This window comes from Lepidochelys kempii, chromosome 1 (genome assembly GCF_965140285.1).
Source record: "Lepidochelys kempii isolate rLepKem1 chromosome 1, rLepKem1.hap1, whole genome shotgun sequence".
NCBI lineage: Eukaryota > Metazoa > Chordata > Testudines > Cheloniidae > Lepidochelys > Lepidochelys kempii.
The window spans coordinates 187,575,805-187,639,656 of NC_136380.1; the positions used below are offsets into that span (position 1 = coordinate 187,575,805).

General features: G+C 45.0%; 1 protein-coding gene, 1 long non-coding RNA gene and 2 other non-coding genes across 5 annotated transcripts; 3 read left to right on the top strand and 1 right to left on the bottom strand.

The window, feature by feature from the left end:
• Positions 1-6,289: 6,289 nt before the first annotated feature.
• RCSD1 (RCSD domain containing 1) lies at positions 6,290-51,404 on the top strand. 2 transcript variants are annotated; one of them, XM_073304917.2, is made up of 7 exons: positions 6,290-6,452; positions 39,937-40,044; positions 42,922-43,011; positions 44,169-44,240; positions 45,702-45,905; positions 47,005-47,702; positions 48,985-51,404. In XM_073304917.2, exons 1-7 carry the CDS (start codon positions 6,447-6,449, stop codon positions 49,007-49,009), a joined length of 1,203 nt encoding a protein of 400 aa, XP_073161018.1. In that variant the 5' UTR covers positions 6,290-6,446; the 3' UTR covers positions 49,010-51,404. The 2 variants fall into 2 exon arrangements, with proteins under 2 accessions (XP_073161018.1, XP_073161027.1); XM_073304926.2 differs by lacking the exon at positions 48,985-51,404 and adding an exon at positions 48,792-48,931.
• On the top strand, positions 20,755-22,481 carry LOC144930156 (uncharacterized). The gene is made up of 2 exons (XR_013635261.1): positions 20,755-21,414; positions 22,002-22,481. It is a non-coding gene; the product is annotated as an uncharacterized LOC144930156 (long non-coding RNA).
• A 2,688-nt stretch (positions 51,405-54,092) lies between the features above and the next one.
• Positions 54,093-54,164, top strand: TRNAP-CGG (transfer RNA proline (anticodon CGG)). The gene has a single exon. It is a non-coding gene; the product is annotated as a tRNA-Pro (tRNA).
• Positions 54,165-55,051: 887 nt separating this feature from the next.
• On the bottom strand, positions 55,052-55,123 carry TRNAP-AGG (transfer RNA proline (anticodon AGG)). Its single transcript has one exon. It is a non-coding gene; the product is annotated as a tRNA-Pro (tRNA).
• Positions 55,124-63,852: the final 8,729 nt, after the last annotated feature.

A 63,852-nucleotide genomic window follows, 5' to 3' on the forward strand; every position in this document is an offset into this window, starting at 1 on the left:
GGGGCTGATTCTTTAACTATCCAGTGAGTTGCAAGATTTGGGACCAGCCCATGGCAATTCGAGCACCCATTCTGAGAGCTTTTTGCTGGATGGGAGCTGAGGATATATCTACATTGCAATGTAAACCTAGGGTTAGTGGAACTCAATTCAGCAGACCTTGAGTTACAGAACACAGGGCTTGAGCATCTACATTGATTGTCAACCCCAGGTTAAGAATTTTCTAACCTGGGCCTGAACTTGAGGTTCCAGCGTCCACACTGCTGTACGCAGACCTGAGTCCAACCAATCATATCGCAGATTTCCTAACACCCTCCTGCTCTAGCCCTTTGTTCATGGTGCAGTGTGGGAAAATCTGACTGTCTTAGCAAGACAAAGAAAGTTGGCCTTACTTTTGTGACATACTTTTGGTGGTCTCCCAGAACACGAGTCCAGTGGGGCTGCATCTACACTGCAAAGCAATAGGGTTCGAACCCTGGTCCTGGCTTTACTCAGGCTTGGACCCTCCACCTCTGTGGGGTCCTGGGACCCTGGGTCAGATTCTGTCTGGATGGAAGTAGTATTAGGTTTGATCTTGAGTTCAAATCCTGGGCTTACATTGCAGTGTAGACATACTCTGAGTCACAGGGTAGCCTAGCGCTCATCAATACTGTAATTAAGAGGTAAAAATATCATGACTTAAATCTATTTTATTCCAGGATCTGCTAAACAATAAGAGGGTTTGTATGCAAAGCAGTCACTTTAATAGGGCAAGACATAAGTATGCTATCCGGCCATATAGTTATGCTTTGATGGAATCTAGGTGGCTAACATCACCACAACCATGAGGATGGTCAGGTTTAAATCTTGAACCTGGCTTTCAGAAAATACTTTTAAATCTTCTTTCACCTGTCCTTGAGGCAGAGTTATGAAACAGGACTGTCCAGCGGGTTGTGTCACTTCCCAGCTCTGGAGGATGGAGACCCTGCAATTGACCTCCCCTCCCCCCCAAAAAAGTCTTTCCAAATTCCTCTGCACTCCTCTCCGTAGGTGGGAATCTGATCCCCTGCACTGATCTCTGTAAATGGGGATCAATATTCTGTGGTTGGCGCATGTGCATGAGGGCTGCTAAAACAGAATTTGTTTAGTTGACATTTCTGTAATCTGTATGGAAAGTGAGACCTTAGCAAAATGCTCTTGTGGTTTAATTCTTCCTAACTTAGGCTCTGTCTACACTGGCAAGTTTCTGCACAGTAAAACAGCTTTCTACATTGTAGCTCCCAAGGTGCACACACTGCCAAGCCACTTAGTGCGCAGAAACTGCGCAGCTGCAGCGCTGTAAAAACAACACCCCAATGAGAGGCGTACGGCTTTCTGCACAGGGGGTACAGCACTGCGGTGCCAGTGTAGATACCCTGGTCAACTACAGCCCTGCAATTGGCCTCTGGGAGGCGTCCCACAATACCTGTTCTTGCCTCTCTGGTCATCGGTTTGAACTCTACTGCCCTGCCCTCAGGTGACCAACCGTCATCCCCACCCCGTCCATTCCTTTGGAATTTTGAAAGTCCCCTTCCTGTTTGCTCGGTGACGCGTGCAGTGGTCTCAGCACGTCTTTCCAGGTGGCCATGCCTGCTCCACGCACCAGGTGAGCCCCCGCTTGGAGCAATGCCGAGCTGCTGGACCTCATCAGCATTTGGGGAGAGGAGGCTGTCCAGTCCCAGCTGCGCTCCAGCCGTAGGAATTATGATACCTGTGGGCAGATTTCACAATGCATGACAGAAAGGGGCCATGACCGGGACACACTGCAGTGCAGGGTCATAGTGAAGAAGCTGTGGAACTCCTACCACAAGGCTCAGGAGGCAAACCGCCCATGAGCTGCCGATTCTACAAAGAGCTGGACATGATACTCAGTGGCGACCCCACCTCCACTGCGAAGGCCACTGTGGATACTTCGGTGGCTCATGTGTCAGTTGAGAGTGGACTGAGCCAGGAGGAGATCTTGGAAGAGGAGGAGGAGGAGGGGAACTCAGAGGCAGAGGATGACTCGGAGTCAGAGATGCATGCAGTCAGGAGCTTTTTTCTACCCTGGAGGAGGCTAGCCAGTCACAGCTGTCGAATCTTGGCGAAGTGCAAACAGGAGAGGAGGCCCCTGGTAAGTGGATTTGGTTTTGGGAATCGCTGAAGCAAGTTGTTGCGGGCAGGAGGGTTGCAGAAAGCAGGGTTGTGTCTGTATGATGCACGTACCACCACATGCCTAGTCTGAGTGGCAGAACAGGCTGTTGATTAACTCTCTCACTTCACGGGAATCTGCCTCAGAGATCTCCAGGAAACTCTCATGGAGATACCGGGCAATCTGCTGTCGCAGGTTCTTTGGCAGAGCTGTTTTGTTTCTTGCTCCATTAATGGTATATTTCCCACACCACTGTGCCATCATGGAGGGCTAGGGGGAGGACCATTGCTGCACACATTTGAGCCGCATAAGGGCCAGGGTGGAAGCTGCAGTCTTAGAGAAGACCCTCCCTTGATTCCCTGCTCACCCTCAGCCGTGAGATATTCTTCCATAATGAACACAGCCTGTGGAAAATGTGGGGACAGGAATCATTATCAGGCCCTCCCCCTAAAGTGCTGGCTCTCCCCAAGAGCCACATGCCCAGTGTACAGTAGAGTCCAGGAACACTGATTTACCCAGCCTCTGGGGCTACTCACTATTTGGGGGGTCTTGTGGCTCATGTGTGCTTGCCTGGGGTCAGCCAGTTAGTGACAGGTATGTGAATACTGGCTGTGTTTTAAACCACTGAATCAGTGTTCTGTGTGTTGCAAACAATACTGCTTCTGTAAAATGTTGCTTTTTGGCTTCACAGAGATGACCTTGGGAGCCCAGCCTCCCTCTTTGTTATCGCCAGCTGAACGGCTGCGCAGAATTAGAAAGCAGCCACAAAGAACTAAGGAGGACTTTCTGCGTGATGTTATGATGCACTCTGCCACCAAAAAACAGGAATGGAAGGAGTGGCGGGACAGCGAGAAAAGGGACTGAAAAGGGAACGCGGCGTGCCAGAAATGAAGCCACGGAGCGGCTCTTAAACATTATGGAGCGCCAAGCGGACATGCTCCAGGAGATACTAGCACTGCAAACTGAGCAGCTCCACACCCAGCCCTCCCCTGCAGCCGCTGTTGCAAAACTCTTTCCCATGCGCCCCCCAGACACTGACAACACACTCTTTATCAACCTCCTGGCTCCAGTCTGTACTCGCGGCTTTCCACTCCTCCCCTATCACAGTCCAGCCCTGAGGACTCCCAGTACCCACTGCACTCAACACCCATCCCTCTGCAGTTTGGCCCTGCTGAAGTACAGTACCCACTGCACTCTACTCCAAAAGAGAAGGTTGGACATGATCCCTGGACATACACAAATCTTTAGCTGTCCCGGGACCCCACCTCCTCCAAGGACCTTCCCTTCCCCCATCCCCCTTAGTGCTGATGTGTTTTTTTTCTTTGACATTCTCCTCCGATTGTTGTTTTTTAATAAAAGACATATGGTTTTTAATATGGTGTGTTGGTTTGAAAGCAATCTTTATTCTATTAATTGAAAGCAAACAGAGCTCTACAAAGCAACAGACAGTTATCTTAAACTGCATATTGCATCGTCTGCACCAATCACAATAACCTCCTAGCATTACAAGCACTGCACTCCCGAGCATAGCAACAAATATTAGTGGCTTTCAGCTCCAAATTGCTGCCTCAAGGCATCCTTGATCCTTATGGCTCCGTACTGAGCCCCTCTAATAGCCCTGGTCTCTGGTTGTTCAAATTCAGCCTCCAGCCACTGAGCTTCAGTGGTCCAGCCCTGAGTGAAGCTTTCACCATTCCCTTCACAAATATTATGGAGCATACAACACGCGGCTATAAACATAGGAATATTGTCATCAGCCAGGTCCAACCTCCCATATAGGCAGCACCAGCAGGCCTTTAAATGGCTAAAAGTACACTCAACAGTCATTCTGCACTTGCTCAGCCTGTTGTTGAACTGCTCCTTGCTGCTGTCATGTTGCCCTGTGTATGGCTTCATAAGCCACAGCATTAAGCGGTAGGCTGGGTCTCCCAGGATCACAATCAGCATTTCAACTTCCCCTATGGTGATCTTCTGGTCCGGGAAGAAAGTCTCTGCTTGCAGCTTCCAGAACAGGCCAGTGTTCCAAAAGATACATGCGTCATGCGTCTTTCCGGACCAGCCTGCGTTAATATCTGTGAAACGCCCATGGTGATCCACAAGTGCCTAGAGAACCATTGAGAAATACCCCTTCCAATTAATGTACTTGGTGGCTAGGTAGTCTGGTGCCAGAATTGGAATAGAGGCGATCTCATCTTACGCACATTTAACATTCGCAAATTCAGCTTTGCGCAGTCGGCAAAAACAAAACAAAATATAAAAAAAAGAGAAAAATAACAATTTAAATACTGTACCTGTAGCGTGGGCGATTCCGTCTGCCATTAGACTCAATATAATTTTGACTATACGTGATTTTTGGTTTACGTGCTGACTGCGGAATGAAACCCCAGCGTAAGATGAGACTCGCCTGTATGTGTGCCATCTATTGCCCCTCCACAGGTAGGGAAGCCCATTTGTGCAAAGCCATCCACAATGTCATGCACGTTGCCCAGAGCCAGGGTCTTTCGGAGCAGGATGCAATTAATGGCCCTGCACACTTCCATCAACAGGAGTCCAACGGTCGACTTTCCCACTCCGAATTGGTTAGCAACCGATCGGTAGCAGTCTGAAGTAGCCAGCTTCCACAATGCAATCGCCACATGCCTCTCCAGCAGCAGGGCAGCTCTCATTCTTGTGTCCTTGCACCGCAGGGCTGGGGCAAGCTCATCACACAGTCCCATGAATGTGGCTTTCCTCATCCAAAAGTTCTGCAGCCACTGCTCGTCATCCCAGATGTGCATGACGATGTGATCCCACCACTCAGGGTATGTTTCCCAAGCCCAAAAGCGGCATTCCACTGTGGTCAGCACCCCCATGAATGCCACAAGCAATCTCGTTTTGTAGCTAGTACGCATGGCGAGATGAATGTTGCACTCCTCTTGCCTTTGTAGTTTAAGGGATAACTCCAGTGCCACTCATGACATGTTAGTCAGAGCAAGCAGCATACTGGTCAACAATTCAGGATCGACTCCTGCAGACCAAAGAGGCAGAGCACGCAGTACACAAACCATTAAAAGATGGTGCCAAATGTGGACGGAAGCACAGGGATTGCTGGGATGCGAAGTAATGCATCATGGGGCATTGGGACAGGACCAAGGATGACTCATGACCCGCTCCGCCTTCCCACAACTCTTAGTGGTGGAAGAGGAAGAGATGCTCTGTGGGATAGCTGCCCAGAGTGCACTGCTCTGAATACCGCTGAAAGTGTGAATACACTATTGTGCAGGCAGCTGACAGTGTGAACACACAACAGCAGTTTCCCTTCAGCGTTCTCTGAGTGGTGCTGTAACTGCCAGCGCTGTAACTCTGCCAGTGTAGACATACCTTAAATCCTGTGCATCTACCAAAAATAAAAAAAAAGAAAGAAAAAACAGCTTTACCTCCACAACTGTAGCTTTATCTGTCAATGCTCAAGTCTTTACTGAGAAAAATAGCATCCTGAATTAGCACCTCTGACTAAGTGGTGAAAGAAAAAGACTGGAAGTGGAAAAAGTCAATCCTGTTTCAGCCTTAGCAATTTACATCTCCAGTTGGGACCATCTTTTTATTCTGTGTCTGTACAACACCTACCACAATGAAGCCTTCATCCCTACAAATATAATAATGATATGTATCTCCTCCTCTTATGTTCCCCATGCCCATCCCAAGTGTCAGTTAAAATCTTCTCACCCAGCTACAGATTAAAAAGGTCAGAAGTTAAAAGAGGAGAAGAAAAAGACAGAAGGAACGGCTGCAGCAAAAGAAAAAGAATGCAGATCCAGAGAGGGAGAACAACGACAAACAGAGGAAGGAAAGAATGCAGATGTAGGGAGAAGAAGAAGAAAGAAAAGAAAAAAGAAGAAAATTATGGTGGGAGTATGGACAGAAGAGAAAGAAAGGGAGAGATACAGAGGAAATACACACTTAGTGCCCCCATGTTTGGGCAGAGCAGCAGAGTTTGCTGCTAGCATTCTCTTGAGCCCTGCACTCTGGGAAGGACAGTATCTGTTTAGATTTGTGTCTAAATTTAAACCCTGATTGCTTTGCCTCCCCCTCCAGTCCCCACCCTCCCTTCCTCTCAACCACCCTCCCTCCTTCCTTGTTCTCTAGTGCAGGGCTGCTCACTGGGCTCTGTCAGTTCTCAAGCTGAGCTGGGGCTTGGATATTATATTAGACGTGCCTCAGCAGTGAGTTCTCACTCTGGCTGGGCAGAAACTTTCCACAGCTAAGGGGGGAAAGGGTGGGGAAGAGCGACTGTCCTGAGGACACCCCTCACTTGCAGGATATGGAGGTAAAAAATTTATTTCAGTAGCCGCGTGTTGCTTTGCTGACTTACTTGCCCCAGCAGTTCAGATTGAATTAGCTCTACCTTTACATGGCACTTTCCCACTTCGGAGCAGGTAATCATTTCCATTTGCTGTATCAAACGGTAAATGACCCCCTCAATGCCCCTTGGAACTTCTTGCACAGGGTTATTCTAAAGTTGGGAGGGGAGGAGGAGAGAAGAGATCATGTGAATATGGGGTAGGAGTGTGGAGTATCATTCATTTTTGAGCCTCTTCCCCTGAGTTGGAGAAGGCAGTAACCTTCAAGGGCCTGCATAATTTTGAGGCATGATTCAAACACTCGGTTATAAAATTGGGCACAGAAGGAGGAACTAACTGATAGAGCTAAAACTTCAGGTTTCATGTGGATAGTTGTAGCCATACATCTTAGCTGCCCTTTTGCAGGAATGTCCTTTATTTTAAACCCCAGTGTTCCTTCTGTCCCTTGTGGATCTTGCAATCTCATTTTCATTGTCAAAATCAGAGATTTTTGACTCAGGAAGCAGCGGACATAGGAAACCTTCTTTATGTAAAAAAAAATTCATACCATATAATTAAGAATTTTGTGTACTTTTCATTGTACCCCCGATCTTGTCCCCAGGGAATGCAGGGCGCATGGTCTGATGGTGGGAGTACAGAGATATGGGTCAGGATTCCAGAGTTTTATTCCAAACACTGCCCCCGGCTTGCAGCATGACCTTGGGCACAGTGCTTCTCCCCACTGTGCCTCAGTTTCCATTAATGCAAAATGGGGGTGATAGTGCTTCCCTAGCTCCCAGGGATGGTATGAGGCTGAATTCACTCGAGTTTTTAAAGCACTTTGAGAGCCTTAGATGAAAGTTGCCATAGAAGAGCAAAGAGTTCTGATAACTCCCAGTTGCTAAACCAGCCCCTCTGTGTGCTGTGATGCCCTAAGGGCAGGGGTTAAAGATAAGGCACCTTCAGTAGAAAGTCCTCAAAAGGCAGTCAGACCTGTGCTCACCCAGGTTTTATGTGTGGAACAGAATCAAGCAGTGATCACACCAACTCAAGATGAGCCATGTTGCAGAGGTCACAAATTAAATGGATTCCTAAGGGGTTGTGGATTTGATAGAGCCAAGCCTGGGTCATTAACTGTCCTTAAGTTACAGTTAGTTTTATCGTCTTTCGTTGTACAGCATTCTGTGATGTCTTCTGTCTGAGAAGGGGCTTTGTTGTTTGTCTCATAAGCCAATGAAACAGACTAAAGCTTATCCAGGGGTGATTCTCAGCCTGCTAGGAAACTCAGAAAATATATAAAGCTATAAAGCCAGACACTCATGAAATTCAGGGGCTAGTAGAAAATCTAACATAAAAAGTACTTACTATGCAGGAAATCACATGCTTATAGTCAGACTAATACTTAGAGCGGGAGCAGACATTAGGTCGCATCTAATCCATTCTCCACCAATACGGGACAATGTATTTTCTAGTGTTTCATGCAGTTGTGTTTTAAAGGTCACAAGAAATGTGGCTTCCACTTCCTTTGGGAGACACACAGGGCCTACTAGATCTCATTATCAAGAAGTTCTTCCTCAGATTTAATCTAAGATTTTCCTTCTCTAGGTGTTTTCCATTATTCCTAGCTATCTCCTTTTTACCATTATAAATTATTGTCCTGCCTACATATTTACTTGCTTCAACCATTTGTAGACCATCACATATCCTTTTAGTTATTATATTTAACAGCACCTTTCATCTTCAAAAACATTTTACTAATCATGAATTTAGTCTCTCAAACCTCTGTAAGGAAGGTTAATATTATACAGAGGTTTAGGCCACATATGAAGCCAGTGGCAGAGGTAGGATCAAAGACTCAGGAATTCCCAGTCCCTTCTCAGTCTGCTTTTCTCTCATTAGAGCATTTTGCAGACAGCTGGGCCAGAATATAGTCATAGATGCAGCCTTTTGTCTGCAGGATCCATGCTTAATGCATCGGTGCAACAGGAACAAGTTCTGTCATTTCCCCCTTTGCCAGGCTGTTTCCTTCAGTTGTAGAGTGCAGAGCAGCTATATGCTCTGTAGCTGGTATAATTGGCAAGCTCCTCACACTAATGGGACAGATGATTACCAGCACTACAGAATGATATGGGCTACCTCCAGGTGATTGCCATTTCCATCAGATCTCTAGAACCTTTAGAAGAAAAATAACTAGGGCTCACTTGCCTTGTGTGGTTTTACTGCTGCTGTTTTTCTTTGTGTTTTGTAGCTAGAATCTTATCCAGTCTGCCATCAGGAACATATTGAGCATTTAGTTAGGTCAGCTGCTTTACAAACAAAGATGGGTTAGCACCCCAAGTAAGGGAGAATACAGTAAAGTCCAAGGTTGCCAATTCCTATGGTTTTATTGTGAGTTTCATTATATTTGTTTTTCTTAATGCCCTTGCTCCTTGAGTCAGGTTTAACCTAAAAATTTCATCTTTCATTTTTAAAAAGTAAGTTTCTAGCCTTCATGGCTCCAGACCAAAGCTTGAAAATGTGAATCCTAAAAGGTTCTACCAGCCGCCTGCAAATAAAAAGAACTAAATGTATAACACTTGGGGTTAGCAATACTGAAAGTCAAACTTCCCTCAAGAGAACATTCACTATATTTTCTCCCCAGGACTCACAGAATTGGGAGTAGGGGAAACATGCAGCCCTGTTAGTTTGTAATTACCTTAGAAGGTTTGGAGTTTGGTCTGAATACACAGCCTCAAGTTCAAATGCATTTTGGAACTGTAAGAGCCTCTGAGATTTATGAAACTCAGCTGGAAACCCTGTGAGATTAGGCCTCTTGTGGAACTACCTCCTGCGGCTGGTTAAGTAGGTTATTGTTATGGCATTTTCCCTGCCACCCTTATGCTGGAGACTGGTAGCACAGAGGCACATGAAAGTTACAAATAAGGTAGACAGAAGCAATCCAAGTCTCTGAGCTTCAGTTTGTTTTCCAGACTAAGGTGAGAGGTGGTTCTTATTTTCTCTGAACAGTAGGGATGCAGCTGACCACTTTATTTTGTGGACATTTACCTCTCCCTTCTCTGTATCCCTCAGTAGGCTTCGTTTCTCCTCCTCTTGGTGTCTGTACTCCTATCTCCCTCCAGGAGGCTGACTCCTCATGGGTTCTCATTTTGCCAGGGAGGAGAGCAGTTCTTTGCTCCTTTGGTAGCTCATTTGGTCATGTTGTTTCTGTGGCTATGTACTGAATGGGTTCCCTGTCCCATAGCCTGTGTTCTCTCTGCTTTGGGGCATCCTCCATAGGAGGCATGTGCAGGAGCTGCTGGGCTATGGGTCCTCACTTGATACAGGCAGGGCACTGAATGTGAGAATGATATCAACTCCTTACTTCTGTCACTGCCGCAAGAACCCATGCTGGCCTGTCCCCTGGTCCCGATAGGTGAGATGGTGGGGAGAAGCAGAGGAGTGGAAGGAAGATTCTCTCAGCCCTCTGTTCCCCTTTCTTCCCACATGAGCTGTCAGACTCATCATGGGAGTCCAACACAACTGCTCCCTCTGAAGGGAATACAAACAGACTTACCTTCCTATTTAAAGGACATTCAGACAGACTGTGGCAGAGCATAGCGCTGAGCTCTAGTCTACCATTACTATATCATACTAAAAATCCAGGGGGCTATAGTCCTCTCCCCAAGCCCCAACACCTCTGCAGAAGCAGTTATTCTGTCCTACTAATAATTATTCGGCATCAGGCAGAGCAAGGACTTGAATGTGGGTTTCCCACATCTCTGATGATTGCTCTAACCACTACGCTATTGGTTATTCTGGCTGGTGGTACTCTCTTAGGGCATGTTTACACTTCAACATGGGGATATAATTCCCAGCTCAAGAAGATTACTCATGCTAGCTCTGATGAGCTAGCATGCTAAAACTAGAGCGTAGCCACCGCGTGAGCAGCAGGAGGGGCTTGGCACCCTGAGTACACTCTCATCCGAGACATGAGGCATGTACCCAGGGTGGCTAGTCCCTCCTGCCACTCACCCTCTGCTGGCTACATTTTATTTTTAGTGCACTAGCTCCATTAGAGCTAGCACAGGTATATCTCCTTGAGCTGGGAATTACACCCTCGGCTCAAAGTGTAGACATACCCTAAAAGTCTCATTTTCATTCTGATGAGAAACTAAAGCAATTTTTGAAACCTCAGGGGTTTTATTTTTCACAAAACAGAATTCTTGTTTTCCAACCAGCCCAAGTATGACCCTATCAGCCTCCTGAGCCAAGGATTGGACAAGTCACTCTTCCCCAGCCCATCACCACTTTTTAATAGGCTGGAAGTATTGCGGTTGAGCAGCATAATACACTTCCTTTAGTGAGTGAGTACATCAGCTCCACCACATTCCAGGCATCTGTGTCTCCTGAGAGTTGAGAAGGGGAAAAGTCATCTTGCTTTACACATACTGTTCATGTGGGTCTAGGAAATCCTGTGACCCTTCCTCATGAAAGTGATGGGATCAGTGCTAACTAGGGCATCTGTCTGTAATTTTGTCAAATAGTGCAAAAATGTTTTCCCCTGGATGATCCTGTGTGTGCAAGTCACAATTCCAATGACAGTTGGGGGAAGGCACTTGTGTGTGTGATCCTGTGTACTTGCTTCACAATTCAAATAACAGTTGAGTGTGTGAGGCAGTGGGGGAGGAGGTTTGAACTACTAGCCCTGCAGACTCAGTCTGGGATCTCCAGCAATAATAAAGACTCTGTATGCAGAACGTAAGAGTCTATTCTGCTGACAGGGCCAGCTCACTTTCTCGCCGCTGCCTTAGCTTTGCAGAGTGAAAGCCTGTTCTGGTCTGTAAAGTCAGCAGATATGACTTGAGGACAACCACATTTAGCACTGAGATGACAGGAGACTTCCACTTACTGTAATGTGAACACTACCTGCTTAAGCTAGGGTGGAGTTTGGTCCACAGGGAGCATGTATATTGTTTTAAAAGAGCTATTTTTATTTAGTCACTTGGAATATATTACTGAGTCATTAGTCTCATCTCTCGGCTATTAGTCCAAGGCCTTCTAAAGTCAATCAGTGCAGGATCCAACTGATCCACCAGCTAGGAGCCTCATCCAAGGAATGCTTTTACATTAACAATTCCAGCTTATAGCTTTGTAAAATCTTATCGCCAGCATGGGCAACATAGTGATGCAATGATACTGCCAGCAGGAATTGCAACAGGGTTATCTTCCCTGATATTGTCAACTAAATAGAACTGGACCAAATTCTTTTCACTTACATGCATATAGTCTCACTGAAAGGATTTAATGGGTGTAACTGAGTAGAATTTGGCCCTTGGTAAATATTCTATAAAATAACTATTGTGTCCTCTACTGAACAAAGGAAGAGGTTACTCCAGCTTTAGCCTCACGGCAGTCTTTACAGTTGGAAGGAAGTGCAGTGATGTTGTACAAGGTAATTCCATGGTGGTTCTTGTCCTTTGGACAATAGTCTCCAGTTTTAGAACTATTGTTCTAAGTAGCAACAAAAATGCTATTTAAGTAGCAACATTATGGTTCTTGATCAGAGCATGTCTTGTTACAAGCAACTCTCCAGTTGTCCTTGTCATTGACTAACAGGTGTTGAAAAAGGTAACTCAGTGGCTGTGCTGGCCACCACATGTGGGCTGTTTGGGATAATACCATAGTTGCCTTTGCAACACAATCTGTTTAATATTAGTACCTTGATTTCCTTGGATGAAAGGTGATCTAGATGGGCAAAGTGCTTTCTAAACACAGTGGATGATCACACACTGCCCCCACACTATGAAATGGCTAAGACTCTCAACTGCTGTAATGTAGAAGCTATTCAGTACAACATAGCCACATTAAAAGTTTAGACCATGAAGTGAAAAAACCATACCATCTCCAACTGAAACTGCAGATGGAATTTTAGTAGGCAGAATATAATTACCAATGTTGAAATTTGGCTAGGACACCTGAGCTCACTGTCCTGCTCCTATGAAAGTGTTATGAAATCTTGCCACAAAGTACTACAGGTCTACATTTCATCTCCGACAACACCTCCAGTAGCATCATGGCCCCAACCCCATACTGGTGCATTGGTTCTGCGTTGACTCAGTTAAAAGGATACCACATTTTGAATCACCATTGTCATTCATTTCAGCACCTACGTATAATCTGGAGGTCTCAGTTTCAAGCATAGATCTAACCTCACTTGTGCAATCTGACAAGATCACAGCACAAACTGATATAGCTGCAGACCAGGGTATTTTTTTTAAGTATGGCACTAGTGACCTTCAGAAACAAGTCTGTCCATACCTCACACTGTGTGTATGAAACCCATTGATCAGTGTGTGTTGTACCCAATCCACAGAGATATAGGTTTGTTACAGTCCTGATTCCCATTCCTTTAGTCAGATCATACTGTAAAGTGAATAATTCACACAGAGGGACTGCAAAACAAGAATAAAGACAGGCCCAGTGGGCCTAACATAATATCCAGCACAATCCTACTGACAAAATTGCAACTACATTTTCTCCACATATAGCATAAATTTATAACTTACTGCAATTTATAGACAATGAACTGCTTTTTAGATCTATGCAGAATCATTTTTCTTTCTATGCTTCATTTTAATATCTTGAGTTATTTTTAAAGAGTTATTTATCATTTCATCTTTGGCCAATAGTACTACAGTTTTAGTTTTAAAATTCTCAGTGGTTTTAGCCTGTGTATCAACACACTACGGAATCATAGAAGTCAGAGATAGAAAAAACTGTTTGCCTATCAACCTGGCTAGTGCAGGATTGTTCCCTATAGCATGTTCTCCAGCACGTCTGTCCAGATTGGTTTTAAATGACTCAAGCAATGGAGCTTCTATCACTCTTTTTAGCAGAGTACTTTACAGGCTGTCTGACTTCACTGTTAACAAGTTTCTAATAGTTAGTTTGAGTTTTAATTGCATCCCATTAGTCCTCACTGTACCACTTGTGACAGGGCAAGGCCAGATGACTATAGGAAAGTAGTGGGAGACAGATATATTAGTCCCAGGCTAAACAAATCCCTGTTACCAGGATAAGCAAATGGTAGTTGCTCCAGGTCAATTAAGACCCCTGGGACCAATTAAGATCCTTCCAGAAAGCAGTGGAGATAGCTAGGTTGATTAGGACACCTGAAGCCAATCAGGGGCTGGCAGAAACTAGTTAAAAGCCTCCCAGTTAGGTCAGGTGGGTGTGCATGTCTGGAGCTGTAGGAGGAAGCCATGCTGCTGGAGAAACTAGGCAGTACAAACCCTATCAGGCACAAAGAAGGAGGCCCTGAGGTAAGGGTGAAGTAGATGGTGAGGAAGTGTGGGACTGCTGCGGGGAAGTGGCCCAGAGAATTGTACACGTCCTGTTTCAAAGTCAGCTACCAAAGGTTGCTGCTATTAGGGTCCCCTGGGCTGGAACCTGGAGTAGAGGGTGGGCCTGGGTTCCCGCCCTTTCCTCCCAACCACTCTCCCTCATTAATCACAGGGACTGTGAAGCAACAGAGACTGTGCGAGGGAGGGTTGCTTCTTCCCACCTCCCTTGCTGGCTTCTGATGAAAATGGCTCAGTAGACTGTGACCCTTGCCCCTAGAGAAAGAAGTGCTATGTAGAAGGTCACAGTGAGTCTCTGAGGCTAGTATAATCAGCCTGGAAGTGTGGGACCCTCTGAGACAAGGTTGGAGCTTTGTCACACACTCTAAATAATTCCTTACCCTCCTTACACCTGTCAGTTACTAGAAGGATTCTTCAAGAGTCCAAAATTGCTTCACTTTCTCCAAAATATGCCATCACTTGGGGCCACACCTGTGCCAGAACTAGGCTTCTTAAGGGAGGAAACACGTCTATACATTTGTACAGGACTGAGCACACCAGTACTTGATCAATACAGTTATACAAGTGTACTGGATTGCTGCTTTCAGTTCTGGAAGCTTCCGCATCAGGAAGATGTAAACAAAACATAGGGTGTACACAGAAGAGCATCAAAATGTAAAGGGCAAGAAAGATTGACTTATGAGAATGGAGTTAAGTCACTTGGCCAAATGGTAAAAGGGAGAATGATAACTGTCTAACTATATTTGAAGGGTGTAGATCTCATGGTAAGGAATAATTTAGTTTACTGAACCAGGGGGTATTCCTTAGAGTAATGCGATGAAATTAAGAAAAGGAAGATGTTGGCTTAATAGCAGCAACATTTTCTGGCAGCAAAATCTATTATGTTTTGGAACAGTTATCCAAATGCAATGGAAGCCCCATCCCTTGGGACATTTAAAAATAGACTGGACAAAGCACTGGAAAGACAGACTGTCAGGAGCTACTTTGAATTGAGATGGAACAACGGCACTGAGTAGAGGTCTGATCCTGCAAGCTTCCATGGACCAGTGTACACTACCAAGTGAGGTCAGCTTAACTACATTGCTCAGGGCTGTGAAAATCTTCACACCCTGTGTGTTGTAGCTAAAACAACCTAAACCCTGGAGTAGACCCTGCTAGGTCAGAATTCTTCTGTCAACCTATCTACCACCTCTCAAAGAAGTAGATTTACTCAGGTGATGGAAGAGCCCCTGTGAAGTTAGTGGCTGCTCTGCCTATGATTGGCTTGTAGGAGCAGCCTTCAGAGGACCTAGCAGGTCAGATGAGTTCATCACCAGTGTCTATGACTTCATCCTGCTCCCTCCGATTGTTAAAGACTTGGAAACTCCCACATATAGGAAATGTAACTCAGAAAAGAAACACGTACAAAGTTTGCAAAAGCCTGGGAACTCTTTATTGCATATGCAAAAAGATCCAGCATTACTCTGTCTTCCTTTTTCCAATTGCTTTCCATAACAGCATCTGTGTAGGTAACCAAGCTCCTGAAATGTCTTCTTGTCTGGATGTCATGTTTACTTTGTTGAAAATGATTTTTTTCCCCTTGAGTTTATGTTCTAGGTTTCCCTGGAATTTCAAATCTTTACCCTTGCTGTTATTAGTCTGTTTAACTTGTGAAACACACAGTTTAATAGTTTGGTTTTTTTATACTCCATTAAAAAAAAAAAGAATAAGTGGCTAATCCAACAGGTCTCGGAGTAATAAAGACCCTCCCTGTAAAGAACGCGGCCTCTTTCAAAGTGTTTATCCTCTTGTCGGGTAGGGGAACTGTCAGTGCAAACCTCCACTCAAGTTCATACTATTCACTTAATTATAATAGCATTCAGAAAAACAGGAAGAAATGTGAGAAGGCCCCTGCATCACTGAACAAAGCTGAGTGGGAGGTACCAGAACACATGATGATAATATACAAAACCTTCACCAGTACAGAATGGAAACAGCAGCGTTAGCGCAGTCCCACACCAGAGCTGAAGTATCATGAAATCCTAGAAATGTAGGGCTGGAAGGGATCTCGAGAAGTCTAGTCCACCTCCCTGTGCTGTGACAGGACAAAGTAAACCTAGACCATCCCTCACAGGTGTCTGTCCAACCTTGGAAGTTTTTAAAAACAGGATGAGGATTCCCAATCCTCCCTTGGAAGCCTAATCCAGAGTTTAACTACCCTTGTAGTTAGAAAGTTTTTTCTAATATCTAACCTATATTTGCCTTGCTGCAGATTAAGCCCATTCCTTCTTGTCCTCTCTTCAGCTGACATGGAGAACAACTGATCGTAGTCCTCTTTATAACACTCCTCAGCATATCCAAAAACTGTTATCAGGTCACCCCTCACGCCAGCCTTCTTTTGTCAAGATTAAATATACCCAGTTTTTTTAACCATTCCTCATAGGTCAGGTTTTCTAAATACTTGATCATTTTTGTTGCTGTTCTCTGGACTCTCTCCAATTTGTCCACATCTTTCCTGTGATGCCCAGAACTGAACACAGTATTCCAGCTGAGGCCTCACTAGTGCTGAGTAGAGCAGTACAGTTGCCTCCTGTGTCTTACATATGGCACTGCTGTTAATACACCCCAGAATCATATTCGCCTTTTTTGTCAGCTGCATCGCATTTTGTTGACTCATATTCAATTTGTGATCCACTATAACCCATACATCCTTTTCAGCAGCACTATCATCTAGCCAATTATCCCCCATTTTGTAGTTGTGCCTTTGATTTTTCCTTGTCTTTATTTAATTTCATCTTGTTGAATTCAGACCAATTCTCCAATTTGTCAAGGTCATTTTGAATTCTAAACCTGTCCTCCAAAGTGCTTGAAACACCTTCCATCTTGGTGTCATCTTCAAGTTTTATAAACATACTCTCTACTCCATTATCTAGTCATTAATGAAAGTATTGAATAATACCAGACCCAGGACTGACCCCTGCGGAAACTCACTAGATACGTCCCTTCCAGTTTGACAGTGAACCATTGATAACTACTTTTTGAGTACAATATTTCACCCAGTTGTGCACCCATTGTGACGAAATGCATCCCTCTATTCACACCCTACTCACGATTGTAATAATCTTTGTACAAAATTTGCCTTGTGAGGTATCATTTGAAAACTAATAACTCATTGGCCAATAATATCATGGTTAAATGTGTGTAGCAACATCATATGTAAGATTACGTACATAAGCTGAAATTATGACTGACATGTTTACCAGACAAGTCTGGGGAGGGGGTAAACCTGTTCCTCAAAGACTAACGCCTCTACTCAGGTGCCATCAAAGTTGACTGGCACTCACTTGTTAAGCAACCATTCTTTGGCAACAAAGGGGAGAGTCCAAGAACAGATGGATCTGCATTTTAGCAAAGGACATGCAACTTCTTGTACCACGAGACTCCATGTCTCAGTTCTCACAGTGGGAAGGAACTTTATTTAGGGATAACCCTCAGGAAAATGCATTTCAAAGGGTGACTGGACTATAAAATTGAGGGGCAAAAATACCCTAGAATCGATCTCTCTCTTCCACCTAAGAAGCCAAAGGAGCCAACCTTTTGACTTTGGGAGGTATCCTGACATGAAAATTTGGTTAGCAATGTTGCTGGGAGCATGTGGTAAAGATTTTACTTTGAACCAAGTTTAGTTTAAGTTTTGGCTGCTAGAAAGCATTTTATCATTATTTCTATTGTAACCATTTCTGACTTTAATGCCTTGTACGTGAATTCACTTAAAATCTCTCTTTGTAGTTAAATGTGTTTTATTTTTAATCCAAACTAATCCAGTGCTGTCTTTAAGCTGAGTTTTTTGGTAACGTTATTTAAAGTAGCAGGCTGCTGGATACTGACCCTTTAACAGGGGCAACGGACCTATAATATCTGAACTGTCCAGGACAGGACTAGACAGTACAGAACACACATTTGGGGGAATATGTGGGATTGTGAGTACGTTCAGGTCACTCTGCTAGTAGTAAACTAGGCTGCTGGAAGCCAGAGAGTGGCTGGTGTGTTGCTGACCGGTTACTGGACCAGGGCTGTCGCTATAATCAGACACTCAGGGTGTGACCTGAATGGTGTTTGGCTGTTTGTGAGCAGCCCAAATTTGGAGCTACTGCGGCAAAACATTGTGAGGCTCCCTAAGCTTCAGGGGAGGTGGTGACACAACCCTTCACTGGTCTGGATTGCACCTCAGAATGTGACAATGGAACCACCTTATAGTAATTTCCTCTGGACCACATTTCCCTAGTTTGCTTATGAGATTGTGTCAAAAGCCTTACTAAAATCAAGATAAACCACATCTACAGCTTCCCCCTATCCACTAGGCCAGTAACCTTGTCAAAGAAGGAAATTAGGCTGGTTAGGCAAGAGTTGCTCTTGACAAATCCATGCTGGCTATTCCTTATAACCTTATTACCCTCTAGTTGCTTACAAAAAGTATTACTAATATTTATTATTTGTATTACTGTAGCTCCTAAGAGCCCCAGTCATGGACCAAGACCCCATTGTGCTAAGTGCTGTACAAACACAGAACAAAAAGGCAGTCCCTGTCCCAAAAAGCTTAAATACCTTGCACCTCTTCTTCATTCTCAATCTAAGGCCTTAGTGTCCTCTAGATTGCTAGGGATGTCTACCCCATTTGACATAAAAAATATGGGCTTGATATATAGCTAGCACAAGTGACCTGAAGCCAAATTCACCAGGAGATCTCTTCCCAGATGCATACTTCCTGTTCCTTTTTAGGAGATTTGGAGCATAACCTGTAGCATCTTTGCTAGTCAAGCAATCTGGTTTTAGTCTGTAGATTCCCACAAGGTAAGATTGAAGCCTTTAGGGACACCTTTTCATCAAGTAGCTCATGAGAAAGAAAACCCAATAAGTAATGCAATCATCTAGACTCCTACCTTACTGCATTTACTCTACTCCCTCTCTGCAACTTAACATTGTTTCTTATGCTCTCTAGAAGCCCAAGTATAATTTTTTCACTACTTTTCTTTCACACATAATTTTTAAATTAGTTTTGTGCAGGTGAAGAGTGCTGTCTTGATAGCCCTGGAGACTAATGTTCTCCATATTCCCCTCTAAATATGCACAGCTTAGGCAGTGACAGCATAAGATGCCCCTGCACCATGGCTCCCCAGTGCTTCATCTTTTTCCTGGAGATCCTGTTTCTGGGGAGAGGAAATTTTAGTCCCCATTCAGTACTTGGCCTTTCTGTCATACAAGGGAAATTTTATGGTTTAAACTACACACTAGCAAAGTACTGCAACTGTTTAGTTATAATACATTTCAAAGCATTTTAAGAACATTAATTTCTACCTTAGAGGTGGATTGTGAGAATGAATTATTTTATAGGTGGGTTAACTGAGAAACAAAGGACAAGTGACTTTCTCAAGGCTACAGAGGGAATCAATGTCAGAGGTTTGATTAGAACTCAGGAGTTGCTGGCTTCTACTATTCTCCTCAGACCACATTTCACTCAGTCATTGTTGGACTTGTTTGCATAGGAAGATTACTGAGCCCCCGATGCATCATTAGAAGTGCCCCAGAGTAAGTTTAAAGTGTGTAGGCCCACATTCTCAAGAGTGACCACTAATTTTGGGTGCCCAATTTGACACATCTAGTGTAGGGCCTGATTGCAGAGGTCCTGAGAACCCAGAACTCCAGTCGAAGTCAGTGGGAGTTGTAGGTGTCTGCGTCCTCTGAAAATCAGTCACTAGCAGCCAGATCCTTAGCTCTGCTATCAGCTCCCTAGAGCTGTTCGAAGGTATTTCAAAAAGTCCTTCCTTGTTTTAAAAACTCTCCATAGACTCAGCTCAACATTGACACTTAAAGTTAATTAATAAATTACATGCATACCGTCACTCTGCCACTAGGCTACATCCTTTTCCCCACCCTTTGTCTTTGTCTGTCCTCTTAAGCTCTTCCTGTGCAGGCTATCTATTCCTATGAGCGATCCTCGGTAAGCACTGACTATATCTTGGAGGCTACAACAATAGAATTAGTTTCAGAAATGAGTTCTCTCTACTCCAGTCTCTGCTTCCTCTTCTTGTCTACTGTCAGCCACCTCTTTTTCTCTTCACTCAGCTGTGTAACTGTTGGTGTTAGAGCTGAGTACTATGCAGCTCCACTCATCTGAAGCAGCCTTTTCTGTGTTTCATCCACCTGAAACACCCAACTCATTACAAACCTCCCCAGATAGCAATTTCTCCATTATCCCTCAGCTAGTGAGAGGTAGAGGCAGAGAAATTACTGAACTTTGCAATCTATATGAGGACACTGTTTGTTTGAAAGACATTTCTCAAAATGAAGTTGTTATACACTGCTTAGGCCAAGTTCTGCGTTCAGTTACATCAGCGGTATTCATTCCCTTCAAAGCACTTATTCTAGATTTATGTTTGTGTAAGCGAAAGCAGAATTTAGCCCAGAATTGTTCCTACAGCTACAATTCCTGATAGAGTAAAATATTACTCTTTAGATAACATTAATAATTATATTTTACCCTTTTTTGGGGAAAAAATTCATCAGCAGAAAGCTACTTTGTTTACAGAGGGACTGTGGTCTAGTGGTATACACAGAGACCCAAGGCTCTTTGGTTTTATTCCTGACTATCAACTCACTTACAAGCACACATCCAAGTTGTCCTTGGCAAATTTACTTACCTTGTGTGCCATAGCCCTGGTCTACACTAGGACTTTAGGTCGAATTTAGCAGCATTAAATCGATGTAAACCTGCACCCGTCCACACGATGAAGCCCTTTATTTTGACTTAAAGGGCTCTTAAAATCGATTTCCTTACTCCACCCCTGACAAGTGGATTAGCGCTTAAATCGGCCTTGCCGGCTCGAATTTGGGGTACTGTGGACACAATTTGACGGTATTGGCCTCCGGGAGCTATCCCAGAGTGCTCCATTGTGACCGCTCGGGACAGCACTCTCAACTCAGATGCATTGGCCAGGTAGACAGGAAAAGAACCGCGAACTTTTGAATCTCATTTCCTGTTTGGCCAGCGTGGCAAGCTGCAGGTGACCATGCAGAGCTCATCAGCAGAGGTGACCATGATGGAGTCCCAGAATCGCAAAAGAGCTCCAGCATGGACCGAACGGGAGATACAGGATCTGATCGCTGTTTGGGGAGAGGAATCCGTGCTATCAGAACTCCGTTCCAGTTTTCGAAATGCCAAAACCTTTGTCAAAATCTCCCACGGCATGAAGGACAGAGGCCATAACAGGGACCCCAAGCAGTGCCGCGTGAAACTTAAGGAGCTGAGGCAAGCCTACCAGAAAACCAGAGAGGTGAACGGCCGCTCCGGGTCAGAGCCCCAAACACGCCGCTTCTGTGATGAGCTGCATGCCATTTTAGGGGGTTCAGGCACCACTACCCCAGCCGTGTTGTTTCCATCCTTCAATGGAGATGGAGGCAATACTGAAGCAGGTTTTGGGGACGAAGAAGATGATAGCTCACAGCAAGCAAGCGGAGAAACCGGTTTTCCCGACAGCCAGGAACTGTTTCTCACCCTGGACCTGGAGCCGGTACCCACCCGAACCCACCCAAGGCTGCCTCCTGGACCCAGCAGGCGGAGCAGGGACCTCCGGTGAGTGTACCTTTTAAAATACTATACATGGTTTAAAAGCAAGCATGTGAAAGGATTACTTTGCCCTGGCATTCGCGGTTCTCCTGGATGTACTCCCAAAGCCTTTGCAAAGGTTTCCGGGGAGGGCAGCCTTATTGCGTCCTTCATGGTAGGACACTTTACCACTCCAGGCCAGTAACACGTACTCGGGAATCATTGTACAACAAAGCATTGCAGTGTATGTTTGCTGGCGTTCAAGCAACATCCGTTCTTTATCTCTCTGTGTTATCCTCAGGAGAGTGAGATATAATTCATGGTCACCTGGTTGAAATAGAGTGCTTTTCTTCAGGGGACACTCAGAGGAGCCCATTCCTGCTGGGCTGTTTGCCTGTGGCTAAACAGAAATGTTCCCCGCTGTTAGCCACAGGGAGGGGGGAAGGTTGAGGGGGTAGCCACGCGGTGGGGGGAGGCAAAATGCGACCTTGTAACGAAAGCACATGTGCTATGTATGTAATGTTAACAGCAAGGTTTACCCTGAAAGAGTGTAGCCACTGTTTTATAAAATGTGTCTTTTTAAATACCACTGTCCCTTTTTTTTTCTCCACCAGCTGCATGTGTTTCAATGATCACAGGATCTTCTCCTTCCCAGAGGCTAGTGAAGCTTAGAAAGAAAAAAAAAACGCACTCGCAATGAAATGTTCTCCGAGCTCATGCTGTCCTCCCACACTGACAGAGCACAGACGAATGCGTGGAGGCAAATAATGTCAGAGTGCAGGAAAGCACAAAATGACCGGGAGGAGAGGTGGCGGGCTGAAGAGAGTAAGTGGCGGGCTGAAGACAGGGCTGAAGCTCAAATGTGGCGGCAGCATGATGAGAGGAGGCAGGATTCGATGCTGAGGCTGCTGGAGGACGAAACCAGTATGCTCCAGTGTATGGTTGAGCTGCAGCAAAGGCAGCTGGAGCACAGACTGCCACTACAGCCCCTGTGTAACCAACCGCCCTCATCCCCAAGTTCCATAGCCTCCACACCCAGACGCCCAAGAACGCGGTGGGGGGGCCTCCGGCCAACCAGCCACTCCACCACAGAGGATTGCCCAAAAAGTTATTTTCCCCAACAGTTATTTTCTGGTCTGGGAATAAAGTCCCTTCCTGCAGCTTTTGAAACAGACCAGAGTTCCTGAAGATGCGAGCGTCATGTACCTTTCCCGGCCATCCCACGTTGATGTTGGTGAAACGTCCCTTGTGATCCACCAGAGCTTGCAGCACTATTGAAAAGTACCCCTTGCGGTTTATGTACTCGCCGGCTTCGTGCTCCGGTGCCAAGATAGGGATATGGGTTCCGTCTATGGCCCCACTACAGTTAGGGAATCCCATTGCAGCAAAGCCATCCACTATGACCTGCACATTTCCCAGGGTCACTACCCTTGATATCAGCAGATCTTTGATTGCGTGGGCTACTTGCATCACAGCAGCCCCCACAGTAGATTTGCCCACTCCAAATTGATTCCCAACTGACCGGTAGCTATCTGGCGTTGCAAGCTTCCACAGGGCTATTGCCACTCGCTTCTCAACTGTGAGGGCTGCTCTCATCTTGGTATTCATGCACTTCAGGGCAGGGGAAAGCAAGTCACAAAGTTTCATGAAAGTGCCCTTACGCATGCGAAAGTTTCGCAGCCACTGAGAATCGTCCCAGACCCGCAACACTATGCGGTCCCACCAGTCTGTGCTTGTTTCCCGAGCCCAGAATCGGCGTTCCACAGCATGAACCTGCCCCATTAGCACCATGATGCATGCATTGGCAGGGCCCATGCTTTCAGAGAAATCTGTCTCCATGTCCTGATCACTCACGTGACCGCGCTGACGTCGCCTCCTCGCCCGGTATCGCTCTGCCAGGTTCTGGTGCTGCATATACTGCTGGATAATGCGTGTGGTGTTTAATGTGCTCCTAATTGCCAAAGTGAGCTGAACGGCCTCCATGCTTGCCTTGGTATGGCGTCCGCACAGAAAAAAGGCGCGGAATGATTGTCTGCCGTTGCTCTGACGGAGGGAGGGGCGACTGACGACACGGCTTACAGGGTTGGCTTCAGGGAGCTAAAATCAACAAAGGGGGTGGCTTTACATCAAGGAGTATTTCAGGCAGGACTTCACGGAGGGTTCCAATAAAAAATGGTGCACCTAAGTTATTGTTCTTATTGGAACAAGGAGGTTAGCCTGGCCTCTGATTGATACATGGCTAGATTTACCTCGCTGCACCTTCTCTGTGAGTGACTGCAGTGTGACCTAGAGGAATGAGTCCCCTAGACAGGGGAGGAGGCAAATGAGTACAAAACAAATCTGGTCTATTTCTTGTTTTGATCCACTCCATCTATCTTTTACATCTTTGGCTGGCAGCAGACGGTGCAGAAGGACTGCATGCCATCCACATCTCATGGCTGCTTGGCAGAAGATGGTACAGTACGACTGCTAGCCATCCTCATCTCTTGCCTGCCCGGCAGAAGATGGTACAGTACGACTGCTAGCAATCTGTATCGCCTGCCTGCTCACCATAAGACGGTTCAATAGGACTGACTGCAGGACTAAAGAGAATGACCTGGTCAAGTCACTCCAAATTTAGTCCCTGCGCCCATGTCTGCCCAGGCGCTCCCAGCCGACGTGGCCAGGAGCACCTCGGACATGACGATGACGGCTACCAGTCGTATTGTACCATCTGCTGCTATTGTGTAGCAATGCCGTACCGCGTCTGCCAGCACCCAGGAGACATAGGGTGACGGTTACCTGAGCGGGCTCCATGCTTGCCGTGGTATGGCGTCTGCACAGGTAACTCAGGAAAAAAGGCGCGAAACGATTGTCTGCCCTTGCTTTCATGGAGGGAGGGAGGGAGGGAAGGGGGGCCTGACGATATGTACCCAGAACCACCCGCGACAATGTTTTAGCCCCATCAGGCATTGGGATCTCAACCCAGAATTCCAATGGGCAGCGGAGACTGCGGGAACTGTGGGATAGCTATCCACAGTGCAATGCTCCGGAAGTCGACTCTAGCCTCGGTACTGTGGAAGCACTCCGCTGAGTTAATGCACTTAATGAACTTAGAGCATTTTCTGTGGGGACACACACTCTTGAATATATAAAACCGATTTCTAAAAAACCGACTTCTATAAATTCGACCTTATTCCGTAGTGTAGACATACCCTTAGTTTAGTTGGCTCTAAAACAGACATAATGCTTACTTCCTCACATGTGTGGGGAGTTGTCAGCCTCAATTAGTGTTTGCAATACTTTGAGATCATTAGACAAAAGCTGCTATTGAAGTGCAGCATCTTAATTTAAATTATCGCACACTGCATTATTCTCCCCCTACACGCACACATTGTGGATGGGGTAAGTGATTCTGACAGTTGTTCCCAGGAGCAGGAGGTATCTGACTTCTACAGAAGGACAAGGGATTAGCACACAGAGGAACGAGACTTGGGGAGTGCGTATGGCGAGACACTATTTCGTTTCGGTGAAAGCTGACAAGTTGTGTATATTTCCCAGACCAAAGCAGTCAAATCTTATATCAGTTAAACAAACAAGTTTGGTAGCCAAGCAGGACCCTGTACATGGGAAGAGACAGGCTGGGAAACTCAGGAGCGCGAGGTGGGGTGGTTGTGGTTCAAACTGCATTAGCTAAATGGGCAATGTCTTAGTAGAGTGGTTATTAATGCCCCTCTCATTGAGCACTGCCATGTTCTCCTGATGCACCTTGGGGAAAGTGTTAACAGAATGGACACCAACGACAAACCCCATATAGCACCAATAGAGTTTCCTGTTAATGGTTCCAAGAACTTCATGGAGATGAAGCAATAGGGACCATCTCAGTCTGGCCATAGTCTTTGTAACAGCTGTTGTCAGCTGCAGATAAAAGCTGCCAGCACTGCTACATTAGGGGCAGGATCAGTCTTTGTGTCTCAAGAAGAGGATGAGGCAGGCTATCCCAAAAACATGAGTATCTCTAGATTCCTCAAGCTTCACATGACCTCAGAAACCTCAGTAGCCTGTTAGCTTCAAGGCTCCTTTCAGAGAGGATCAAATTCTTTCTTGCCCCCAAACCACATAAAGTGTGTGCTTAAGTATCTACAGAAGTTTTTTGTCTGCTTGTGTCTAGAGCCAGTCCTGTGCCTTTGAGTTACATCTGCCAGGAATAAGCAAGCCAATATGAGAGCACAGTTTGTATGTCGGGAAGAAGAGGTCTTCCTGAACTGTGGTTACAGGATGACTTTAATAATTGCTAACTACTGCTTTCACACTCAGGAGAAGAGGCTTGAGTTTGAAAGTCCTGGGGACCAGGAACAATCAAGTGTGGTGCTTTTGAAAAGGGATCCTGGATCTTTAATTGTTCAGGAAAGTTACTGGTAAGGTGATGCACTGAGTCTCCTATAATACAGGAATTTAGCTGCCAGAATTATGGATGCCCCTTTCCTTCAGTTTGACTTTCCAGTAAAAGGAGCCCTGAGCTACCTCTCAAGCAGGGCATTTTCATCTAGTCTAAGATTCTTATTTTCAACATCAAAAACTAAGATTTATTCTAAAGTGTTCTGGTTTCACTACTGCCAGCTTTTGATTTAATACCAACCAGTGCTTAATTTGTGCCAGGGCTTGCCAGGGATGAGCCTCGGCACCTCTAGGCTTGGCAGTTCATAGCCCCAGAATTTCTGGGCTTGCTGCATCAGTCATGAATGTAAAAAAATTGCTTGAGCCCCAGCACCTCTTTCATTACAAATTAAGCACTGATAGCAACACATGCTTATTTCTCAGAGGAATGGAGTATTTCTCCCCCTTCTGACACACATATATTATCTTAGCATTCTCAATGATTTTTATCACAAAGCCCTGAACAAGTGCCACTAACAGTCGCTTGGAACAGGCAAAGAGTTTTGTCAGTGTCCCTATTCCTTTGGCTTCTCTTTACTCCACACTGTTCATCACACTGAACACTCATTTCATTAGATTGTACATTCCTGGTAAATAAAGCAATTCTACTTATTACGTAATTCTAAAAACAAAATGTTTTGATTAATAAAAGTGAAAAGCCAGGACACTTCAAATGTCCAAAATTAAGTTCCTAGGACCACATAAAAACAGGACATATGGTCACTTTAATCTAGTGTGTCCTCATTATGAAAGTTACTTCAGTGGTCCTCAAAGTACTGGGGGCTCTTTCACTTTGGAGAGTGGATATGTGGGTAGGGAGTGGCTCCTTATTTCCTTTCCCCAAAGACAGTATGCAGGCTACGCAAGACAAGGCTCCTGTCACAGGAAGTGCCTACTATACATATAGCCAGATATAATAAACAGTAACTGGGGACACAAAGGGTTTGCACTTTTCCAAGACAGGATGTTGACTGCCCTCTAACAAATACATTGTAGTATGTGCATGTTTAAGACTATATACTACAGTTTTCAAATGAAAAAAGCTATCCGTTTCAGTCAAGACCATTTACCCAAAAGAATGAATCCCCCTTAAGGAAAGATGAACACTGAGACAAGGAGTAACCAATAATTCACTAGGAACTAAATAATCCTGTGCAAATGCTAGGCTGGTCTAGGCATGGGTTTGTGACAAGTGGAACTCTCACATTAGGGAACACTTTAACGTGTGTTGCACTAATAAAGAACCAATGTGATCTGGAGGAATATACACTGAGCTGGGAATCAGGAGGTCTTAAAGTCACATCTAGATTTTTTGTCTTGGACTTAATGTGGCTGTGGACAAGTTGTTTACCTTTGTCCATCAGCTTCTCAATCTGTAAAAGTGAGGTAGTATTACCCACATGCCTTATGAGGATGTTTTGAGTATTCATATACATAGTGCTTTTATGTAGCATTTGCATAGTGCCTAAGTATCATTATTACTAATGAAAACAATTTGTTTCCGTCTTGTATTTTTCACAGCTTTCTTTTCTAGTTTTGCTAATCTCCAAAGACATTGTTTAAGCTGCACAGGCCATATGCTCTTTTGACTTGCATACCATGGAGTGAAGAAAAGCACAGAAATCTACTCTTAATCTAGTCTCAAAAGTTTAAGCACCAGCCAAAAACTACTGGGTAGCTGGCATACCCTACCTCTATAAGGCCCTTTTCAGTCCTAATTGTATTGAAGCTAGGATACCAGATTACAGAGCTCTACAAAGGCAGTAGAGGTGTCTTTGTCTCTTCCACTTTGTGACCCATACCACTATTTCAAGAGGCCCTAAGGCCAACACTGAGTCACTAAACTGTCTCTCCTAAATAATTAAGCTTAGATTTCAGTCACATTTACTCTTGTGGAACAAGAAATCTACCTGGAAGATAGAACTTGCACAGAAAGGTGTCTATTTCTGAGCTTGCATCTGCCACAGCAAGTCTGACACTATGTAGCATTAGTCAGTGCATCTACCTTACTAGTGGAAAGAGGCCTCAAGAACAGGGAGAATGACTTTGTCAGAGGATACATTTAAATAGAACTTGTATCATTTATTTTAATTACAATGACCATTTTCTTTGAAACAGGAAACTGCAACTGTAGGCAGCTTTTCTAAAGTCTACAGATGTTTCCTATAAGTCTGCTGGGAAGGGCAGAGCAACTTATTTGCAGGGTTTGCCTCAGCTGCATTCAGCCACCAAGGTTCTCACAACTCCATACCAGAGTCACTGCTGGCATAAACAGCACTATTCAGAGCAATGGAGCTGCAGCTGATCGTGTGACACTTTGGTTAAACAGTCTGGAGTGTTGGAAGTCGCCGTAGTTGGTGAGGTTCATCATTAAACAGGGCCACTTTTTTTTTTTTAATCCAGTACATGGGGTAACTAGGAGTGCTGGTGTGGAGGAGCCATAGGCAATCTGCTTTACGCTCCTCTGAGGTAATTTTGGCAACAGGACCAGAGAAGGAGCCATAAGCAAGTGCCATCTTCCAAACACACACAAACAGGAAACAGCTTTGTGATAGAGTCCCAGTAGGAAAACCATTGGGCTGTTTCTCCTAGCCCTTCGTAGTTGGTGACACAGGCTGATTGGATCATCAGGAGTAGGGACTGCTAGACACCAAATCAGAACACTGCACCCTATGGTACAACAATGTACAAGCAGGTGCTCTCCCTCTACTTTTAATAAACAAAGGCATGTTCACTCATAACATACCTTAACTATTATAGCTGCAGCTATCACCAATGCTTTGGCAAATTCCTGCTCTTTACTAATTTCCCCTAGTGTTGGGTTGTCATCTTTTAGAACGTTTTCCTGAGAATGCCCTTCTGATTGTTGGCTCTTTAAATTTGGCAGGACCAAGCAGCCATAGCTCTACCTCAAAAAGGAGTGATTTCATAAAGGAAATATTGTTTTTGACAACAAGTTAGTATGGTTGGGTGTGAACATAGTAATAGCATGGATTCCAGCACATGTTTGGATATATGGCAATGAAATGGTAGATGAGGAAGCAAAAAAAGCTTTAAAATGGAGAAATTGATATAAAGATTCCTTTCAGTAAGTAGGAATTTAAAAGTTTAATTCATAAAGGACTTAAAAGGAGTGGCCAGAATTTTTGGACCAAGGAGAAAAGAGGAAGAATATTCTGTGAAGTATGCCCCAAAATAGAGGATAATGTGCTATTCCAAAGTTATAAAAGGATCAGTGAAGTAGTCCTATTTAGACTGCCAACTGGTTGCTCTGGTTTGAATAATTATTTATATATATTGAATAGACACAAAGATGGGCTCAGTAACACATGTAAGGTTAAAGAAACATTGATTACCTAATATGAGAGAGTGACGAGTGTTCCAGTAAAGAGAGGCTCTTTATGAAGAGTTTAAATCATACCCACAGGCCACTTGTAGCCCAATTAGCACAAAGCTGCAGCCCATGTGATATCCTCAGGGCCATATATGTAGAGTGTGTGTGTGGTGTAGATGAGGCCCACATAACACCTAGAGACCTGCATATGTGGCCCACAATGGTAAATTGGTTGAGAACCACTGGTTTAGGTGATGTAAGGTGACAAACCCTATGAAGGGTTTAGTGAAAGTATCAGGAAAGTGGGGTAACATTAAAAAAGCTCTACTACATTTTTAAAGGATCTAGAGTAGGGTAAGAGAGTAGTAGGTGGTGGTTATAGACTCAGTAGATGAATCTGCTTTGCCATAGAGCATCATAAGAAGAAGCTGTAGTTCTAAAGTAGCCATGTTGTAAGTAGGAGCTGCTGTTCTTTTGCCTCTTCTGGCTGATTAAGTATCTATTTTATGTTTTCTATTGGTCATTGCTGCAGATGTAGAATACTCTTATGTTAACCATTGTAGGGTTCTTGCCTGTGAGCTCAAAGATGGTAATTGTGCTACATGGAGTTCTCAGGAGAGAAAAAACAGGACTAGACTACTGGAAATCTGTAGCAAAACTTGGATTTTTTTTTTTAAAGCAAACTCTTTCAGAACAGAAACAAAAGGAGTACCTGTGGCACCTTAGAGACTAACAAATTTATTTGAGCATAAGCTTTCGTGAGCTACAGCTCACTTCATCGGATGCATTCAGGGGAAAATACAGTGGGGAGATTTATATACACACAGAACATGAAACAATGGGTGTTACTACACACACTGTAATGAGAGTGATCACTTAAGGTGAGCTATTACCAGCGGGGGGGAGGGGAACCTTTTGTAGTGATAATCAAGGTGGGCCATTTCCAGCAGTTGACAAGAATGTCTGAGGAACAGTGTGTGTGTGGGGGGGGGGGGGGGAATAAACATGGGGAAATAGTTTTACTTTGTGTGATGACCCATCCACTCCCAGTCTCTATTCAAGCCTAAGTTAATTGTATCCAGTTTGCAAATTAATTCCAATTCAGCAGTCTCTCGTTGAAGTCTGTTTTTGAAGTATTTTTGTTGAAGAATTGCAACTTTTAGGTCTCTATGTATATAAATCTCCCCACTGTATTTTCCACTGAATGCATCCGATGAAGTGAGCTGTAGCTCACGAAAGCTTATGCTCAAATAAATTTGTTAGTCTCTAAGGTGCCACAAGTACTCCTTTTCTTTTTGCGGATACAGACTAACACGGCTGCTACTCTGAAATATTTCAGAACACATACACTAGTGTGTTTAGTGGAATATTTGTTTCTTGAATAATTTTAAGTAAAATTGAATTTTTTTCACCCAGTTTTGTCTTTTTTTAAAAAAAAATCCACTCCCTGAAGTTTTTCAAGTGCACTTTAATGTGCTCATCAGAGAACTTTCCCTTCCTCTTTCGAACGTATACCCTTATTATTGTGAAATGTCTTTTCAAGTGAATTCAGCTACACTGACAAAGTGTTTTAGCCGTATGCTTCTATTCAAATTATCCATAGGAAATAATTAATGTTCCTCATTGTTGTTATACTTCAGACTTAACACCTTATTCATTTGAAAAGGGGCAATTTTCCACTCTTATATCTATTCTTGTGGCTAATCTATTTGCAGGGGTAGGAAGATGGAACTGCAATGGTTGGAAACAGAGGCTAAAAAATTATTCTGCAGAAACACTGGAATCTCAAAGAATCCACAAAGAAACCCTAGGGCTATGTCTACACATGAGACCTTACAGTGGCACAGCTGTACCGCTGCAGCTGCACTACTGTAAGGTCTCCCTTGTAATCGCTCTATGCCAATGGCATAATTAATCCACCCCCAATGAGCGGCGGAAGCCGTCGGCAGGAGACGCCGTCCACACTGGCGTGTCTGTTGGTGAAACTTTTATGTTGGTTGGGGTGTGGCTTTTTTACACACACAAGTGCTAGTGTAGACATAGCCTGAATCAGTGCTATAGTGGAAGATTATGCTGATGCATGTTTGCAGTGACCCTACTTGCATGTCTTCCTTGAAGTTGCTTGTGATGGCTCCTGTTTTCATTGAAATTAGGGCTGAAGAAAGGTGGTGTAGAGTAGAATACTGGGCTCTAGCAACAAAGTAGCATTCACAGTTCAGGAGTTCCTTTCCTTTTCTTACTTCCCTGTCTATTTTTTTCCTTGCTTTCTGGCACTCATTTGCGGTTAATGAGCACTCGCTTGTCAAAGGGCCACCAGAATCCACATAAAGGCAACAGCTGGGAGAATCCACAGGGAGAAATGTGTACTCAGAGAGGTCTCTAACCTGCCTTCAGGGCCTTGGCACTGAGCCAAGGGACCCATTCACACCACTGTGACAGTCTGTAGGGTCACAGAGTCTGGTCTGAGAGCCTTTTATATTAACAGCTTGTTGGGAGTTCTGGAGCCTGACCAGGGGTCTTTTAAAATCCATGTCCTATTAGCATAATGTTCAAACCTTCCCCTAAACTAAGCCTGCAATATCAAATCTGTCACATTCTCAGGCCGCCTAATGAGATCATGGGGCCCCTTCACTCATTGCTTGTCAATCTGGGTTAGGGGAAGCCTTGAGAATGGAAGTTTAAGGGCTTGACTACATGGGGAAATTAGTGTTACATAGTTGGAGTGTGTATTTAAAGTACAATAGCTATTGCACACTAGCTCCCCATGGGGACAATCTGATTTCACATTAAAACTGCCTTTTGTGATTTAGATTAATCCATGAAGTGTGGAATCAGTGTGTCAACACAGGGAGTTAATACAGAATAGCTATTCTATTCTGCCTTAGCTATTCTGGGCTCTTCCCCTGTGTGTACAAACCATAATAAAACCATAAAGTTCAGACACTTGCCATCCCACATGATTTGGGAAAAGGTTTTATGGCATTTAGTTTTCTTTACTATTTTTAATTCTCCTTTATCAAAATTCATATTGGAGCCGTGTTTACTATCCCTTTAAAATGGCAGACATTGCACACAGAGGGCAGAAACTTAGCAAAGCATGCTGGGAATATTACATCTCCCATCATGCTACGTGACTTTTTCACAGCCAGATTGTGTACCGATATTAGTCTGGAATTTTTTTTTTTTAATTTCTCTCTCTTCCCCTCCCCTTAGCAATGTTTGTACCTTAAATGGAAGTCTGATTTTATTTCCTTGGCTTTCTGCTATATCTTACCCCTGCTGTCTAGCAGGGAGAACCTATGGACACTCGAGGCCAGTTGTTCTTCCTCTGAAATGGGGCATCAAATGAGTGTGAAGAGAAAGAAGATAGGAATTCCTGCATTCTAGGATCTTTAAACAACACAAAGTTCTGATCTATCATGTGGCTCGAATGCATTCAGCTTCTCTGGCTGCTGAGAGTTTCCTCTACGGTCAGCATCCTAACTGCATTCCCTAACATGGCTCCTTACGGAGGAGAGTGGGACTTGAATAACTGTGAACTCCTCCACAGCCAGAGCTACTGCATAAGCTCCTGCAGCACCTTCTTCTGGAGAGGCTGGGGTAATTATGGGAACTCTAGCCAGAGCCCCAATCTCTCTCTCTCTGCAAGCACTTCTGCAAACAGCTGCATTAAGTTAACACCATCAGAGCAAGGAGAGTCTTCACTGCAGATAAGAAACCAAAAGGAGAAATAAATCACACAAATCCCTCCTAAACTGAGGACTTGAAGATGCCCAAATGCAATGATTTGTTGAGTGGGCTGCAGGGAGGGAAGAAAGCTGCCTTGTTGGGATGGAGGGAGGTCAGTGTATCAAGAAAAGGTTTGTTTACTCAAGTCTTACATCTTTGGATGTAATGTTTCTTGTTCTGGGGGCCCAGCATGATCCTGAGCTCTGAATCTGAACAATCATTGTGGGATTTCCTTCTAGGGATGTAAAGTACAGACCAATGTAAGCCTGAGCCCTCCCACTTCGTGGGTAACCTCTGCTTAGCTTTAGCTGATATTTTCATGGGTAATACAGAGAATTAATAGTCTTGTACTGTGCATAGGCTCTGCTAATTTTGTTTTCCTCTTTCTCTCCTGTTCTTGTGCTATCATTCAGCTACTTTCCTAACTCCGTGCCTCTTGATTCATTTTTTTTCTTGGTTTTGTGCTCTTACTCCTCCCTTTCTACTTATTGTTCCACTTCCTGTTCTTACACGGCTCCCTTCTTAATAGCATCCTGATGAAAGTGGCAACATATCGTTTATAAAAAGGCTTAACTGAAAACATAAAATAGAACCACTTTTTTTCACCTTGAATTTCAGATAATGAACAGTATTTTTCAAAAGAAATCTGTTCATCGACAACCTGGATCTTAACTCTGCTCTGACCAAAGTAAATGGTTATTCCAAACTTTTTTGTATTAAAATTAATTTTTAAAAATGAAATTTTAATGAATACTCTGGTATAGGCTATTGTATGTTTCTCCTTTAATTGCAAACCACTGATTTAATCTGACCTGCACTTAAAAATCCTGGGGCCATTCACTTAACAGGTGCTCCCACATGGGGTTGAAAATGAAAGCTTGTCTCCTGTCTGAGAGACTAACCAATTTATTTGAGCATGAGCTTTCGTGAGCTACAGCATCCGATGAAGTGAGCTGTAGCTCACGAAAGCTCATGCTCAAATAAATTGGTTAGTCTCTAAGGTGCCACAAGTACTCCTTTTCTTTTTGCGAATACAGACTAACACGGCTGTTACTCTGAAACCTGTCTCCTGTCTGTTTCCAGCCACCAAATAGAAAAATGACTGACTTGCCCACATGCTGTGCTATATCTAGCCAGCTCTGCAGCTTTCCCAATTAAGAGAGCAAGAGACTGGACTAGACCTCTTTAAATTCTCCTTCCTGAGTAAAAATTAATCTGGGGGTGGGGACAGGATAGTTTTTGGCACTGACAAAGGTGGAGCCTTTCATCTCTAGACCAGATTCAAATCCTGCCCAGATAGATAGTAAATAAAAGCTGTTATCATCTTATGGCTGTTTGGCTTTCAGTTTAGTTTAAACCCCTTCCCAAGTGACATAAGCTAAACCCAATAAGCCACTATTCTACCAGAATAAGAGTGTCCCCAAAGGGAGTTATAGTGATATAATTAGAGGTTTAAATTCACTCCTTAGCTTATACTAAAAAAACATTGCTATGTAGACAAAACCTAAAACTGTCTGATGCCTGGCTGCTGAACTTCTAAGAAAACCCCAGTGTCCCTCTTCAGTCTATCTTGGTATTCTTATGGATCCCACTACTGCAGTATCTGAAAAATCAAACTGACAATCTTTTTCTTTGCAATTTTCAGGAGAAATAGGTTGGTTAGTTAGTCAGGTGTGCATGGAAGACATGACAGAGGGAAAGCTCAATGCAAGAGATGAGTTTTGCATTTAGTTCTGAATGCAGTGAGGCCTGTGCTCATTTTTATCTCCTGCAGGAGTGAGTTCTGTAGTCTAGCCAGCTCCTGTGCAAATTCTGTCTCCCACACTGAAGAATCTCCCACCATTGATGGACATTTGAATTGTTCCAGTGGAATGCAGCTGCTGCTGAAGGTTAAGGTAGTGGAGGGAGAGCCCTGACCACACCATTTGCCAGGCTTTTATGAATCTTGAGATTTTATTTTATTTTTTTCCTAATCACTCAGCTGCAAACAACCTGCTGTGTCTGAGGCACATCACTAGAGCTGTATGGGAGTCACACTGACCGGACTTACCCAGGTATCAAACTGGGGGAAAGCATTTTCAAGGGTGGAATGGGAATGGGAATTCAGAGAGCCTACATCTTCAGCAATAGCCATTCAAAAAACAAAAGCGGTCTCTGCTATGCCAGCCCTTCAGCTAGAGTAGTATGCCAAAGTGCTGATCTCACCTAGTCCACATCTAGCACATTCTGTACCAGGCAAAGCTGTCCACTGTCCACTTCTGGCTTTAGGACTTCTGTCTAAACTGTATAGCAGGTTAGAGCAGAAATCTGAAGATCAAGATTCTTGGGTCCTATTCCTTTATCTACCAAAGATTATCCATAGTCACATAGATAAGATACTGATTACTGAGATTTCTCTGCCTTAGTTTCTCTATCTCTAAAAATTAACAGGGTAGATCTGGTTATTTTTGCTACATTTGTTCTGTGCCTCTTTGACCTTTTGAAGTTACACGTGTGGTGGGGAAAGAAACATGAGAAGAACCACCAAGAAGTCAGAATATTAAATGGGGGGTGAAGAGGATTAAAAGTTACTGTTGTTATCCAGCTGGTATTTAAAAGCTACTTAAACCAGACCATTGAACTAGATTCTTGATGACCTAAATAAAACTTGGTCTTTCTTGACAGGCTATAAAGTAAACTGGTCCAAGAACAAGGTCATTTCTGATTATCCACTTCTGTCTATGGTTGCCAACCCTCCAGGATTGTCCTGGAGTCTCCAGGAATTACGGATTAATCTTTAATTTAAGATTTTGTCCTGTGATGAAACCTCCTGGAATATGTCCAACGAAAACTGGCAACCCTACTTCTGCCCCCATTGCCATCCTAACATGGCTCATTAAAGGCATGATCTAAGTAGGCATAAAGATGAACAAAACTGGGAAATGCCTGGTCAAGGATTCCTACTGGGATACCTTTCACACACAGGGACCATGAGGTTCAAATCTAACAAGAATCTGTACTATGACCATCCAGAGGCTTTGGGGTAGAGTGGCAAAGCCAGCGTTGGCTAGAGTGGAGCTTCAGAGAAGGCCTATGTTAAGCACTCAAAAAACCTCAGGGGTTTCAGGTTTAATTTCACAGGATTCTTGTGAAATGAAAAGATGATCAGATCTGCCCATATCATTTAGTCTCTGGCTACATTCATTTTATGTGAATTAAATCCAGGATCCCCCCCCCCAAACAGAACTTTTTGTAAATGCACAAACAATAGACACAGGGAAGCTCTTCTGTCTCTAAATCTCCCTGTCCTGGGTGCTTCAGTAGAACTTCTCTCTTTTGAAATAAGCCAAGTCTAAGGCATAGGCTATGCCTACATTAGGAACTTTACAGTGTCACAGCTGTAGTAAATCCACCTCTCAGAGGCAGTAACTAGGTCAAAGAGCACTAGCTCGACAGAAGAATTATCTACCCTGGGTCGGCTTAACTACATCTCTGAGCGACGTAGTTGGGTCGACCTAACTTTCTAGTGTACACCAGCTCCCAGGCTCTAACTAGGCTTAGTTGCATCTGATTACCTCAGCTCAGAAAGGCCCTTATTTCCCACACAACTGTCTGTCTTGGCAGGGCCTCCCACAAGGGTCATGAATGGGATAGGGTGAACCATGCCTGTGGCGGGGGGAGGGATTCTCTCCAGAGGGCACTAAAAATCTGTGCACCCTGTCACAGATGGCCTATGTGCTCTCAGTCCTGTCCAGGGCAAAGTCAACATGTATCCACATTAAAGCAAATCTGATTGGCCCTGGGTGGGGCAGTGTCAGCAGAGGCAAAGAATTGGATGGGAAAGTAAATTCCCCTTTTAGCTCAATAGGGGGTCCCTCTAGAACAGGGAAGAAGGACATTGTCAGGGAAGTGTTGGGAAACTTGAGTTGCTGCAGTACTTGTTCTGTGAATAAATAGGAGGCTTCGCTCTCCAGGGCTGCCTGATCAGCACAAAGTTGACTTTAAAAGAAAGTGAATAATAAGAATTGGGTTGGAAAACATGCTAATGTCCATTTCAAACCCACTAACTGAAAAAGGAAAATGTGAAACTTTTATAAATATCGGTAAACTACACTCCCCTTTTGAAGGCAGAAATATTCCAAACTTGATGCTGCAGTTTGAGTCCCTCTTCACTGTTCTCCAACAGAGAGTCTGACTGACATTACTCCAAATAACACAGGATCCCCTTGGATGTTGATTTTTGTGGGAAACTAAAAGACCTCTGAGACCAGCAATCACCATCTTACTGACTATTGGTGGATTAGGACTTCCTAACCTAGCATTTTATTAATTCACCTATAATAGAGTCATAGGGTTTAAGGCTGGAAGGGACCACCAGATCATTTGGTCTGATCTCCTGTGTATCACAGGCCAGCACCTGCAAACTAAACCCAGCAACCAAAATAAGACCAAAGTATTGCAGCCCAAAGGAGACTAAACGATTAAGAGGGATTGAGGTACACCACTGCCCTCACCAAAGGCCCTCACCAAAGCATGGAATTGATTATAATTACAATGAGGCACTCATGACTGCTCTGGCAGGAAAAAACCCAATCCCTCCCTCAGTGATGCTACTCAACTAAAGTTGACTACAAACAGCACAACTTACTGGCCTGAGTAGATCTATCTTTCTAACAACAGCAAACCTATTCAATTTTATCAAGGTGATAGCTGGTCTTAGTGTCCTGTTTCCCAAGCACAGTCTCGGAGAGCCTTGGCATATCCCCCCAAAGTGAAAAGAATACCCTGGAATTGGCCAAACACTTGTCTAGTATATTTTTTGGACCATGAGAGAGTGAGAGCAAGGGCTCTACACACCTACTGTGAGGGTGAGGTACATGCCCCTGGAGGAGTGGGGAGAGAGGGGTCTAGTGCTGTCCCTCTAGTTGTGGGGAGGGAACCTTGGTGTACATCCTTTTAATTGGAGAGAGTGCCCTCGTACACTCGCTAGAGTAGGACAAGGAGAATCCCACTGCACCCTCAGCAGTGAGAGAGGAGCCTTCTGCAATAGAAAGAGCCAGATGAAACACTGCAGTGTAATGGCCAGAGAGGATCTGAAAAATGGATTTTCCTGTTGTGAAATCGGAGGTGTAATCAGAGAGCCTGCAGCTGGCAGTTCTGTGGGCCACAGCCCGTGGACTACTTGTTCTAATATTAGAATGGCATGTTCACTGCTTCCTGTGGACTGAAGGACAAACTTACTCACACAAGCATGTATTCTATTTACAATGTGTTTTATCAGCTAAAGGGAAACTGCTTGGGGACATCCAGCTTTTGCTGTGCACTTGGGGCTTCGACGAAATCTGAGGGAGAAAGGGAGACAAGTTTTCAGGCATATAGTGCCAACAAGGCAAAAGAAGCTGCCATATCCTCCCAAGTGAAATCTGGGGCTGAGGGCTGGAGAAGGAGCATACTGTCCTGCTCAGATGAATCAGAGTGTACAAGTGAGAACAGCCATGCCATGTCAGGAAAAAGATAATGTATAGAAGAGTGGTTGCTCCTTAGACTTAGAGTCAGAAGAATGCACTGCATGCCCTAAAATAGTTCATAAATCACTTTACAAACATTAAAGCCTTGCAACCCTCTGTGAGGTGGGTCAGTTTTATCTCCATTGTACTGATGAGGAAAGAGTAAGGTGGTCCTTAACCACACTGTGCTGCATCTCAAAGTTTTAGCCAAGAACTTGATCCAAAACTGAAGTGAGACTCAGGCTAATTCTCAGTATAACCCCATCGATTCACTCTTTGTCTAGGACCTTTTAAGTTTCCACTGCTATTTCTTTCAGCATGCCCCACTGTATTACAACGGCCAAAGTCCCATCTTTGGGCTGCCTTGGCATACTGAGAGCGCCCTCTGCCTACCAGCTAAGCCAAAGGCGCAGTTCCACTGTCTTAACCCACAATTCCTTCCAAACGGAGTCAAGCGAAAAGGGAAGAATCTTGGGGGTTCCTGCTGTTGTGGAAAATGTGTGTTGGCCTAAAACCAGCTTCTGGTGGGACTTTTCAGACTAAGCAATAGAAGTGTGGAGAAGGAAGTGGTACAGGTCAAACACTAACATTGGTGCTGCAGGGATGCAGAAGTATGAGGTTCTCTAATGAGTGGGCTGCAACTGGGAAAACTCCCTGTTGTCTGGATTTTATGAGGTTCTGAAGAAAAGGCTCAAGACAAGCCAGTCAATGCGGTATTCGCAATTTCCCCAGTTTTTTTTTTTTTATGGATGCTAACCAATGGAGCTTAGCAAGTTTGGTTTCCATGGACACCTTATTACAAGGCTTTTCACCAGTGTCACATGATAAAAATGACAAAACAACAATATATGAGGTGACATGGGCCATTGGGCTGTGGCAGAGAGAACAATGCCTAGGGATGGGCAGAATCACATGATCCAATTCCCCAGTTCCCAGCAAAGTACAGAATGGGTATGGGGGGGAGCATATTTACCTAAGCTCCTACAGCCTGATATCTCTTTGCAGAGGTGAGATACTGGGAAAGGGCAGAGAGTAACACCCCAGTCACCCTTACACATTCCCCAAGCAGAACACAGGCTTTGTGAGGGAAGGCTTCTCAAAGCCCAGTCTCCTTGCAGAAGAGTCATTGGAAAGGGGGAAATCTGGTTGTGAGAGGCCTTCCATCACCGCCACACCACAAAAAAGACGTTCTGCCCAGTTCTACTTGCTATTGCCCAGTTCTACTTGCTGCTGGAGACAGATGGTGACCGGGACGATGTGGGTAGAAATATCTCATTTAATTTCTTTCCACTGAAGTGGAGAACTGGAGACAGCATCTTCTGTTAGAGATGAAAAGTTCCCTGCTACACTATCAAGTCCCTGAGCCATTCAGGCCTTACTAATAACCTTGTATACTTTAAGATATTAACAGGTCCTATTTTCAGGGATGGTTTCTTCCTAGACAAGGTACTCACATCTGGCAGCATGCTCTGAGCCCTCAGTTACTCTTGCACTCAGTAATAAATAACCTGTCTACTTTTCAACCTTCCAACTTTCCATATCTGTGAGACCTGGGCACATACTATCTTGTTTCTGATTTGTCAGGGCAGACCAGCAGAGACCAATCCAGAGGTGGAGAAGTCAGCATCCCTATCTGTGGCTCAGCTGGCAGGAAAGTTCAAGGAGCAAGCAGCCACCATTTCTGGAAAGGAGGTAAGGAGCAATTCAGGCACAGATAACAAAAATGGAGAAATGGGAGACTCATCCCTGGCCAATGAAGGTGGGGAGACTGGGTGATCCAAGCATTAAAATAATGGCTTGAGTTTTGGATAGCAACTTTTATCTTGAATGATCCCATTGTGCTTCGCAAACTGTAGTAGAACACACAACAATCTCATGCACAGTATACGCTATACATTCTAAATTTACATGTAGACATTCTTGCATACCTATTCCAGCTGCTACTAAAAGAAGTTTGTTAGCCAGTGGCAGGATGTTTGTGCTTTAGGGACACTGAAAAGCCTGCTAAGACATCCATGAGTTCCCCAGTGGTAGCTGGCATCAAAGCAAGGTGCACATGTATAGCTCAGCACTGGGCCTTTTTGGCTACTGATTAATTAGAAAGCACCCAACTAGCTTTTCTTACTCAAATGTTTTGATATTTATGAAACAGAAATGAGATTCTAAATAGTGAGGCTGAACAACAAACTAAGCAGCTTAGAAGCCAGCATGCATCTCACTAGCAGCTCTCCATCAATAATAATAATAATAACAAATAACGGTGATAGGTTCCTTAGCAATCTTCTGTAAAGCTCTGAATCAGCTGTCCAGGGCTCAGAAATAGTGAACAAAGTTTTGTCCCTCTTTATTTGATCCTAAGCAATACTATCCAGTCACAGCACAGCAGACACACAAACTGCAGTTTAGTCCGTGTGTATACACACTGAGACCCAATTAACTCAGTAACTGTTAGATTAAAAACAAACAAAACTATTATATGCAAGGCATGCATCTCACAAATGTTTCCAGTGAGGACCAGCACATACTGCTATCAGGATTCCCCTCCTCCCCTAAAAGCAAGAAGTTGGCGTTCAGTGGGATTTAAACAAATGAAGATAGCTAGATCAACTGTCTGCAGCCAAACAAAAAACTATCTCAAAGATTATGCAGTTTTAATTTCATGTACGGGGGCTACAGTATGACTGAACTCAGGAGTAATAAATAGGACCCATTAGAGTTCAAGCAATGGTTTATTGATGGGTTAGACAGCATAGATTGGCACAGCAGGAAAACTGGTGCAGGTTGTTGGAATATTACATTAGACAGGACTCATGTTCTGCTAGCAGCTGGATTGACTCAATGTAATTGAGGACACTGGACATTTTACTAGCCCCAATATGCTGTCATTTATCACCCGAAAGCATCCCAGTCAGAGCAGCCTTGTCTTTCCTTCCTCTTCTACAAGGTATAAGGGCGGATTAAGGTAGAATAACTGAATCCTTGTAATCCAGGCCTGCTTTGCTGAGGCCTAGATGCAGCAATGAGTCAGTGAGAAACTGAGTCTGTTGGGAAGCAGGAAGGAAAAACTTCTCTTGGTAAGGGGGACCGGAAGAGAAGTCTAGGAAACCAGGGTAGGGGTGACCGAAAGAACTTAAGCAGTAAAGGTACCCAAGACTGTGATGAGTCTAGGCCCCAAATGGCTTTAATCCTCTGAGGAGGCAGGGAAAGTCAAAGGACTCATGGCCGCTGATCCGCTTTCAGTGACCGAGCGAGTCCCCTACTACCATCACAAACACACATGTCAAAAACAAAAATCATTTCAGCATATCACAATCCTGGTGAGTGACATAATAATCATGGTTGCCCGACCTCACTATCTTTGTGGTCATCCTGATATCAGCATGGTGAGCTATGTCCTGCAAACTTAGCATACAGGACATTAATGGATGCCCACAAAATATCACTGCCTCACAATGTGGTATCATAATGTTGTGATACGATGACGTTTCCACAGCATAGGATGATACTGCATACCAAGATTGTGATGTGTCAGGATGATATTATGTTGATGGGATGACATGGTCACAGCTTGATTACATTGCTTCACACAATGATACTGCATTGCTATCTGCTGACACAACATCACCAGTTAACAGTATAAACCTCATAAAGCCATGGTGCCCAAGTTTGTCACTCCAGACAAGCTCTCTAAAGTGGCCAACTCTTCAAAGATGGAGTTTGCCACAATCTGATGTTTGTAACTTTCCAGATTTCTGGACATTAAGGGGGTAAAAATTATGACAAAAGTCACCAAATATTGCACCACAGAGCATATTGGTAACTTGCCAGAAGGTCAAAGAAATTGGCATAAAATAGAGGAAATTTCAGTTTCTCTCATCTCCAACATAGAAACATACACAATTCAAATCAAGTTGGAGCTTTCCACACTGGTATAAGTTTCAGGTTACTTGCAGGGGCATGACTGTGCAAATGAGATGGATTTTTGGAGAGACTGCGCTGATGTCTGTGCTAAGCCTCTCCTCATACCAGGGGTAAGCTAGATCCTCCCAGGAGCCTGTGTAGGTTCAGACTGAGAGGAGTGTTTGTGCAGTTAATAAAAAAGTGCTGTCCCTTCTCTCTGGACAAACCTGCTTTCTGAGTCACTTGTTAAACATCGCAACTTGGGACCTGTAGTCTCTGTGAGCTGCACCTCCATTTGAAAGATTAGCAAGGCTGTGGGCCATGTTCAGAACTCTGAGCTGCCCTTCAGCCCCTGGTACCACACATAGGATAGTGAGCTCAGTGAATGAATGAAGCAGGAAGCTGAGGCCCGTTCAAAAGATGAAAACTTAGTGATTAGCAGAGACAGGAAAGAAAACAAACGTTACAAGACCTTCTACTGTGGGGTTTCCAATGGAATACTTGTTAGAGCATCTCCAAGCATGTGGCTGCTCTTGGAGACATCTCCACCCCCACACTGCTTTCTGTTGGGCCTTCTGCAGACACACAACACTGGAGGCTGCCTTCTGGTGCTTGAATGTAACCTCCTTGCTCTTCCTTTGTCACTCAAATGGCTGTCTTTATCTTCAGATACCAGCTAATAAACCAACCCGGAGGAAACCACCATGCTCCCTTCCCCTACACACCCAAAAGTTGGAGCTGGGCCACAGTGGGGAGCCGGTGAGTACCAATGCAATAAGGAAAGAGCTTCCTTTTTGCTGGGTCTTATTCCCTCTGATTCCCTAAAAGGCATGTGAACGTGGGCCTACCAGAGGGATCCTCTGATAGTGAAACATAAACGATAAGCTCTAAAGCAGAGAACACTTCCCCTATCCATCCACAGAAATACCCCACACATACTCTGCTCCTTGCTGCCTCCTTCCTGGTGCAGACACACGTACATGTTCCAGTTCTGCTTGTGAGGTTTCTCCTTCTGTGGCACCACATCTCCACAGGATCCACCTGATTTTCCCATACCAGCTCCATCCTCACATCTTAAGCTCTTTAGGGAAGGGACTGTCATATGTTGTTTATACAGCAAAATGGAGTCCAACCTGGTTGTGGCCTTTAGGCACTACTGCAACATAAATATTAAGTAATAATTTGCTCTTGGATTCTTCCCTCCTTCTAGATTCACAGTTGAAAGGGTGAATGAGTGTGTAATTTATCCAGTGCCAAACATTTCTCTTCAGATACGCTAGAGGAATAGTTCATAAAACACTTTACAAACATTAAAGCCTTGCAACCCTCTATGAGGTACGTCAGTTTTACCTCCATTTTACTGATGAGGAAACCGCACCACAGAGAGGCTAAATATCTTGCCCAAAGCCATGCAGTGGCACAGCCAAGACTAGAACCCTGGGGTACTGAACCCTGGGGTCCCTAGTCTTCAGGGACTAACCCTTACACAATCCCTAATATGGATATACTAGTCAGAAGAGACAGAATCCCATTTTCTCTCAAAAGAGGGCACTGTTTGGGTGGTGGGAGGAGAAAGGGAGGATCATGTAGAGGGCTTGGCTACCTTCTTTTGATGATCTTCCTCACAGCAGAGTGATATTACTCTGTACAGTGCTCTCCCCTTCCTCAGTCCTGTGTGATCTAATTCCTCTTTATCATAGACTTAATGGCTGGACAGCAGACGAGGTGAGAATAGTGGGAAAGGGAAGAACAGACTCCTTTGTAAAGATCCCGCCATAGGCTTCAGTGACAGATTCTTCACTTTCCTTCCTCTTCTTCCATCTCTCACTTCTCAGGATCAATCTGGACCGGTTCAGGCTTCAGAACTTTTCTTTTCTTCGTCTAGTTTATTTTGGTCTTTTCCTGTTTGTTTACAGAAGCAGTCTCCAAATGCTTGTCCCCTTCCCAGGGTCAAGGTGAAAAGCTCTCCCCTGATTGAAAAACTGCAGGTAGGTGCTGGATGCTTTCAACATGGCTGTTGTAACTCTCAGGGAATTAAATTGATTAGCCTTTTAACATGGCTCCTATATTTGTATCCCTGAGGATACGTCTACACAACAGCTAGGAAGGTACTTCCCAGCATGAGTAGAAAGACAAGTACTAGCTCCGTTTGAGCTAGAAAGCTAAAAATAGCAGTGTGGCCATAGTGGCACAGGCTGCTGCTTGAGCTAGCCACCCAAGTATGCACCCAGGGGGTTGGGTGGGATTGTATTGGGCAACTAGCCCAAGTCACCACCCATGCCAGTGTGACCACACTGCTATTGTTAGTACAGTAGGTCAAGCAGAGCTAGCACGTCTGTCTGCCCGAAGCACCCTCCCAGTTGAAGTGTAGACATACCCTAAAAGCTTCTCACGTTTCTTTTATATTTCCCAAGGAACTCAACAGCTTACCCAGCATTTACTACTCCCCTGTATCTCTCAGTAGCTGGTTTATGCCAGTTAGGACAACTAACAATATGTGAGTCTCTTCACATAACGCCCTGCTAATGCCAGCTGGCACGCCTGGTATTGTGAGCTTCCTCCTAGCACTGCCCAAATAATAGCATCCTGTTCATGGCAGTGTTGTGCTCAAGTCAAGAACACTCAACTATCCGAACTAAATAGCACTGTTCAATGGGATTCCAGAAGTGGGAGCCCCATCACAAAGCATACCCAGTTATTTCAATGGTATTCTCTTGTTAAATTTAGTGATCATTTGAAGGGCCTGAGAGTGCCCACAGCTGCAAACTTCAGGTGCTATCTGGCAAACACAGAATGATTTAAAGTTCCTTGTTGTTATTGACTGCTCTGTTCACAGCCTCTCCTGTGCAAAGCTATGAGAGACATATTCACTTGGCTGGGACACTGGAAAATCCCTAATACTGCAGATGACACAGGAATGGTCCTGAGATCCAGCTGTTCGGGAAGGGCAATTGTCCATCCAGAAATTCTCCACATAGGATTGTTTGTTGACAATATCACCAGGAGAAACACAAAACCAGGAGCTATATCTCTTATGTCAGCTGGGAGACTATCATGTTTGTTAAGGGGAAAGGCTCCCCCACGTGGTCACTGTGTGATCATATTACCATACAAAAAGACAAGGAGTACTTTTCGCACCTTAGAGACTAACAAATTTATTTGAGCATAAGCTTTCGTGAGCTACATCCGATGAAGTGAGCTGTAGCTCACAAAAGCTTATGCTCAAATAAAGGTGTTAGTCTCTAAAGTGCCACAAGTACTCCTTTTCTTTTTGCGGATACAGACTAACACGACTGCAACTCTGAAACCTGTTATTACCATACAGTATGTTGTTTCAGTCCACTTCACCTGACAGGGGGAATTTGAGTGGCAGGTAGAATAACACCAAAAATCATGATATTAAATCTGAGGGGAGGTTTATTATAATGACTTCTTGTTTTTTTTTGTAGGCCAATCTGGCATTTGCTCCAGCTGCCCTGGTGCCAGGTACATCTCCAAAAAGCCCAGGTCTGAAAGTCATACCATCTCCCTTTAGCACTCCCCCTTCAACTCCCAGTAGCCCCGGCATCCAGTCCCATTCCAGTGAATCGGATGAGACACCAGTCAGTTTTGATCAACCACCAGAGGGCACTCACCTGAAGTTTTATAACAAGGTATAGTGTCTTCCAGGCCTTCTCCAACACAGGAAGCCAAAGCCAGTTTACTGCTTGGAGTGGAAGTGGAACAGTTGTCTTACCCTCCAATTCAGTCTTCACAGGGTGTGTTTGCAGCCAAATGAGGAGATGGCTGCATCTGTTTTGAAATTCCCTCTCACTGTGATCCATGGGACTACCTCTTTTGCCTGCCTGCAAACAGAGTTCCATAGTCCAGATTCCAGCTGGCTTCAGGTGATGAAGTGGCATGACTCACCTGCTTCAACTCAACATGAGCTGGACTGATCACAGCTTTTCAAACAACATTATGTCAAAATTAATGACCAACGCTTAGTAGTGCAGTGCGTTAGTATATTAATACGGCAGCTTGCAAGTCCAATAAACCTTGAAATTCTGCAGTGTGTTCCATGCCCACCCCTTTAATACAGAGGCATAGCCCATGGAGAGCCAATCATACAACACTTAACCTAGATCTGAGCAGGACAGGCTGTACTGACTACTGGGAACTGTAGTCTCTGTAAACCACAATTCTGGATTAAAGAAGAAGGCAGCTGGTTAACTTCTCCAGTTTATGCAGTTAGGTGCAGTTCTTAGTTTGCAGGCTAGCTGCCAAAACAGCCTTCAACTGGGAGAAGTTGGGAGGCCTAAGACATACCAGAATAGCAGGGGCTTCTGCAGATTAGGACTCAGATGAATTGGCAACAATGGGGAGAGAATCTGGACTGCTTGATTTCACCATTGGTCCTCAGATTACTGAGAAGTAAAACTTCTCTATCCTTTCTCATCACCCCAGTGCCCAAAATAAAATGGCAGAGGTTTCCAAAGTAATTCCTCACTCATAAATAACTATATATCGAGTCTAGTGTCCTTGTAGTCAAACTTAATGTTTTCAGATTTGATAATGTAAATTGGAGAGAGAGCCACAGTTTAAATGGGGTAATGATCTCTCACTACTTATTCAAAGTGTCAATGAGAAGGAGAACCGGTGTCTTGAGTCACCAGCTAAGCATCAAAGTCATTCACCCTAAGTTTCTGGGCTGACACTGTACACTGGTGTGGTTTATTTAAATTCTTCAATCTCAGCTTTACCTGTTCTTAGGTGCGGACACGGGGATCACTGAAGCGCAGACCCCCTTCCAGGAAATTCCGAAAGTCCCAGTCAGACTCCGGAGATGGTGAAGATTTAAGGGCGACTGGATCATCTCAAGAAAATGGGGTCAAAGAAGAGGATGGTGATGAGGTATTCGTGCCTAAGAGTCAGAAAGAGGAGTCACAGTCACTTGTGTGTGAAACAGGCAGTAAACTGATGCAGAAACAGATAGGATCCAATGAAAAGCCACCCTCAGGGAGAGGGTCCAGCAGGACAGAAAACAAAGAGGAGAGAGAAAAAGAAATAGAAGCAGTGAAACCACGCAAGAGCAGCACAGGAGATAAGGAGAAGCCGTGCCAGAGCCCTCCAGGGGAGGAAGAGAGGAAGTCATCCCAGAGCACGCCAGAGGAGAAGCCATGCCCAAGTACCATGGGAGATAAGGATAAGAAGTTGTGCCAGAACACCCCAGAGAATAAGGAAGGGAGCACCCTGGGGGAAAGGGAGGGTGGCAATGCCTCTGAACAGGAAAAAAGGAACAAAGAAAATAAAGAGGTGAAAAAGGAAGAAAACAGTGAGGGCAAAGACACACAGGAAACATCAGACACCCAGGAAAAGTCCCTGAAGATGGGGATGTTGCAGCTGGCAGCAGACACAGGAACTGCCAGTGAGCATCACAGTGTGCTGCCAATGCAAGAACCGGGCACAGAGTAAGTACGAAGCAGAGATGAGAGATGCCACCATGGTAATTACTCATGAAATACCAGAGGTTCTCACAAGCGTTTTGCCTTAAAAATAAAAAGGCACTTGTGCCAGAGTGTCAGTGTTACCATTTCCCTCTGGTGCTTGTTAAATCCCAGTACAAATCAACTTCAATATCAGAGCATCTAATACAGACAATTAAAAGGCTCAGCTCCCCAGGCTGGCATGACAGTGAAAGGGATGGTAGGTGAAAAAGAGAAAGAAATGCTGACCTTTGACACTTTGCTCAGCTGCCCAGTATTTTGAAAGTACATGTGGCAAAAAGCATTTTTCACCCTGAGACCATTTAGATTAAAGTGTCTGATTAAAAGGGACATTTTCAAATCTCTTGTTGGCACTGTCAGCCCTAATTGTGGTGCAAGCATACCAATTTCGTGGTCACCCACTGAACCACACAAACTTGTTCCTTCTAAATCAGAAAACACAGGCCTCTACCACTTGAGGTAAAGGAGAATTTCCACTAGCTATATTAGGGTTTACACTCATCGTACCTGGCCTTTAACCACTGGTGACCAACATAATCCCACACACCTAAACAGGTCTCCCATTCCATCCAAGAGGGCAGTGGTGCCACCTGCACACTAGCTATTACAGAGTTACATTGATGAAAAGGCACCCCAGCAACATGGGACCCTCTGCATTTCCCCCGTCCTGCTTTCTTACTGAACTATCTGAGTTTGGAGGGCTCAAATCTGTGTCTTAAAGGGCATGTTGTAGGGAGAAAAGATCCAGAATGAATTTGGATAGGAAAGTTTAAAAACTGAAAAAAGTTGATTCCCTGTCTTCAATCCAAGTCTGACCCAGCTTAGCTGGTGAGAACAGAGGAAATCAGTCTGGAGTGGTCTGGCTGCAGCTGTCTTTCAAATTTATAGCAGGAAAACCATAACCCAATTATAAAAGATGGCCAAAAAGACACTCAGATTCCAGATTTTCCTAGCGACTCCTATCAATATAAAATTGTAACATATGTTTATTTTTATAACTTTCCTTACTGTCTTCTATCATTCTTTCTCTCTCAAAATGCTGAACCCAATCAGGACACAGGAGACTTTAATGTGAAGAGAAGCCAAAGCGTCCAATTAAGGTGCAGCTACTGGAGGACTCTCCCTTGCAATAGAGCAGCAGAATATTAATAACATCAAAGATGTCCACTGCTCTTACCCATAACATTCTGTAGCAATGGGAAGGAGAGACTGGAATTAAGACTTTTTTTTTTTTTTTTTGCTGCAGGGTTCAAAAAGGATGTACTGGCTGACTTTTCTTGGGGTATATTGAACAACTTCATGGCTATGTCTGGAGACCTGATGCACAGTAGCTTGGGCATGACAACCACCACCATTTCTGGGCCCACTGTTCACCATTACAGCAGAGTTCCAAATTTTGTTTGCTCCCCCATGTTGGACTTTGATGCAGTTTATCAGTTTTGGACATATATAAGTTTTGCCTTTTTAAATAGCTTCCTTTGAAATATTTTCAGTTTTCAAATGTAAGTAAATGAAGTTTTTAAAAGTAGGGAAAAATGATTTTCTCTCTACACATATATATGCTGTATGGCAGACAATGTGAATCCTAAATCTGGAGAAGATCATTTTAAAATGGTTTATACAGCATCTTTGATGAATATCTACTTGGACTAGTGTTGGGCTGGCAAATCTGTATATGAAACACCTAACAGCTAAAGATTATTTTTCTATAGGATTTTTTGTGTGTGGTTTTTTTCGTGCTGGTGAGAAGTAGCAACTGAAGTACCATATCCACAGAACACTTACAGCATGGGAAGTAATAGTGCAAGCTTTCCTCATACTACTCCACCACTGTATTCAACTGTTACACTTGATCCTTGCAAGTAAGTCAGTTGTCATGACATCTTCAGTCTTTGGACTCTACTGAGACTGCCAACAAGTGGCCAGTTAGAATCACTTTTAATTTTTTTGTGAAATGGACACTTGTTTACTGCAAACTGGACTGAAATAACCTATACATTTCATGTAAGCTAGTGAACAGCCTATGTATGATTGAGTTTCACTTACTATGGCAGTGGTGGGCAACCTGTGGCCTGTTAGGGTAATCTGCTGGCAGGCCGCCAGACCATTTGTTTACTTTTGCACAGCCACCCACAACTCCCAATGGCCGTGGTTCGCCTATTGCCTAGGCTAAATTTGAACTGGTGAACTATCATCCCATGAAAAAATTATTTTAAGGAGCCAGGTTCTCTCCTTAGAGTGGGGGTTCTCAAACTGGGGGTCGTGACCCCCTCAGAGGGTCACAAGGTTATTACAAGGGGGTCACGAGCTGTCAGCCATGCACAGGGTTGGCAGCCCGAGCCCCGCCAGCCCAGCTCCATCCCCAATCCTGCTCCAGAATTTAAAAGAGTGTTAAATATAAAATCCTGTGTTTTTTAATTTATAAGGGGGGGTCCCACTCAGAGGCTTGCTGTATGAAGGAGTTTGCCAATATAAAAAGTTTGAGAACCACTGCCTTAGAGCATTTAGAAGGAGTGTTTGAAAGGACTGGATAACAGCAGAAGTACTCAGATACTATGGTGATGAGGCCATATAAGTGCTTGGAGCTGGCATTTAGGGTTCTGTTAAAACTTTCAAAGGACTAGCTGGCTCAGGGGACTAGTTGTGGTTGGGCTATGGAGCCATGTACCTCCAGATTGCATTAGCTATTGATTAGTCTACATGAAATGGGTTTGGGGGAGTATCACAATCCCATTCCTGACGGACAGGTGTCCACCTCACTAAAACCAACAGCACATTATCTGACACCCAACACCGCCCCTGACCCGACAGTATCACTGAAGAGGCCAAAGTCTGAAATGGCCGTGGAGACTGAACTCCCTTTCATCTTTGAAGCAGTTGCACCAGGACAGGGGTTAGACACACTGGCAAGGCTGAGAGTGATGGAACCTGGCTCTGCTGCACCTGCTCTGTGGATGGAGATCTATGAGGCAGAGGGTCATTCTGTTCTGTGTTTGTACAGAGCCTACCACAATGGGATCCTAAACCATGACTGGAGCTCCTAGGCACTACAGCTATACAAATAAATAATATCCTATGTGTCACCTTTTACCCGTACTAAAGTCATAAAAGACAAATGGATTTATGTTCTACTTAATGTGTCCTGCCTCCCATCCTCCCAGATGAAAGCACTAAGGTATTGTTCATTCAAAACCAGTGAAAAGTGATTGGTGTTGCCATTTGTACCTAGAAGAGGTTTCTCAGTATATGCAACCCTCACACCCTCTCTGAGCCATGTCAGCAAGTGTCATCACCTTTGAAATATGTTTTAATCGGCTTGCTTGGACTTGTATCCCAGGCCAGGCTACAGGCATCACTATAACACTTCTTTTCTCAGCTGATGTATCTGGACGTGTGTGATTGTCCATTACTGTATATATGCGTGTGCATGTTTAGAGAATGTGTGTGCTGGTCAAGAGGGTGGAATTTGTCCCCCTCATCTTGAAAATATAATGGAAAAACAGAGGAAATAAAACAGTGGAGTTGAAAAGAAAAATAAGTGTTTCTTCCTGGGGAGCTGCAGAAGCCCAAACCAGGATGGGTAGAGCTGGTAGCAGCAGGCAGAATGAGGGTGGGATTACAACAAGTGGATAGTGTAGTGTTAAACCATCAAGTTTGAAATTTGTGGACTCCCTGGAGCTAGGTCCCAGTACTGATAGCTCTGACTTAACTATTCATCCTCTTAAAGTTCACTGTGTGAAGGTCTTCAGGATGAGATCTTAAAAACACAAATCCTACCTGTGTAGCCATTAAAGATTCCATGGTACGAATAAAGGTTTTCCTTCAGACAAAATTGCCCCTCCACACCCACAATGGTGTAGCAGGTATGATGTCACTCTCTGCTTCCATGTGGCAGACGCTACTTAAAGGGGCTCTTTCTTCTGTTGTCTGTTTATAGGTCTGTTGTTATTCTATGGTAACAGACAGAGTCCTAGAAGGAGAGATGGGGAGCTGTTCAGTATTGGATTGAGGGAGTGTAGCCTTGCTGAGTGGGTGAAGAGAATTTACTGCATGAAGGACATCTTAGATCAGGGGTGGACAAACTTTTTGGCCTGAAGGCCACATCTTGGTACGGAAATTGTATGGCGGGCCATGAATGCTCACAAAATTGGGGGTTGGGGTGCAGGAGGGGGGTGAGGGCTCTGGGGAGGGGCCAGAAATGAGGAGTTCAGGGGGTGGGAGGGGGCTGGGGCAGGGGATTGGGGTGCAGGGTGTGTGTGATTGCTCCAGCTGGGGGTGCGGGCTCAGGGGTGGGGCTGGGCATGAAGGGTTTGGGGGGCAAGAGGATGCTTCGGGCCGGGACCGAGGGGTTCGAGGGCGGGAGGGGGATCAGTGCTGTGACAGGGAGTTGGGGTGCAAGAGAAGATCGGGGTGCAGGCTCCTGGAGGCGCTTACTTCAGGCAACTCCCAGAAGCAGCAGCATGTTCTCCCCTCCAGCTCCTATGCAGAGGCACAGCCAGGCAGCTCTGCACACTGGTTCCTGGCCAATGGGAGCTGCAAAGCCAGCGCTTGGGACAGGGGCAGTGTGCAGAGCCCCCTGGCTGCCCCTATGCATAGGAGCCAGAGAGGACACATGCCGCTGCTCCCGGGAACCATGCGGAGCCACACCACACGTGGAGTGGGGCAAGCCCCAGACTCCACTTCCCCGGCAGGAGCTCGAGGGCTGGATTAAAAGGTCTGACAGGCTGGACGCAGCCCACAGGCTGTAGTTTGCCCGACCTGTCTTAGATCAAAGACGCTCTGTGTGTGAAGAGAGGGGTGGAGAAAAGATATGCGTTAAAGCAGGCAATCTCCCCAGCTTTTCTGTGAGTAGGTCTGAGCTGCAGACCTCCACATATCTCCTGTGTGGACCTGCTGGATGATAGTTACTAGTTACACACAACCTACATTAAAAACTATTTTATATAAAAACACAAGGGGCCCTGGACTGTGCATTCAGACCCAGGGTAGCCACAGTGGCATCTCAAAATCTCTGGATAGAAGAGTACAGGACCAGATCCTAAAACTCTTAATGATTGGACAGGAAAACACCACAAGTAAGAAAATGCTATTATTTATGTAGCGCCTTTGGCAGGGCCTGGTGCATTACAGGTAAGTAGCGTAACAATACAAGCTTCCTGCCCAGAAGAACTTCAGATGGAGAGAAACAAAACACAACAGCGTGGGGAAAGGAATGCAACATCAAAGCTAAGAGTTTGGGCAGCTGTGTTCAGCCGAGGTCTTCTGAGGTCTGTGGTTGTGTCTTCCGGCTTGAATGGTTTAAACTGCAACGGGAGCCAGATGAAAGGCCCAGGAGGCGAGGAAGGGGAGCAGCTGTTGGTGGAAGAGTGATTTTTGGAAAGGCGTTGCCAGCAGTATTAACACCTAGTTCTTCCCCAGCGCTTTTCAGCGGCAGATTTCCATGCGCCTCACCATCTTTTAGCGTATTAGCCCCGTTCCACGCAAGGGAAACCGGAGCGCAGAGGGAGGCCCCGTGAACGGCCGGGCTCACCCAGAAAGCCTGTGACGGTGCCAGGGGGCGGGGCTGGGCCTGACGTGGCCAGAGGCCCCGGGGCGGTGAATCGAACCTGGCCACGCCCCCGCCTAGGGAGCCCCGCCCCGCCCCGCCCCGCCCCCTCCGCGCGCGCGCGCGCGCGCCGGCCCGCCGAGTGGGAGAGCGCCGCGCTGCTTAGCTCCCCCCACCCCCACCTGCTTAGGTCTCAACAGGGCAGAATCAGGGCGGGAGGGGCCCGCTGTTCAGGGGAAAGGGAGCAACATCCGGGTAACTCGAGCGACCGTCCCCTGAAGCCCAGTGGGGAAGGGCGGGCCGGGCGAAACCATGGTTCCACGATGGGAGCAGGGGGAAGGACGGAACGTCCGGACCGCAGCGTGTGGGGGGGAGCAGAAGCGGGAAAGACCGCCCCCCCCTCCACTAGGGATGAGCTCGCTCTGCTCGAACCCAGCCGCCGTTGCGGGACAGTGTGTTACCTCAGAGTTTAGGGGGCTGAGGAGTCCCCGGGGGAAAGCGCAGAGGGGGATTTCCCACAGAGGGCTCGAGACCTACCATCAGGCGCCCTCCCCCACGGCAGGAATCGGAATAGTATCTGCCAGATGGGGGCGGCTGAGCGGGCTGACTGTGGGCGCTGGAAAGGCGATACCATCAGGCGGGGGGATCCTAGTGGGGAGCGGAATGGTATCTTCCAGCAGGGGCCGCCTATGGGCGGAACCATCCGGTAGTGGGGCGGGGGAGGGCCCACACTGGTAGTGGCTGGCGCGCTGCAGGGAAGAGGCGGGATAATAGTGAAAAGTCTAGCTGGGGAAAAAGGAGCAGACAGCGGCTCGTTGGTCTAGGGGTATGATTCTCGCTTCGGGTGCGAGAGGTCCCGGGTTCAAATCCCGGACGAGCCCGCTTGGAAAGGGGGGGCGCGAGCCCTCCCGTTTTGTGGGTTTGATCCCTCAGTTCATTTTATTGCATTACCTGGACAGCGGGGCCCCGAGGGCAGTAAGGGAAGGAGCCCAAGGTGAAGTGGGTGGGAGGAGGGCAATGCAGAGAAGGGGGGGGGGGTAACTGGGGTGGGTGGGAGTTGCACAGGGGGAAGGGGTGCACAGGGGGAAGGGGTGCACAGGGGGGCAGTGGCTGGCCGGGCGTCCTGGGGGTGGGGAAAGTAGGGGATCCTGCAAGTGGAGACACAAAAATTGAACAGTGAGATCAGGCTGGGGAGGCAGGCAAAGAGAGATTGCTGTATTGTTTCCCTTTGTAAATACGTGGGAGGTGCCCCCCCGTGACAAGGAGGGTTAGGGTTAGGGAGGGCACAGACCCATAGGAACGTGGGGAGGACAGGGTCATAGGGAGACGAAGTAGGGGGCACGGGAGGAGAGGGGAAATACACAGGCAGCATCCGCTCTCCCCGTGCACCCCAAGGTGTGTTTCTTCCTGCCGCCTTCCCTCCCCCCCCCCGGGCTCTCTACGTAGTCCCCCGCCCCGTAATGCTAGTCTCATTAAAGGGTTGAGCAATGTTATTAGAGGCCGCAGAAGAGGAGGCTGTATGGGGGTACTTGCGGGAAAAGTGGGGCTAATAATATATTGCTCGTGTGGAGGAGGCGAGGGGACTCGCGAAGCAGTGAGAATAAATCTAATATTCAAATTAATGCACTGTCAATACGGAAAGCAAGAGGGCCATGTTTTTCGTTGCAGCTATTTCCCCATTTCTTTTATCTTGATGTGTAAATGCACTTTCAATAAAAACAATGTAAAATGATCGTAGAACTGTTCAAGGGTTGGGAAGAGAAAAACAGGGCTCGTCCGGGATTTGAACCCGGGACCTCTCGCACCCTAAGCGAGAATCATACCCCTAGACCAACGAGCCCGCTATATGGGCAGCTTTCTAGCTACTGCAAAGGAAGCTAACGTTGGTTCAGTCCTATCTATGTGGATATTTCCGATTTAGCCAGTTGTTACGCTAGCTCTATTCTGCCCCCTATGTAGGTTCTGCCACCAAGGATCGTGCATTACCCCTTCATTTGTTATTAGAATTTTTATTAGACTCAAATTAATTAATTAGATAAACAATACTATTATTTGTAATAGAGATAATAATGCACATGGAACTGCACAGACTCTTTAATCAAACCTGAGGGCCAGTGTATGATCCCTTTTCATCCTTCAGATCTGTAAGAGCTGCCTTCTCCTTGGGAAAAATTCACCCCGTGCAGTGACCCAGTACAAGATCTATAGACCATTTAAGAGCTCAAAATTAAGAAGGAATAAAAGCCCACAGAAAACAGGCTGTTATAACAATGTCAAGCAGCAAAGTCACCTTGTTTAATGATAGACAAATATTTAATTTAATAACTATGGTCCCAACCCTGCAATCTGAGCCACACAGATGGATCCCTCCAACTGTGAGGATCCTTACTGACTCCAGTGCGATGCTACATGGGCATAGGGGTGTCTGCTTTTATTCAAAAGTCTCTTGGGCATTATACACCTATCTGCCTGTTATATTTACAAAGAACCAATCACCATAGCATCCAGGTGCTGAAGTACAGTTATATAAGAGAATCAGGACTCAGAACAAAATTGGATCTGCTCCTACCGTCTTATGAGTCAGTCACTGTATTTGGATTTTTAAAAATTATCTTAGCATTGTTATTATTGGTTGGCTTTGCAAAAGATAAGGTTTTGCAGCTCTAAAGGTGGTCAGACTAGGTTACATTCTGAGCTCAGTTTCACCTACAATAGTCTGTTTCTTAGCATGATCTCTGAGCCTTGGCTTACGGTGGAATGATCTAAGGGAAGCGCTATGTTTTTCTACAATGTAGGCTGCAGCTGTGCTCATTTTAATACAGAGGATGTTTTAATTGAGCTGGAACACCATTCTTGGACCTGTAGTTTCTCTGGAAAGGACCACTCCAAGGCAGTGAACTGGTGTACTGTTTGGTGGACCATGCAATATATGAACCATATTGCTTGGACTGAGACTGAGCAATTCCACAGTGGGACCTGCAGAGTTCTCAAGCAGCTCTGTTTGGATCAAAATAGGCCTTTTGCAGCACTGAGTGCTGCATCCTGCTGCCCATTTGAGCAATCATGGAAGCTCAGATCAAGATGGGATATTGAACACTAGGACTCCTAGTTTCCGCATAGGGACATGATGTGAACAAAACAAAACCACCAGTATGCTCTGCAGGACACTCTAAAAAGTTTGTTCCAGCACCTCCTCTTTTGACACTTCAGTCTTTTGTACCTCATGTTTATTACCTGAAAAGAATAGGTCCAGAGTAGGCCTCATCCAAATATACTTGAAGAGAGATGCTCTTACAACTCACAGGGTGAGCTGACACTTTAAGTGGTTTCGGGCTCAGCTGCTCTTGTGTGAGGCTTAGCCCACCTCCCCAGGTGAAGGGACTGAACATAGGAGTCACATGACAAGGAGAAGTATGTGACTAAACCAAGCTTGCTGGGATAAAAAAAGGGCAGGCTATTTAGGAGAAAGATTAGGTGGGAGTGCTCTGTTAAGATGGAGGCTACTAGTTAGAAAAGGGGCTGGTGAGGAGGCAAGGGTGAGCATCCGATGAAGTGTACTGTAGCTCACAAAAGCTTATGCACAAACAAATTTGTTGGTCTCTGAGGTGCCACAAGTACTGCTTTTCCTTTTGCATATTGGCAGAGGCTCTAGGAAGTAAAGATGGGACAGTTTGTTATGGGGTAGATATAATTGTTTCGCATCCCAGGATGGTAACTTGTTGTAGAGGGTAGGTGTGGGTTCCCCTGTGATCTTCCTTGTGCAGAGGTACAGCTGCTCCTGTCAACAGGAAGGAGAAGGGACTGACTAAGGACCAGGAGAGCTGGATGTTGGACCCAGGTGAAAGGCTGTTTGGGAACAGGACAAATCCTTTGAGCAATGGTTATGTATGGCAAGAGGATGGGAGAAAAATTGTTGTTGTTTGTGTTTCTGTTTGGACTCTAATTCTGAAAGGGGTAGACTTTTGTGACTTAGCTGGAGTGATTTAACTATACTGGGGGCTGGAGAATCATCTGAGAAGGAAAACTGAGGTGTAATACTAACTGGAAATCAGACTAGGTAAGCCTCTGCAGTGGCCTTATCCTCAACTGGTCCTAACGTCATGGGAATCCAGGGTCTCCCTAGAAGACAGGGGAAGTCATTTTTCTGTCTGATACACTTTAAAAACTTGTTTGATGCAAGATGCACCCAGCAATGAATTTTAAAACTGCTACAGAGTGGAATAACATACAACATGGTTAAATGTGTGCATCAGTTATTTAAATATTAAAGAGATTGTCGTTCCCCCCACCAATCAGATCTTCAAGAAAGAGATAGGACTAAAAGTGGGATGTAACCATGTCTCTGTCCTCTTTTGTGTATATAACAGCAGCCTAGTGCCTTGACTGCAGTAATCCCCTAACCTGTCTTCCATGAAACTACCTCCAAGTCTGCAAAAGAACCAATATTTACTATAAACCTGCTTCAGAACATAGGCTGTGCAGGTCAACTAGGCAAAGACAATGATCTTTAGGTGGAAAAACTACAACAACCAAAATAATTCAACTTTGTTGAAAGAAATGGGAAAACACACTGAATTACCCTTGCCCAAATGCATCGGGGAAAATCAAACTAGGAAATGGAAGCATTACGAGAAAAAGCCTCAGAGACCTTCTATTTTCCTAATCCATCAATCCTACTGTATGTAGTAAACAGTGAACCAGTAAAGTGCTTAAAACCACTATGGCTTATTGCTAATAGTAGTCAAGGTAGCAGGCCATACTGAGGCATTTTTGCTTATTGCTAAAAGTAGCCAAATCAGCAGGTCCTAAATTGGTCATGCAGAGGCCTCAGCGTAAGCAAGACAGGAGGGGAGAGGGTTTTGGGTGCCACAGATAGGGTGGCTTGACTCCGTGCCCTTCCTGCTAAGAATGTTGAAATTGCTGATGCATGTATTTTAGAAAAACAAGAAGTCCGTTTATATGCGCCCTCGGGAATGTTTGTCAGGGCCCTAAGGCATGGACACTCTGAAAAAAAAAATCTCTGGTTAATCAACAATCATAAGATGCTTGATCTTTTAAACCTGCTTACTTAGCAAGTTTTCTTTAAGGGATGTGTCATTGTATTACTAATGTATAAATAAAGGGAAAAAGTTTGAGGTAGTGGGACTTCTCAGAAGGGGCTCTTAAGGGACGCTCTCTCTGGACGCATCTTGGTCTCCACTGGCAGACAGAAGCCTGGCCAGCTGAAGCGTGTCACGGTGCCACTTGAAAGCCTCACTCAGCTTTGGTAATTATTGAGGGTTGGGGTGTTTTACTAACCTGTTGCAGATGTGTGTAAGTGCTTGAGACTAAGTAAAGTTTAGCTTTAAGTGAAAACACTCTTGTGTTGTCCTGTTTGTACCAGCCATCTATCAGTTGAACGGCTATGTCTCCCTTGATTTATTTCCTGACACCACCTTGCGCAGAGTAAAAATTACCAAGAACTTTGGGTTAAAAAAACCTCAGGTAACACTACTACTGATAAAAAGAGAAGGAGTTCTAGTGGCACCTCAGAGACTAACCAATTTATTTGAGGATAAGCTTTCGTGAGCTACAGCTCACTTCATCGGATGCATACTGTGGAAAATACAGTGAGGAGATTTATATACACACAGAACATGAAAAAATGGGTGTTATCATACACACTGTAAGGAGAGTGATCACTTAAGATGAGCTATTACCAGCAGGAGAGCGCGGTGGGCGGGGGGGGGGGGAGAAAAACCTTTTGTAGTGATAATCAAGGTGGGTCATTTCCAGCAGTTAACAGGAACATCTGAGGAACAGTGGGGGGTGGGGCAGGGAAATAAACATGGGGAAATAGTTTTACTTTGTGTAATGACCCATCCACTCCCAGTCTCTATTCAAATCTAAGTTAATTGTATCCAGTTTGCAAATGAATTCCAATTCAGCAGTCTCTCCTTGGAGTCTGTTTTTGAAGTTTTTTTTGTTGTAATATAGCGACCTTTAGGTCTGTAATCGAGTGACCAAAGAGATTGAAGTGTTCTCCAACTAGTTTTTGAATGTTATAATTCTTGATGTCTGATTTGTGTCCATTTATTCTTTTACGTAGAGACTGTCCAGTTTGACCAATGTACATGGCAGAGGGGCATTGCTGGCACATGAGGGCATATATCACATTGGTAGATGTGCAGGTGAACGAGCCTCTGATAGTGTGGCTGATGTGATTAGGCCCTATGATGGTGTCCCCTGAATAGATATGTGGACACAGTTGGCAACGGGCTTTGTTGCAAGGATAGGTTCCTGGGTTAGTGGTTCTGTTGTGTGGTTGCTGGTGAGTATTTGCTTCAGGTTGGGGGGCTGTCTGTAGACAAGGACTGGCCTGTCTCCCAAGATTTGTGAGAGTGATGGGTTGTCCTTCAGGATAGGTTGTAGATCCTTGATGATGCGTTGGAGAGGTTTTAGTTGGGGGCTGAAGGTGATGGCTAGTGGCGTTCTGTTATTTTCTTTGTTGGGCCTGTCCTGTAGTAGGTGACTCCTGGGTACTCTTCTGGCTCTGTCAATTTGTTTCTTCACTTCAGCAGGTCGGTACTGTAGTTGTAAGAATGCTTGATAGAGATCTTGTAGGTGTTTGTCTCTGTCTGAGGGGTTGGAGCAAATGAGGTTGTATCGTAGAGCTTGGCTGTAGATGATGGATCGTGTGGTGTGGTCTGGATGAAAGCTGGAGGCATGTAGGTAGGAATAGCGGTGAGTAGGTTTCCGGTATAGGGTGGTGTTTATGTTACCATCACTTATTAGCACCGTAGTGTCCAGGAAGTGGATCTCTTGTGTGGACTGGTCCAGGCTGAGGTTGATGGTGGGCTGGAAATTGTTGAAATCATGGTAGAATTCCTCAAGGGCTTCTTTTCCATGGGTCCAGATGATGAAGATGTCATCAATATAGCGCAAGTAGAGTAGGGACATTAGGGGACGAGAGCTGAGGAAGCGTTGTTCTAAGTCAGCCATAAAAATGTTGGCATACTGTGGGGCCATGCGGGTACCCATAGCAGTGCCGTTGATTTGAAGGTATTCATTGTCCCCAAATATGAAATAGTTATGGGTGAGGACAAAGTCACAAAGTTCAGCCACCAAGTTTGCCGTGACATTATCGGGGATACTGTTCCTGACGGCTTGTAGTCCATCTTTGTGTGGAATGTTGGTGTAGAGGGCTTCTACATCCATAGTGGCCAGGATGGTGTTATCAGGAAGATCACCGATGGATTGTAGTTTCCTCAGGAAGTCAGTGGTGTCTCAAAGATAGCTGGGAGTGCTGGTAGCGTCGGGCCTGAGGAGGGAGTCTACATAGCCAGACAATCCTGCTGTCAGGGTGCCAATGCCTGAGATGATGGGGCGCCCAGGATTTCCAGGTTTATGGATCTTGGGTAGCAGATAGAATACCCCAGGTCGGAGTTCCAGGGGTGTGTCTGTGCGGATTTGTTCTTGTGCTTTTTCAGGGAGTTTCTTGAGCAAATGCTGTAGTTTCTTTTGGTAACCCTCAGTGGGATCAGAAGGTAATGGCTTGTAGAAAGTGGTGTTGGAGAGCTGCCGAGCAGCCTCTTGTTCATATTCCGACCTATTCGTGATGACGACAGCACCTCCTTTGTCAGCCTTTTTGATTATGATGTCAGAGTTGTTTCTGAGACTGTGGATGGCATTGTGTTCTGCACGGTTATGGGGCAAGTGATGCTGCTTTTCCACAATTTCAGCCCGTGCACATCAGCGGAAGCACTCTATGTAGAAGTCCAGTCTGTTGTTTCGACCTTCAGGAGGAGTCCACCTAGAATCCTTCTTTTTGTAGTGTTGGTAGGAAGGTCTCTGTGGATTAGTATGTTGTTCAGAGGTGTGTTGGAAATATTCCTTGTGTCTGAGACGTCGAAAATAGGATTCTAGGTCACCACAGAACTGTATCATGTTCATGGGGGTGGAGAGACAGAAGGAGAGGCCCCGAGATAGGACAGATTCTTCTGCTGGGCTAAGAGTATAGTTGGATAGATTGACAATATTGCTGGGTGGGTTAAGGAAACCATTGCTGTGGCCTCTTGTGGCATATAGTAGTTTAGATAGTTTAGTGTCCTTTTTCTTTTGTAGAGAAGCAAAGTGTGTGTTGTAAATGGCTTGTCTAGTTTTTGTAAAGTCCAGCCACGAGGAAGTTTGTGTGGAAGGTTGGTTTTTTATGAGAGTATCCAGTTTTGAGAGCTCATTCTTAATCTTTCCCTGTTTGCTGTAGAGGATGTTGATCAGGTGGTTCCGCAGTTTCTTTGAGAGCGAGTGGCACAAGCTATCAGCATTGTCTGTATGGTATGTAGATTGTAATGGATTTTTTCCCTTCAGTCCTTTTGGTATGATGTCCATCTGTTTGCATTTGGAAAGGAAGATGATGTCTGTCTGTATCTGTACAAGATTTTTCATGAAGTTGATGGATTTCCACTCCATACGGCTAAATGCAGTGCCTTGCATAATGACAGGTTTCAGAGTAGCTGCCGTGTTAGCCTGTATTCGCAAAAAGAAAAGGAGTACTAGTGGCACCTTAGAGACTAACCAATTTACTGGTATTATCTGAATTTGCTACTGGTATTATCTGAAAGGATAATCCAACCCATGTTACTAGATGGGAGTGAAGACTGGGGCCTAACCTTTCCAGCTGCCACACCAGCTAGAACAAAACACCTGCAGTTTTGCAAGCAGATATTATGCATGCATAAAAACTAACTGAATTGTGAGCACAGAGCAGAACTGGGACACTTTCCTTCTAATCAGTATTCCCAGATAAAAGTTAAATTAACACTGAGTTAAATTTGAGCGTATACTAAATAATTTAGGGTGAAAAACATTACAAAGAGATCTATCCTTAAAACATACATTATAAATCCTAAAAGTAAGGTTAAACTTAAAAGAAATTTAAACAAAGTTTTGGAAATGCACAGTTAAAGTATTCAAATAACCTCGATTCTGCCCTATAGTGATGCCAATAATCAAAAACTAATCCCATCTGAAAACATAATTCTATCCTCTCCCTAACACCTGTCAGGCTCTTGCCTCATGAAATTGAGCAAAATGTTATTCTCCTGTGTCCTATCAATCTACGCATAAACCAGGTCCAGATTTCACCCAGCCCAAATAGAACTCTCATTTGTGTGGTCTTCAATAAAACTATGTTGTCTGACAGTTGCTCTCTCCAGTGAAGAAGCTGTTATCTGTGAAAACAAGCCAGGCTGCCGAGGTAGCACTGTGGCTGCTCTGCAGTTCTCTAGTGTCAGATTGGCTAGGAAAGGACAAGTGTGTTTGAAGAGGTTGAGGCCCGAACACAGAAGGTGTTGAACTACACCCCACTGGCCGACACCCTGAGAGCCCAGGGCTATAAGGTCCAGATACATGCCCTGATCGTGGAAGCTCTGGGCGCATGGGACCCCCACAACGAGCTGGTACTGAGAGCATGCGGAGTTGGTCAATGCTACGCCTGGCTCATGAAATAGCTCATGGTGTCCGACACCATCAGGTGGTCCAGAGACATCTACATTGAAGACATAAGGGGACACCACCAGTAGCAGTTTGAGTAACCGAGACCACTGACCAGGGAAATAACCCACTTCCTTCCCTGACAAACCAAGGGACACACCCCACCCATGTACTTATTCTCTACACCAATACTGACTTGGACTCCTAATACATTCCATGGGTGGCATACCCGAGCCCAGTTATCCACTGATGCTTTAAAAACTCTTACACCCCAAATCTGGATCTATGCTGGTTATATAATATGTATGTACCTCATGAACCTTGTAACCAATACTTGCAGTCCCCCATAACCCAAGCCCGACCCCAGCTGTACAGTACCTTCCCTCTTATCTTGTGTATAAATTTGGTTTTAAACATTAACTTTAATAAAATTCCTTCATCCTTACAGTTCATGATCTGCTATTGATTTGTTACTGTTTTAAGACCTAAACAATGAAAAACACTAAAACTTGAAGGCAGGTGGTCAGTGTGGAGCAAGCTGGGGTGCAGCAAGATGAGTGGAAATGGCAGAGACTGGACATAGTGGGGTGGGTGGGCACTGGGGCAGTATTGCTCAGCCCATGAGTGAGTTCCCCAAAAGCCTGAGGCTGACATAAAATTAATGAGATTGTTAAAATAAATTTGAAGGGTGGTATTTGTCTGCTGGTTTTTGAGCCCCTAAGCTCTTCTCTACAACAGTGAGGGCTAGAAGCATTAAATAAATAAAGAAAGAAAGAGCTCAGGTGCTTGTAAAATCACATGACTCCAGACTTTGGGGCTTTAAGAACCACACCCATTAAGAGTGAGCAGCCCTGGTGGCTTGGCCGGGAAGGCGAGGGGTGGGCGCGCAGAGCTGGCACAGGCGCTGGGGCTAGGGCTGAGGCGCGGTGCAGCCCGTCACACCAGTACGGCCTGGGCTACATAAGTCACAGTCCGCCAGCAACTGGGGAACATCCCCGGCATCCCCTTGCACCCGCTCAGCGTCACGTGTTCCACGGAGGGGCGGGGCGAAGCGGGGAAAAGCGGGGCCAAGGCAACGACCCTCCTCTTTCTGGTAGG

Excerpts from the sequence above, each read along its gene's own strand:
- RCSD1 (XM_073304917.2), top strand. Across the intron at positions 40,045-42,921 it reads CCACCATTTCTGGAAAGGAG|ATACCAGCTAATAAACCAAC; the intron begins GTAAGGAGCAAT and ends CTTTATCTTCAG. Across the intron at positions 43,012-44,168 it reads TGGGCCACAGTGGGGAGCCG|AAGCAGTCTCCAAATGCTTG; the intron begins GTGAGTACCAAT and ends GTTTGTTTACAG.